Source organism: Salvelinus namaycush, chromosome 10 (genome assembly GCF_016432855.1).
Source record: "Salvelinus namaycush isolate Seneca chromosome 10, SaNama_1.0, whole genome shotgun sequence".
Taxonomy (NCBI): Eukaryota; Metazoa; Chordata; class Actinopteri; order Salmoniformes; family Salmonidae; genus Salvelinus; species Salvelinus namaycush.
The window spans coordinates 44,392,378-44,463,955 of record NC_052316.1 but is presented as its reverse complement, the minus strand read 5'-3'; the positions used below and the strand labels follow the sequence as shown (position 1 = coordinate 44,463,955).

Here is a 71,578-nt window from a genome sequence, read left to right as displayed (position 1 = left end):
TCATGCGGGGGGGGTCTCTACTGGTCATGCGGGGGGGGGTCTCTACTGGTCATGCGGGGGGGGTCTCTACTGGTCATGCGGGGGGGGTCTCTACTGGTCATGCGGGGGGGGTCTCTACTGGTCATGCGGGGGGGGTCTCTACTGGTCATGCGGGGGGGGTCTCTACTGGTCATGCGGGGGGGGTCTCTACTGGTCATGCGGGGGGGTCTCTACTGGTCATGCGGGGGGGTCTCTACTGGTCATGCGGGGGGGTCTCTACTGGTCATGCGGGGGGGGTCTCTACTGGTCATGCGGGGGGGGTCTCTACTGGTCATGCGGGGGGGGTCTCTACTGGTCATGCGGGGGGGTCTCTACTGGTCATGCGGGGGGGTCTCTACTGGTCATGCGGGGGGGGTCTCTACTGGTCATGCGGGGGGGGTCTCTACTGGTCATGCGGGGGGGGTCTCTACTGGTCATGCGGGGGGGGTCTCTACTGGTCATGCGGGGGGGTCTCTACTGGTCATGCGGGGGGGGTCTCTACTGGTCATGCGGGGGGGTCTCTACTGGTCATGCGGGGGGGGTCTCTACTGGTCATGCGGGGGGGGTCTCTACTGGTCATGCGGGGGGGTCTCTACTGGTCATGCGGGGGGGTCTCTACTGGTCATGCGGGGGGGTCTCTACTGGTCATGCGGGGGGGTCTCTACTGGTCATGCGGGGGGGTCTCTACTGGTCATGCGGGGGGTCTCTACTGGTCATGCGGGGGGTCTCTACTGGTCATGCGGGGGCGTCTCTACTGGTCATGCGGGGGCGTCTCTACTGGTCATGCGGGGGCGTCTCTACTGGTCATGCGGGGGCGTCTCTACTGGTCATGCGGGGGCGTCTCTACTGGTCATGCGGGGGGGTCTCTACTGGTCATGCGGGGGGGTCTCTACTGGTCATGCGGGGGGGTCTCTACTGGTCATGCGGGGGGGTCTCTACTGGTCATGCGGGGGGGTCTCTACTGGTCATGCGGGGGGGTCTCTACTGGTCATGCGGGGGGGTCTCTACTGGTCATGCGGGGGGGTCTCTACTGGTCATGCGGGGGGGTCTCTACTGGTCATGCGGGGGGGTCTCTACTGGTCATGCGGGGGGGTCTCTACTGGTCATGCGGGGGGGTCTCTACTGGTCATGCGGGGGGGTCTCTACTGGTCATGCGGGGGGGTCTCTACTGGTCATGCGGGGGGGTCTCTACTGGTCATGCGGGGGGGTCTCTACTGGTCATGCTGGGGGGTCTCTACTGGTCATGTAGTCTTCCAATCTCTGGATCCATTATGCTTTAGTCTAACCAGGCGTACTGGGTTTTCAGACGTTAATGCTCACAGTACATAATATATCCCAACACTTTTATCCAAACACGTCTGCGAGTCATCCTTGCATACATTTTACATACTGGTGGTCCCGGGAATCGAACCGCCACGCTCTAACAACTGAGCTACATAGGACCACTACATGAATGACATGATATTATGTCCAGTAGGTGATATCATCACACTGATACGAGGTCCTGTTTAGTCCATCAGTTAGTGACGAGACACACAGGGTGTTGTTTTAGTAGGGTTGGGGGTTTATTCCAGGTGGACTACAGAGGGACACACCAACACGGGGCCAGGAGACTTACAGGAAGGAGTGAGCCAGAAAACGCTCCAGAGCCGGCGTGGTGGAAGGCTCTATACCTACTGCTAGGAAAATCCCCCTAAGGGTTGTGTGATCTTTGTATTCTCTACAATAAGAGTTACAGGTACAATTGAAGGACAAAGAAGAGGGAAGATTCAGATATTTAAAATCCTATAAATTAACAATGACATCTTTAACACAAATGTGAAGAAATAAAGTGTACTTCCAGTGCTTAATAAAGTGTACTTCCAGTGCTTAATAAAGTGTACTTCCAGTGTTTAATAAAGTGTACTTCCAGTGCTTAATAAAGTGTACTTCCAGTGCTTAATAAAGTGTACTTCCAGTGCTTAATAAAGTGTACTTCCAGTGCTTAATAAAGTGTACTTCCAGTGCTTACAGGTACAGGTACAATTGAAGGACAAAGAGAGGGAAGATTCAGATATTTAAAATCCTATAAATTAACAATGACATCTTTTTAACACAAATGTGAAGAAATAAAGTGTACTTCCAGTGCTTAATAAAGTGTACTTCCAGTGCTTAATAAAGTGTACTTCCAGTGCTTAATAAAGTGTACTTCCAGTGCTTAATAAAGTGTACTTCCAGTGCTTAATAAAGTGTATTTCCAGTGCTTAATAAAGTGTACTTCCAGTGCTTAATAAAGTGTACTTCCAGTGCTTAATAAAGTGTACTTCCAGTGCTTAATAAAGTGTATTTCCAGTGCTTAATAAAGTGTATTTCCAGTGCTTAATAAAGTGTACTTCCAGTGCTTAATAAATGATGGGTGTGTGTATTGTCTGAATGCTGCTTTACTTGTGATACACAGAACATGTTCTGTCTATGGGTATAGGATTAGATAAGGGCTGGGTGATATGGGCAAAATATAATTTCACTTTTAATATAATATAAATATAATATAATATAATTTCAATTTTTCTAGCTATGACTACAGTGACTAAGTGTGTGCGTGTGACCTACATGACTCTGCGCGCGGTCCTCTCTGTGTCCTCTCTGGTCTCCACATCTGCAGTGGTCAGCAGGACGATGTGGTGTCGGTAGTGACACAGAGCCTTCAGACCAATGAACAGCTGAATACGCAGAGCACACAACTCCATGGTGATGGGAGGACAGGCCTGCGCGCGCACACACACACACACACACACACACACACACACACACACCATTTTTATTACCTGGTGGATGTTAAGTTGGTGAAATTGTAATTACATTGTTATTACCTCACAATTACACTTTTGTATGTTTGGGATGTATTACAATAATCATATTGCTGCTACATGTCAAGTGGATATCCATTGAGAACTGTTTCTTGCAGATATTATGGTCTTACTCTGGGAAACTGACGGGTGGAAGAGGGGCGGTAAGTAGCCACTCACAATGAAGGTTCCACTTTAAATCAAAATTGGGCCTCCCAGCATGTGCAGACCAATCACATTTAGGCTCTCAATTACCATTCCAGAGAGACACTGCTGCCCTGCCTTACAAGGTGCTAGTCAGATTCCACTGTGTCACTGTTGGACACGCACGCATGCAGACACACACTGCACAAAACAACGACACTCTTATCACCAGATGCAACTGTGTAAGTGGCGGTTGCCATTTTGAGCCCTTTCCAGCTCCACCATCTTTGTGAATGTAACGCAGTGATCTGAGCCAAGCAGACAGTTAGTTACCTGTATTTCTGGAGAAGCTCTGATCCACTCTAATGACATCCTGTCTTATTGTGTAGCAGGGCCAATCAGAGCGCAAACAACCGAGGCACAACCAATCACACACGACGGGAAGCCTCAGTCAAAGCATCCTTAAGACCAATAATGAAGATGTCCAAGGCATAGGGGGTAGATATGGTGAAAAGTCCACCAAGCCTGACATAACTAAAAGCTTTCCCGGTAACTCAGATCTATAAAGAGTTCCCTAGGGATCCGGCCGTGGGTCGATCCGTCTTCCATTAGCTAAGGGAAATGTGGTGATCCTCACCTTCATGGTGGTATCGATGTAAGGGTCCTCAGCTCTGGCTGCCACTGCTGCACACCTCACTGAGAAGCACTGGAGAGCATTCCTGAGAAACACAGGTATAAATTAGGGCCCCCTGGGTTTTGTGAGATCATGTGACATGCCTAGATTTGAACCTTTATTTAAAACTTTTTCATCAAACTGTCCACTTTTCTTTTTATGTCACATGGTCCAGCAACCATCCCACAGACAATTGCTTTCATTTTTTGGTGGAATTCTCATTTCTGGACAAAGTTTCAAATAAAGGATAAAATCTTGCTATGTCACATGATTGTGCAAACACTGTAGGGTCGTGTGGTATCCAGATGTTCCTGTACCATACCAGGGTATACAGTATTACCAACCCCCAAAAAGCATATATTAATTACTATATTGAAAATCCCACCGTCAGTATTTAGAAAAATACGGTTTATACCGTATAACGGGGTATCACCGAAGTCAGAGACTAGTCTCATGGACTTCCTTTACCGTCTCGAGAGGCCCAGCCCAGTCCTGTACTTACTTTGTGATGATGTGGAGGAAGAGGTCAGTGAGGACGGCCTGCTGGGCCTTCTCTGGATACTGATAGGCTGAGACCATCTGAACCCCGCCCCTCACGCTGTACAAATAGCCCGTCTTGGGCAGCGAGAAGAAACAGAACAAACACGTCGGCTCCACCCCTCTGCCCCCCTCCACACATACTTCCTGGTTACCTGGTTGTCAGGGAGAGGAGACCAATGGAAGAGAGTGGGATGAGATGTGAAGCAGATGGGAATGTAGAAAATATAGATGCCCCATGTAGTGTATGAGGGACACTTAAAGTTTTAAGTGTCCCTCATACATATGTATTTACACTACATGTTAGTTCCATAGGTAGGGAAAGAGCCATGTATTTAGAGAGTTAGGACATTGAGGTTTCTACATTATGATGCATTTAACATGACACTACACCATTCTATGGCAGCCATGTTAGCTCCATTGTCTCACGTCAGATGGCGTCACTCCTCTGCGACACTCATCCCTCAACCGATCGTTCTCGTAGGACGTGAAACTTCAAATTTGAATAATGAGCATCCGCCATTCAAAAAATGTAAACATAGTCCCTAATTTTGTATATCACTGTGCTCTCATATGACTCTATGAAATAGGCAGAATAACTAGCTAGCTAAATTACTACACACATTGTGACAGTGATTTAATAGTTTGCCATTGTGAAAAAAACGTTTAAAAAAAACAGTGGTTTGTACATCTCCTGTACAAATTGCGTGCCAGGATGTTGGTCGCCAGTGTAGTGACTTGATCAGCTGTGTAGCTAACTGTTGTAGCTAGTTTACTGACACAGTTAGCTAGCTCTTTCTTCACTAACTAACATAAAAAGCTTGCTTAGCCTGTTTAAATTACCCTGAAGTTGTAGACACGCAGCCCCACAATTAAGAAGAAGTGACTTAACAGAAAATCGGTCCATAGATCAGCATGTTTCTCCGCAATTGTATCGTTGAGGTCAGCTGAGCACAGCAGCTAACTCAGGAGGCCGGTGGAATGACTCGAAAAACTGCTTCACGAAAACTCATAACAATGTGAGCATAATTAGCACTACTAGCTAACTACAGTAGCTTGCTAGCCAGCTTTTATTGGAAGTTTTAACATTGTGTGTGCAGCACTAGGTAGGTAGATGATTTCAGCTAACGTTAGCGACCTAATGTTAATGTCGGACAAATTTATGCTAGCTTTCGTGCCCATTGTCAAACTTTAGAAATACTGTTCATTGAAGCAACATAATCCTCACCAACATAACATTATTGACATACAGTGCATTCGGAAAGTATTCAGTACCCTTGACTTTTTCCACTTTGTTACGTTAGAACCTTATTCTAAAATGTATTAAATCATTCGTATTCCTCAATCTAAGCACAGTATCCCATAATGGCAAAGCGAAAACAGGTTTTTAGAAATTTTAGCAAATGTATTAAAAATAAAAAAACAGAAATACCTTATTTACATAAGTATTCAGACCCTTTGCTATGAGACTCGAAATTGAGATCAGGTGCATCCTGTTTCCATTGATCATCCTTGAGTTGTTTTTACAACTTGATTGGAGTCCACCTGTGGTAAATTCAATTGATTGGGCATGATTTGGAAAGGCACACACCTGTCTATATAAGGTCCCACAGTTGACAGTGCATGTCTGAGCAAAAACCAAGCCACGAGGTCGAAGGAATTGTCAATAGAGCTCCGAGACAGGATTGTGTCGAGGCACAGATCTGAGGAAAGGTACCAAAAGATGTCTGCAGCATTGAAGGTCCCCAAGAACACAGTGGCTTCCATCATTCTTAAATGGAAGAAGTTTGGAACCACCAAGACTCTTCCTAGAGCTGGCCACCCGGCTAAACTGAGCAATCGGGGGAGAGAGCCTTGGTCAGGGAGGTGACCAAGAACCCAATGGTCACTGACAGAATTCCAGAGTTCCTCTGTGGAGATGGTTGTCCTTCTGGAAGATTCTCCCATCTCTGCAACACTCCACCAAATCAGGCCTTTATGGTAGAGTGGCCAGACAGAAGCCACTACTCAGTAAAACGCACAACAGCCTGCTTGGAGTTTGCCAAAAGGCACCTAAAGGACTCACAGACCATGAGAAACAAGATTCTCTGGTCTGATGAAACCCAGATGGAACTCTTTGGCCTGAATGCCAACCGTCAAGTCTGGAGGAAACCTTGCACCATTCCTACGGTGAAGCATGGTGGTGGCAGCATCATGCTGTGGGGATGTTTTCAGTGGCAGTGACTGGGACGCTAGTCAGGATCGAGGGAAAGATGAAAGGAGCAAAGTACAGAGAGATCCTTGATGAAAACCTGCCCCAGAGCGCTCAGGACCTCAGACTGGACAATGACCCTAAGCAAACAGCCAAGACAACACAAGAGTGGCTTCGGGACAAGTCTCTGAATGTCAGAGTGGCCCAGCCAGAGCCCGGGCTTGAAACCGATCAAACATCTCTGGAGAGACCTGAAAACACCTGTGTAGCGACGCTCCCCATCCAACCTGACAGAGCTTGAGAGGATCTGCAGAGAAGAATGGGGAGAAACTCCCCAAATACAGGTGTACCAAGCTTGTAGCCTCATATCCAAGAAGACTCGAGGCTGTAATCGCTGCCAAAGGTGCTTCAACAAAGTACTGAGTAAAGGGTCTGAACACTTATGTAAATGTGATTTTAATTTTATACATTTGCAAACATTTCTAAAATCATGTATTTGCTTTGTCATTATTGTTTGTAGATTGAAGAACAAAATAAAAAATTATTTTAGAATAAGGCTATAACGTAACAAAAATGTGGGAAAAGTATGAATACTTTCCAAATGCACTATATTTGTTTTAGATTAATTCAGACAGTTTGAGGCAAAACTGGGATTCAGCAATGTCAATATCACCTAGGTAATACTGTTGAAATGTTAGACAGCACAAAGTACTTTGGAGCTATCCCATTACGCGATAGGAGACCGATCTGTGCAGGTGGAAACGGTGTGCTATCTGAAGACAATGTGTTAGCTCCCCATTAACATTACATGGGGAATATTTAAACAACGCTATTTATAAACAGCATGTCTAGAATGAGAACCATTCAATTCTAAAAGTTGGCCCAACTCTATACGGTTCTGGGCAGGGACAGTGTAATGAGGTTCTGACTCACTGGTGAACACAGGGTGAAACTGCAGGGAGTGCAGGCGGGTCTCCTCAACACTGCAGTCCTGGAAGAAGTCTGGAGCAAAACGCCTGGACAGGGGAGACTCAATATGATGAGGCCACACAAACACACACACACACACACACACACACACACACACACACACACACACACACACACACACACACACACACACACACACACACACACACACACACACACACACACACACACACACACACACACACACACACACACACACACACACACACACACACACACAGAAAGACAGACCTGTATAAGATATAGGTGATGATGAGGTTGCCCCTGGCCTCACTCTCCATGCCTGTCCACTCCAGAGAGACCTTGACCCCACAGTCCTTAGCCCTGTCCCCCAGGAGCTCTTGGTGCTTGGGGAAAATGAAGAAGTCATCCTGGTCACGGTGACCAGCCAGACCCTCTCTCCTCACCTCTGGCGAATATAACACAGTGTAAACACAACCTAGTCAGACAGAATATGCAAATCACACCATGATCTGTGAAGTACAGCATGTAGTATCTGAAGCATCTGTTTTCATGTGTAGAGTGTTACCCGTCTCGTTGTCGTGTTCTGCTCCAGTGATCATATCTTGGGGGACCAGACTGTGGTCCTGGGGCTTCTTGTCAGCTGACTTCTGGGTAAAAGCAGCACCAGGAAGTCTCTCCAGTTTGACCACCAGCACCTCCAGCTCTGTCTGCAGGGCAATGTACCCTGCACAGATCGCCACCTGCAGGCAGGCAGGGAGGGCATACATTTTCTATGAAAAGTTTACATGACAGAATAACCTTCTCTAACTTAGGAGCGGCAGGTAGCCTAGCGGTTAGAGAGGCGAGCCAGCAACCGGAGGGCTGCAAGTTTGAATCCCAGGTCCGACAGGAAAAAACTGGTGGGAGGTGAGCTGGCAACAGGAGGGTATCAAATCCTAGATGCCATTGCCTGACTTTGTGCACGAACCCCCCACACCTCTCTAAAACCTGTATTTGGTACTTGGTATTTTATTAGGATCCCCATTAGCGATTGTGAAAACCATAGCTACTCTTCCTGGGGTCCACACAGAACATGAAATAATACAGAACACGAATCAATAAGAACTACATACATTTAAAGAGGGCACACATAGCCTACATACACAAACTATCTAGGCTCTATATAATACTTTACGCTTTCTTGAATTTGTATCTGGATTTTGGGACTGTGAAAAGACCCCTGGTGGCATGTCTGGTGGGGTAAGTGTGTGTGTGTGTCAGAGTAAGTTGACTATGCAAACAATTTGGAATTTAACACAATGTTTATTATAAAAAGAAGAAGTGATGCAGTCAGTCTCTCCTCATCTATTAGCCAAGAGAGACTGGCACGCATAGTATTTATATCAGCCCTCTGATTACAATTAAGAACAAGACGTGCCGCTCTGTTCTGGACCAGCTGCAGCTTAACTAGGTCTTTCTTTGCAGCACTTGATTATTGTCCAGCCATGTGGTCAACATAAGATCAAATTAGAGACTGCAGGACTTCCTTTGTGGAGTGTGGTGTCAAAAAAGAAGATCATCTATTACAGACAGAGCTCTCCCCATCTTTACAACCATTGAATCTAAACTCAGCAAAAAAATAAACGTCCCTTTTTCAGGACCCTGTCTTTCAAAGATAATACATAAAAATACAAATAACTTCACAGATCTTCATTGTAAAGGGTTTAAACACTGTTTCCCATGCTTGTTCAATGAACCATAAACAATGAATGAACATGCACTTGTGGAACGGTCATAAAGACACTAACAGCTTACAGACGGTAGGCAATTAAGGTCACAGTTATGAAAACTTAGGACACTAAAGAGGCCTTTCTACTGACTCTGAAAAACACCAAAAGAAAGATGCCCAGGGTCCCTGCTCATCTGCGTGAACGTGCCTTAGGCATGCTGCAAGGAGGCATGAGGACTGCAGATGTGGCCAGGGCAATAAATTGCAATGTCCGTACTGTGAGACGCCTAAGACAGCGCTACAGGGAGACAGGACGGACAGCTGATCATACTCGCAGTGGCAGACTATGTGTAACAACACCTGCACAGGATCGGTACATTCCAACATCACACCTGCTGGACAGGTACATGATGGCAACAACTGCCTGTCTGATCGCTGGATCAGACTGGACTGGCAAAAAGTGCTCTTCACTGACGAATCGCTGTTTTGTCTCACCAGGGGCGATGGTCGGATCCGTGTTTATCGTTGAATGGAATGAGCGTTACACCGAGGCCTGTACTCTGGAGCGGGATCGATTTGGAGGTGGAGGGTCCGTCATGGTCTGGGGCAGTGTGTCAGCATCATCGGACTGAGCTTGTTGTCATTGCAGGCAATCTCAACGCTGTGCGTTACAGGGAAGACATCCTCCTCCCTCATGTGGTACTCTTCCTGCAGGCTCATCCTGACATGACCCTCCAGCATGACAATGCCACCAGCCCTACTGCTCATTCTGTGCGGGATTTCCTGCAAGACAGGAATGTCAGTGTTCTGCCATGTCCAGCAAAGAGCCCGGATCACAATCCCATTGAGCGCGTCTGGGACCTGTTGGATTGGAGGGTGAGGGCTAGCCCCCAGAAATGTCCAGGAACTTGCAGGTGCCTTGGTGGAAGAGTGGGGTAACATCTCACAGCAAGAACTGGCAAATTTGGTGCAGTCCATGAGGAGGAGATGCACTGCAGTACTTAATGCAGCTGGTGGCCACACCAGATACTGACTGTTACTTTTGATTTTGACCCCCCCCCCCTTTGTTCAGGGACACATTATTCAATTTCTGTTAGTCACATGTCTGTGGAACTTGTTCAGTTTATGTCTCAGTTGTTGAATCTTGTGTTCATACAAATATTTACACATGTTAAGTTTGCTGAAAATAAACGCAGTTGACAGTGAGAGGACGTTTCTTTTTTTGCTGAGTTTATATGTTTTGACTATGACAGTAAGACAATCTAAGGTAACACTAAGTAATTTAGTCTCCTCCACTTGTTCAACAGCCACACCATTCAGTACCAGATTCAGCTAGAACTTAGGGAATGATTTGTACCAAATACAAAGCTCTTAGTTTTAGAGATGTTCAGGACCAGTTTATTACTGGCCACCCATTCCAAAACGGACTGCAACTCCTTGTTAACGGTTTCAGTGACTTCATTAGCCTCGGTTGCTGACAAGTACGGTGCACTCGTAAAGTATTCAGAGCCCTTGACTTTCCACATTTGTTACGTTACAGCCTTTTTCTAAAATGGATTAAATAGTTTTTCCCCCCCTCATCAATCTACACACCCCATAATGACAAAGCAACAGCCGTTTAGAACTTTTTGCAAATGTATTAAAAATAAAAAACTGAAATATCACATAAGTATTCAGACCCTTTACTCAGTACTTAGTTGAAGTACTTAGTAATTTGTTGGCAGCGATTACAGCCTTGAGTCTTCTTGGGTATGACGATACAAGCTTGGCACACCTGTATTTGGGGAGTTTCTCCCACTCTTCTCTGCAGATCCTCTCAAGCTCTGTCAGGTTGGATGGGGAGCGTCGCTGCACAGCTATTTTCAGGTCTCTCCAGAGTCGTTCGATCGGGTTCTAGTCCGGGCTCTGGCTGGGCCCCTCAAGGACATTCAGAGACTTGTCCCGAAGCCACTCCTGCGTTGTCTTGGCTGTGTGCTAAGGGTCATTGTCCTTTTGGAAGGTGAACCATCGCCCCAGTCTGAGGTCCTGAGTGCTCTGGAGCAGGTTTTCATCAAGGATCTCTCTGTGCTTTGCACCTTTCATCTTACCCTCGATCCTGACTAGTATCCCAGTCCCTGCCGCAGAAAAACATCCCCACAGCATGATGCTGCCACCACCACGCTTCACAGTAGTGATGGTGCCAGGTTTCCTCCAGATGTGACGGTTGGCAGTCAAGCCAAAGAGTTTATGATTGAATCTTGTTTCTTATGGTCAGAGTTTTTTGGCAAACTCCAAGCGGGCTGTCATGTGCCTTTTACTGAGAAGTGGCTTCCGTCTGACCACACTACCATAAAGGCTTGATTGGTGTAGTGCTGCAGAGATGGTTGTCCTTCTGGAAGATTCTCCCATCTCCACAGAGGAACTCTGGAGCTCTAACAGAGTGACAATCGGGTTCTTGGTCACCTCCCAAGGCCATTATCCCCTGATTGCTCAGTTTGGCCAGCTCTAGGAAGAGTCTTGGTGGTTCCAAACTTCTTCCATTTAAGAATGATGGAGGCCACTGTGTTCTTGGGGCCCTTCAATGCTGCAGACATTTTTTGGTACCCTTCCCCAGATCTGTGCCTCGACAATCCTGTCTCAGAGCTCTACGGACAATTCCTTTGACCTCATGGTTTGGTTTCTGCTCTGACATGCACTGTCAACTGTGGGACCTTATATAGACAGGTTTGAGCCTTTCCAAATCATGTCCAATCAATTGAATTGACCACAGGTGGACCCCAATCAATATGTCAAGGACGATCAACGGAAACAGGATGCACCTGAGCTCAATTTCAAGTCTCATCGCAAAGGGTCTGAATACCTATGTAAATAAGGTACCCGTTTTTTGAATATATATATATATTTTTTAAGTTCTCGCTTTGTTATTATCAGGTATTGTGTGTATATTGATGAGGCAAAAAATGTATTTAATCCATTTCAGAATATGGCTGTAATGTAACAAAATGTGGAAAAAGTCAAGGGGTCTGAATACTTTCTGAATGCACTGTATGTATTTCAGTGTCTACGCAGGGAATATTTTTTATTTTATTTTTTACTTTCAATAACTGGGTGGTAAAAGAGACTACGGAAATCCCAACCCCTAACCTACATCAATCCATCCTATCCCATCCCTACCTGTTGGGGAGACAGTCCCGGGAGGTGGATGATCAGACAGCGCTCAAAGTCTAGGATGGAGAGCTTGTCGTTGAGGGCCTGTCTCTTTAGACTGAACAGCACCAGGCTCTTAGGACACCCCACCAGCAGGTCTCCAGTCACCCCACAGCACGCCACACACAGCGGACGCTCAAACAGTGGAATCTCAATGATCTCCATCTGCTCCTTGGGAGCCCCGCGCATGGACGAGCCGCGCAGGAAATGACCGAGCAGACGCACGCCAACGCGTGTCTTCTCAGCCGCCTGGTAGCGCCAGTTGGTGTAGGCGCGGAGGTAGGGGGCGTTGTTCTTCTCCTCGATGGTCACCAGGTAGTCCCCTGTGGAGGGAGGGGCGGACAAGGGATGGGAGGGAAGTCGGGGGGGGGGGGGGGGGGGGGGGATTAGGTAGAAAGGGTCAAAAACTATTTTATTGGTCACATGCTTCCTAAACAAACAACAGGTGTAGACTAACAGTGAGATGCTTACTTATGAGGAGAATGTCATGAGTTAGAGGTAGTTTTCCAAGCCAATACTAACTTCCTTCATACTGAACACAAAGACATAAAAATGGTATCCACTAGATCATCTGACTCTTGGGGATGTAGACAAAGAGCCTCGTTGTTCATTTGACTCTTGGGGATGTAGACAAAGAGCCTCGTTGTTCATTTGACTCTTGGGGATGTAGACAAAGAGCCTCATTGTTCATTTGACTCTGGGGGATGTAGACAAAGAGCCTCGTTGTTCATTTGACTCTTGGGGATGTAGACAAAGAGCCTCGTTGTTCATTTGACTCTTGGGGATGTAGACAAAGAGCCTCGTTGTTCATTTGACTCTTGGGGATGTAGACAAAGAGCCTCGTTGTTCATTTGACTCTTGGGGATGTAGACAAAGAGCCTCGTTGTTCATTTGACTCTTGGGGATGTAGACAAAGAGCCTCGTTATTCATTTGACTCTTGGGGATGTAGACAAAGAGCCTCGTTGTTCATTTGACTCTTGGGGATGTAGACAAAGAGCCTCGTTGTTCATCTGACTCTGGGGGACGTAGACAAAGAGCCTCGTTGTTCATCTGACTCTGGGGGATGTAGACAAAGAGCCTCGTTGTTCATTTGACTCTTGGGGATGTAGACAAAGAGCCTCGTTGTTCATTTGACTCTTGGGGATGTAGACAAAGAGCCTCGTTGTTCATCTGACTCTGGGGGACGTAGATAAAGAGCCTCGTTGCTAAAATCACGACATATCCCTTTAACACTAGAGATCCAAATTATCCTTGTTTTGTTGATTGCATTTCAACTAACTTCATTAGCTACAGTTGAAGTAGGAAGTTTACATACACCTTAGCCAAATACATTTAAACACAGTTTTTCACAATTCCTGACATTTAATCCAAGTAGAAATTCCCTGTCTTAGGTCAGTTAGGATCACCACTTTATTTGAAGAATGTGAAATGTCAGAATAATAGTAGAGATAATTATTTATTTCAGCTTTGATTTCTTTCATCACATTCCCAGTGGGTCAGAAGTTTACATACACTCAATTTGTATTTGGTAGCACTGCCTTTAAATTGTTTAACTTGGGTCAAACGTTTCAGGTAGCCTTCCACAAGCTTCCCACAATAAGTTGGGTGAATTTTGGCCCATTCCTCCTGACAGAGCTGGTGTAACTGAGTCAGGTTTGTAGGAATCCTTGCTCGCACACACTTTTTCAGTTCTGCCCACAAATTTTCTATAGGATTGAGGTCAGGGCTTTATGATGGCCACTCCAATACCTTGACTTTGTTGTCCTTAAGCCCTTTTGCCACAACTTTGGAAGTATGCTTGGGGTCATTGTCCATTTGGAAGACCCATTTGCGACCAAGCTTTAACTTCCTGAGTGATGTCTTGAGATGTTGCTTCAATATATCCACATAATTTTCCATCCTCGTGATGCCATCTATTTTGTGAAGTGCACCAGTCCCTCCTGCAGCAAAGCACCCCCACAACATGATGCTGCCACCCCCGTGCTTCATGGTTGGGATGGTGTTCTTCGGCTTGCAAGTCTCCCCCATTTTCCTCCAAACATAACAATGCTCATTATGGCCAAACAGTTCTATTTTTGTTTCATCAGACCAGAGGACATTTCTCCAAAAAGCACGATCTTTGTCCCCATGTGTAGTTGCAAACCGTAGTCTGGCTTTTTTATGGCGGTTTTGGAGTAGTGGCTTCTTCCTTGCTGAGCGGCCTTTCAGGTTATGTCGATATAGGTCTCGTTTTACTGTGGATATAGATACTTTTGTACCTGTTTCCTCCAGCATCTTCACAAGGACCTTTGCTGTTGTTCTGGAATAGATTTCCACTTTTCGCACCAAAGTACATTCATCTCTAGGACAGAACGCGTCTCCTTCCTGAGCGGTATAGTCCCATGGTGTTTATACTTGCGTACCATTGTTTGTATAGATGAACGTGGTACCTTCAGGTGTTTGGAAATTGCTCCCAAGGATGAACCAGACTTGTGGAGGTCTACCATTTTTTTCTGAGGTCTTAGCTGATTTCTTTTGATTTTCCCATGATGTCAAGCAAAGAGGCACTGAGTTTGAAGGTAGGCCTTGAAATACATCCACAGGTACAGCTCCAATAGACTCAAATTATGTCAATTAGCCTAGCAGAAGCTTCTGAAGCCATCACATAATTTTCTGGAATTTTCCAAGCTGTTTAAAGGCAGTCAACTTAGTGTATGTAAACTTCTGACTCACTGGAATTGTGATAGACAGATTATTTCACTTATAATTCACTCTAAACAATTGTTGGAAAAATGACTTGTGTCATGCACAAAGTAGATGTCCTAACCGACTTGCCAAAACTATAGTTTGTTAACAAGACATTTCTGGAGTGGTTAAAAAACTAGTTTTAATGACCCCAACCTAAGTGTATGTAAACTTCCGACTTCAACTGTAGCTATGTAGACCAAATCAAAATGTTTCTAGGTGTTTCCAATCCCCCCCCCAATTTCTATTTTCACGGTATTGAAAATCATACCGTCTGTAATTCAAAAACCCCGGTATACGGTATATTGCCCAAGCCTAGTAGCTAGATCGCTAAGATTGCGTTGTTCATGTAGGAAATGCTAGCTAGCTACAAAGCTACATTGTATTGGTTGCAGCAGACCTGTATGCTAGCCAGCCAGTCTGCTAACTAATTGCAATGTTGGATAGATAGCTAACGTAAACTCACCCCATTCCATACAAATGTGCGTAACCGCGACATTCAAACGAGGCTACAAAGAAAACTAATGGGACTGTAGCGACTGTGTTGACTTCAAAATCGGGGGTGTGAACTAGGTTTCTATTCAAGCGTTGATTGACATGGTAATGGCTCTATAATATTGGAGAACAGTTGAAAAAACTGACCCTCCGTTACATCTTGACATGTCATGTCGTAACGTACAGCACGCATAAAGCAACTATTTCTGTCTTACAATCTCTCTCCACCAGGTGTAGCACTTCTCTCATCGTTTAAAAACAAGAAATGGACAGTGACGGGGGTAAGGGGGGATACCTAGTCCTTTTTTTTGTCATCATTGCATGCGATCATCATTCTCAAAGCCGCTGTTTACTTCTAAGATCACTTTAGCACCGCCCTAAAAACCCGATTCAAATTCGACACAAACCTTCAAATAGGTATGTAATGACACATTATATAAACTCTTTATAGTGTTTTATTTACATTTTAGAGGCGATAAGGTGATAAGTTGGACAGATCGAGTGAAATAAAGCAATTTTCCCACACAACATCTGTCCTTCTCACTATCACGCATTAGTTTCGCTTCCCCACCCGCCATTTTTAAAAAGACCCGACGGGGCTCATTGCCTGCTTGAATTATGCAGAAACGGGAATCGTTTAGGTCATGTAATTGATTTTGTTGGAAAGGGGAGAAATTGTGCTTTACAATGGTATTGGCATTACAGTTGATCTGGAAGTATTACGTTTTTGGGGTGCTAAAATAAGGGCAATTGTATGGACCAAGGCGATGTACGAGTTTACGTTAATCTGTTCCATTTACGGAAAGTATTTCAATTTATCCAATCTTCACATACCGGCACTGTGCAGCATGCAAAAACATTAGTTAGCTAGCTAATGTTAGCTCATCTGTAGCCCCCAACTACCTATATACGCCGTAGCCACTCAAAATAGTCCGAATTAATCTAACTGAAATCTGTCACTCATTTTAAAAATGTGCGTGAAAACTATTCGTCTCGCGTTGAATGACAAAGACTTTATTCAAGAATCCTTACTGTTGATCAATTACCGACGAAGAGACAAAGACCTCGGCGCCGAACTTGTGTGCCCGAACAGCCCCCCCCCAAAAAATCTACTCCAAAACGTCAGAAAATATGCAAACTTCTGAATTGTTTAGGCTGGGAAGCATGCGGAGGCCTTAACGCTTTGGTTAGCTAACCCAGTAAATATGTTTGTTTGGTTACCAATGCAACTACTGTAGCTATCTAATAAACTTGCTAGCTACACTACATGACCAAAAGTATGTGGATATGTAACGGATGTGAAATGGCACGTACTAAAGTTATACTGTTACAGATACATGCTTGTCGAACATCTCATTCCAAAATCATGGGCATTAATATGGAGTTGGTCCCCCCCTATGCTGCTGTAACAGCCTCCACTCTTCTGGGAAGGCTTTCCACTAGATGCTGGAGCATTGCTGCGGGGACTTGCTTCCATTCAGCCACAAGCATTACGGAGGTCGGGCACTGATGTTGGGCTACTAGGCCTGGCTCACAGTTGGCGTTCCAATTCATCCCAAAGGTGTTCGATGGGGTTGAGGTCAGGGCTCCGAGCAGGCCAGTGAAGTTCTTCCACACCGATCTCGACAAATCATTTCTTTATGGACGTCGCTTTGTGCATGGGGTCATGCTGACGTTGCTTCCATAGGCATTGGAAGTCAGTAGTGAGTGTCGCAACCAAGGATAGACGATTTTTACGTGCTACATGGCTCAGCACTCGGCGGTCCCATTCTGTGAGGTTGTATGGCCTACCACTGCGGCTGAACCGTTGTTGCTCATAGACATTTCCACTTCACAATAACAGCACACACAGTTGACCAGGCAGCTTAAGCAGGGCAGAATTTCTTGTTGGAAAGGTGGCGTCCTATGACTGTGCCACGTTGAAAGTCACTAAGCTCTTCAGTAAGGCCATTCCACTGACAATGTTTGTCTATAGAGATTGCTTGATTTTATACACCCGTTGGTGTGGCTGAAATAGCAGAATCCACTCATTTGAAGGGCTGTCCACCTACTTTTGGCCATGTAGTGTACTTCAGTGGATGTTGAAAACATTTTTAGCCGTGGTATAAATGGGATAATCAACTCCTGGCTCTATGTGTTCTCTGGAAAACAATGCAACTCAGAGGAAGGTTAGGATTATGCCTCTACTGCCATTCATTTATATTCGCCTGGCTTGGATTTCTCCCTGACCAATATGGTTGCCATTTTCACACCATTCTGGAACTTTGAGGGTTCATGACAAATCCACCTCTAGTAATTAGATGCACCTCAGTCACTCAGCAGTAAACAAGTGAGCAAATAGGGAAAGAAGAAGTGAGAGAAAGAAAGTGACACACCTATCTCACTGTGTAGGATGCTCTGCACAGTCCCCATAGTGGCGAAGCGACAGATGAGAGGACACCCATCTTCACCCAGTTGAAAAGCCTCGATCTTGCATCCTCCAGCGGACACCACGAATAGGGCACCCCCGCCGCAGCACACCAACCCCGGTTCCTGCTCGGTTGGCACGATTTGCTGGGACGCGAAAGGGTGGCAGTTGTATACGTGAACCATCTTTGCTTGTTTTCGTAAATTACGTCGAGAAAAACGATGTATACACCAAGCTAACTACATTGTCCCTGTGCGGGGCTTGTTACCAAATATGTGGTATTACTGTCTCTATCGCGGCTAGTGAACTAAAGTACAGCCCGAGGCTAGCTAACGTTAGCTAGATTACTTAATCAAAATCACATGCCCCGCCGTCTTGTGATGAGCAGGCAGAATCCGTTGAAGTCGAAAAGTATGTTTTTCTACCCAGTCTATGGTAAGTTTACTCCACTTCCTCTGCAATTCGAAGTCCCCCTTCTACACAGAAATCATAAAGTAATGTGAAACAGAAATGTGAAACAGAAAGTCATGCTGTGAAAGTGACAACTAGAAATAACAACCCCACCTCCAGCGTTGATTGGTTGAGTTCCCTGTCAGTAAGTCGCCGCGTCTTTCGATACGGTTTGAAAGTCCCGCCTGCCTTCTTCTTCTTCTTCATCATCTTCTTCTTATTATTCTTTGGTGAGGTTTAACTGCGGTTTTTATCCAATTTATGTTGGATACTGAGGTTTCTATGACTACTACCGACTAAACTGTGATATAAATACATTATACTTTGAACCACAAAATTGAGATAAAAAAAAGAATCAATACAAATAAAACCCTACACTCATTCATCCTTAAGAGTCTATGAGTGCGTCAATCAAAGTAACATAATAAAAAAAATCCCCATCAAAATTTGTCAGTTTAAGATTTTCTGGGGCATTGGCTGCGTCTCAATCATAAACATGTCGGCCTTACGTATCTGTGGTGGAGTGTGGCTAAACTACAGTGGTGTTTGTCAGACCATGAGACGTCCCGGAAATCGGTCTTCTCGCAAAAAACATCTGTAGCGTCCGAACGGTTTGGCTTTCAAATTAATGTGACCACTCTAGAAAAGAGGAGACTGCCACAAGTGTCACGGGACTTGTCTGAAAGTAACCCATTACAAATGAATGCAACTATGGAGGTTGTTTTGTGCCCAAAAAATACAACGGGTTAAATCCTGAGCTTTCTTATATCTCCTAGATATAGGACAAACTCTTCAAAACCTTATTCCTTATGATTTATTTTTTGACTGTCTTTTTTTGCCATTTATGAATGTGTCATTCAATGTGTTTCTATGGGCTATAGTAGTAAAGACCAAATTCAATATTTTATCAAATAATTTTGTAATACTTTTTTAATATATACCTAAATGTCAAATTAAATAGCTAAATGATCTCAGGCCAACGGCGGACAGGACACCACCACTCAACACGACCTGTAACTCTTCTAAAGTCAAATCTCGTACCCCCAAATACTTCTCTTTTTCTGTGACTTACGTTCCATCTCTGCTGTACAGTAGATAACCCTAGCTATGAACGCTAAGAATTCAACCTTACTAAAGCCTATATCACTCACTGACCTAACCCTCTGTGCTGGCACAGATCTACTACTCACGAGTGAATTTATTTACCAAATGCCGGTTTTCAATTTATTTGACGGGCCAAGAAGAGGCACGAAGCCCGAAAAAGTTATAACCGTTTCATTAGAACGACAAACACGAACTACAACTCCAACCGGCTGTATATGTCGTACATTCGACAGCTTGGCGGTCTGCAAAGTACTGTCTGGCAACGTTGAGTAAAAAAGCCCCACCGTAATCTAATATAAAACGCATCAAGCCATCAGACTGCTGAACACTTGAACTGGACCGAACACCTGCTCTTATTCTCCACACCTTAGCACACGTCACAACTGCTACTACCAGATTCTTATTATACGGCTCAATTTATACACTTGCCCCCCATCCCCCTCTTCCCCATTACACGTGTAAATATTGTACTATAAATTGTGCCTTCCTGTATTATACTGAAGCTAAAATATTAATTATATTCTACTGCCATTTACTTTAAGTTTGTATTCTTATTTTGTATTATTTCTTATTGTTGTTTCATTGTCGAGAAGGAACCTGCAAGTAAGCATTTCTTTCGATGGTGAATACAATGTGTATCCCTTACATACGACTAATAAAACTTTAAACATCAAACGAACTGTAACTAACAGGTTTTTACCATCCTGTGAGTCCTCAACTCGAGCGGGCATGCTACCCGCGTGCTGACAAGGCTCCAGGAGTTGTAGTTCATATGCGACTTTTGTAACTTTCGCCGATGTGTTTTGCTTCTTGAGCGTCAATTATTTTGAGAATTGGCATCGGGTATGAACAAATCGATACACAAATATAATAGTATATACACTGCTCAAAAAAATAAAGGGAACACTTAAACAACACAATGTAACTCCAAGTCAATCACACTTCTGTGAAATGCTCTGTTTCTGACCGTTTGAGCAGACACATGCACATTTGTGGCCTGCTGGAGGTCATTTTGCAGGGCTCTGGCAGTGCTCCTCCTTGCACAAAGGCGGAGGTAGCGGTCCTGCTGCTGGGTTGTTGCCCTCCTACGGCCTCCTCCACGTCTCCTGATGTACTGGCCTGTCTCCTGGTAGCGCCTCCATGCTCTGGACACTACGCTGACAGACACAGCAAACCTTCTTGCCACAGCTCGCATTGGTGTGCCATCCTGGATGAGCTGCACTACCTGAGCCACTTGTGTGGGTTGTAGACTCCGTCTCATGCTACCACTAGAGTGAGAGCACCGCCAGCATTCAAAAGTGACCAAAACATCAGCCAGGAAGCATAGGAACTGAGAAGTGGTCTGTGGTCACCACCTGCAGAATCACTCCTTTATTGGGGGTGTCTTGCTAATTGCCTATAATTTCCACCTTTTGTCTATTCCATTTGCACAACAGCATGTGAAATGTATTGTCAATCAGTGTTGCTTCCTAAGTGGACAGTTTGATTTCACAGAAGTGTGATTGACTTGGAGTTACATTGTGTTGTTTAAGTGTTCCCTTTATTTTTTTGAGCAGTGTATATATACTAATATACAGTTGATGTCGGAAGTTTACATACACTTAAGTTGGAGTCATTAAAACTAGTTTTTCAACCACTCCACACATTTCTTGTTAACAAACTATAGTTTTGGCAAGTCGGTTAGGACATCTACTTTGTGCATGACACAAGTAATTTTTCCAACAATTGTTTACAGACAGATTATTTCACTTATAATTCACTGTATCACAATTCCAGTGGGTCAGAAGTTTACATACACTAAGTTGACTGTGCCTTTAAACAGCTCGGAAAATTCCAGAAAATTGTGTGATGGCTTCAGAAGCTTCTGTTAGGCTAATTGACATAATTTGAGTCAATTGGAGCTGTACCTGTGGATGTATTTCAAGGCCAACCTTCAAACTCAGTGCCTCTTTGCTTGACATCATGGGAAAATCAAAAGAAATCAGCCAAGACCTCAGAAAAAAATGGTAGACCTCCACAAATCTGGTTCATCCTTGGAAGCAATTTTCTAAACGCCTGAAGGTACCACGTTCATCTGTACAAACAATAGTACGCAAGTATAAACACCATGAGACCACGCAGCCATCATACCGCTCAGGAAGGAGAAGCGTTCTGCCTCCTAGAGATTAACGTACTTTGTGGCGAAAAGTGGAAATCAATCCCAGAACAACAGCAAAGGACCTTGTGAAGATGCTGGAGGAAACAGGTACAAAAGTATCTATATCCACAGTAAAACGAGTTCTATATCGACATAACCTGAAAGGCCGCTCAGCAAGGAAGAAGCCACCGCTCCAAAACCGCCATAGACAAGCCAGACTACGGTTTGCAACTGCACATGGTGACAAAGATCGTACTTTTTCAAAGATCGTACTCATGCCATAATGAGCATCGTTATGTTTGGAGGAAAAAGGGGGATGCTTGAAAGCCGAAGAACACCATCCCAACTGTGGAGCACGGGGGTGCCAGCATCATGTTGTGGGGGTGCTTTGCTGCAGGAGGGACTGGTGCACTTTACAAAATAGATGACATCATGAGGATGGAAAATTATGTGAATATATTGAAGCAACATCTCAAGACATCAGTCAGGAAGTTAAAGCTTGGTCGCAAATGGGTCTTCCAAATGGACAATGACCCCAAGCATACTTCCAAAGTTGTGGCAAAAGGGCTTAAGGACAACAAAGTCAAGGTATTGGAGTGGCCATCACAAATCCCTGACCTCAAGCCTATAGAAAATATGTGGGCAGAACTGAAAAAGCGTGTGGAAAAATGGGCCAAAATTCACCCAACTTATTGTGGGAAGGTTGTTGAAGGCTACGCAAAACGATTGACCCAAGTTAAACAATTTAAAGGAAATGCTACCAAATACTAATTGAGTGTATGTAAACTTCTGACCCACTGGGAATGAGATGAAAGAAATAAAAGCTAAAATAAATCATTCTCTCTACCATTATTCTGACATTTCACATTCTTAAAATAAAGTGGTGATCCTAACTGACCTAAAACAGGGAATTTTTACTAGGATTAAATGTCAGGAATTGTGAAAAACTGAGTTTAAATGTATTTGGCTAAGGTGTATGTACACTTCCGACTTCAACTGTATATCTTATATGACCTAATTTTCATGAATTTGATGATATAAGCTTGAAGCCCATTCAAAAACCTTACGGTACAGGAACCAGGAACTTGGAAGGACTTTCATAGGACTTTCATAGGGTATTACGAGTTGGAGAGGCGTTCAAGTGAATTTTTACCAGTCGTTTGTGGTAAATACCACCTTCCCACTTGGTTATGAAGTCCCATACAGATTTTAATGGGCTTCAAGCTTATATCGTCAAATTCCTGAAAACGTGGCAATTTAAGAAATATGTCTAATTGTATTTGCAGATGAATTTACCTTTACCCAAATGGCCTTTAATTAAGGTTTTTGATTACAAAAAAATGCAATTGAAAATATTAATGAAAGGCATCAGGTAGAAGTACATGAATCCAAAAATATGAATATAAATTTACATATATCTTAAATGACCACGTTTTCAGGAATTTGATGATATAAGCTTGAAGCCCATTAAAAACCGTATGGGACTTCTTAACCAAGTGGGAAGGTGCTATTTACCACAAATTACTGCGCCACAACATTCCATCTGCTGTACTACACTGGCAAATTATGAAATATTTTTAAGAGTCATTTGTTTGACATTATGCTTTTGAAACACACACAGTTGCTCTTCTCATCAGATGAAAACATTTTTTAATGGTATATTGAATTGCCTACAATCACACAATAACCACTGAAGATATACTGTATCCATTGTAGATTAAACTATACATTTATTGCTCTGATAAATTTACTAGCTATCATCGTTATTATCATACAGTACAATGTTGTGGAATTCTTTAAATATGTGATCTGAGATAGCAACAACAACAAGAAGAAAGTGAACATTGTCCAGCCAGGGCAAAATAGGGGAAGTGTTTTGAGTCATAGTTCTTTCAGTTTTCCTTTGTTACCAAAGTAGCTTTGTATCTCAGGAAAGTGTTAATAAGCTGTTATTGAAGTAACGGAAGATGTTTATCAATCAAATTGGAAACCTATCCAGTCCCAGGTTAGTTTTCCTCTTGGCTGGACAGTTGCTTGCTGTTGGTGAGGCTCGTGGAGGTGGTGGAACATGAGGGGGAGGTAGAACCACCACTATACCCAACGAGCGCATCAGTCTGGGGGAAGCCTGATTGGAGTTGGGGGGGTGGTGGTGGTGTTCATAGGGGTGCAGGTGTGTGTACGTGTGTTTATGGTCCTCATCTTCACTCTGATGCCCACTGTCTCCTCTGACATGGGCCTCTGCCTTGGCAGCCTGAGAGATGAACATAATAATGATAACTTTATTTGTAAAATGCTTTTGAAATGGTATGCCCACTCCCAGATCAACCCCTTTCCCTCAGACCTAGACATAGTCTTGGGTCTGAATTTAGACCACAATTTAGTCCGATCTGGATGGAACAAAAGCCTGCATTGCAGAGATCTCCTCTGCTCAGTTACTGAGGTTTCTATGACTACTATGCTGGTCTCTCAGTTACTGAGGTTTCTATGACTACTATGCTGGTCTCTCAGTTACTGAGGTTTCTATGACTACTATGCTGGTCTCTCAGTTACTGAGGTTTCTATGACTACTATGCTGGTCTCTCAGTTACTGAGGTTTCTATGACTACTATGCTGGTCTCTCAGTTACTGAGGTTTCTATGACTACTATGCTGGTCTCTCAGTTACTGAGGTTTCTATGACTACTATGCTGGTCTCTCAGTTACTGAGGTTTCATTGTGGCATGGCAGTGATGGCACTGTTGTGGAAGATTCCTACCTCTGGTTCAAAGATTTCACACTTCACCTCAATGGGACGTTTGGTCTGAAACGTGCCATCATCCAGAGTGGTGTGAGAGCCTGTGCAAAAGGCCTTGTGCTAGGCGACAGAAAACGGAATAGGATTGCTCAAATAGAGGAACACGATATGATGCTAGTGATCTCACTGAGACTGATGTGGTTCTACAGTAGTCTGCTTTCCTCCGCTGAATAGCTGTCAGCTTGCCACATACAAATCATGATTTTTTCCCCTTTTTCCCTATTTCAAAACATGTGATAGACAGTGTGTAGATGTAGTGTGGTACTGTACTCCCTGCAAATTCACAGTCCATCATTTTACACTGGGTCAGATCAACGTCAGGAGTGTCCTTAGCACAGACCGTCTCTCTGATGGTGAACTCTACAAAGTAGGCCGGACCCATTACCCACTGTGAAGATGAAGCAGTATACTTTGAACTTGAAATATACTGAAGAAAAATATAAACGCAACAGATAAAGTGTTGGTCCCATATTTCATGAACTGAAATAAAACATCCCAGAAATATTCCATACGCACAAAAACCTTATTTAGCTCAAATTTTGTGAAAAAATTTGTTTACATCCTTGTAAGGGAACATTTCTCCTTTGCCAAGATAATCCATCTACCTGACAGGTGTGGCATATCAAGAAGCTGATTAAGCTGCATGGTCATTACACAGGTGCACCTTGTGCTGGGGACAATAAAACGCCACTCTATACTGTGCAGTTTTGTCACACAACACAATGCCACAGATGTCTCAAATTGGCATACTGGCTGCAGGAATGTCCACCAGGGCTGTTGCCAGAGAATGTAATGCTCATTTATTTACCATAAGCCGCCTCCAATGTCGTTTTAGAGAATTTGTCAGTACGTTCAACCGGCCTCACAACCGCAGACCACGTGTAACCATGCCAGCCCAGGACCTCCACATCCGGCTTCTTCACCTGTAGGATCGTCTGAGACCAGACAGCTGACTGAACTGTTGGTTTGCACAACCAAATAATTTTTGCACAAACTGTCAGAAACCGTCTCAGGGAAGCTCATCTGCGTGCTCATCGTCCTCACTAGGGTCTTGACCTGACTGCAGTTTGGCGTTGTAACCGACTTCAGTGGCCACTGGCACGCTGGAGAAGTGTGCTCTTCATGGATGAATCCCGGTTTCAACTGTACCGGGCAGATGGCAGACAGCGTGTATGGAGTCATGTGGGCGAGCGGTTTACTAATGTCAACATTGTGAAAAGAGTGCCCTATGGTGGTGGTGGGGTTATGGTATGGGCAGGCATAAGCTATGGACAACGAACGTAATTGCATTTTATCGATGGCAGTTTGATTGCCATCGAGGTCCATTGTCGTGCCATTCATCCGTCACCATCACCTCATGTTACAGCATGATAATGCACGGCCCCATGTCGCAAGGATCTGTACACAATTCCTGGAAGTTAAATGTCCCAGTTCTTCCATGGCCTGCAAAGTCACCAGACATGTCACCCATTGAGCATGTTTGGGATGCTCTGGATCGACGTGTACGACAGTGTGTTCCAGTTCCCGCCAATATCCAGCAACTTCGCACTGCCATTGAAAGAGGAGTGGAACAACATTCCACAGGCCACAATCAACAGCCTGATCAACTCTATGTGAAGGAGATGTGTCGCGCTGCATGAGGCAAATGGTGGTCACACCAGATACTGACTGGTTCTGATCCACGCCCCTACCTTTTTTTAAAGGTTTCTGTGACCATCAGATTCACATCTGTATTCCCAGTCATGTGAAATCCATAAATTAGGGCCTAATTTATTTATCCTTATAAATCCTTATATGAACTGTAACTCAGTAAAATCGTAGAAATTGTTGCATGTTGCATTTATATTTTTTGTTCAGTGTAGTTTTATACAACATCAAGTTTTTAATTGTGAACGAAACATCTATTCCCTTCAAATTACTCTTCTGATTTTTGTTTCACCGTCTCATGATGGTGGATTACCTTCTACTCCTCTCCAATAGCAAAACATTTCATATCTGACATACAGTTGAAGTCGGAAGTTTACATACATTTAAGTTGGAGTCATTAAAACTCGTTTTTCAACCACTCCACAAATGTCTTGTTAACAAACTATAGTTTTGGCAAGTAGGTTAGGACATCTACTTTGTGCATGACACAAGTAATTTTCCCAACAATGTTTACAGACAGATTATTTCACTTACAACTCACTGTATCACAATTCCAGTGAGTCAGAAGTTTACATACACTAAGTTGACTGTGCTTTTAAACAGCTTGGAAAATTCCAGAAAATTATGTCATGGCTTTAGAAGCTTCTGATAGGCTAATTGACATCAATCATTTGAGTCAATTGGAGGTGTACCTGTGGATGTATTTCAAGGCCTATCTTCAAACTCAGTGCCTCTTTGCTTGATATCATGGGGAAATCAAAAGAAATCAGCCAAGACCTTTTGTAGACCTCCACAAGTCTGGTTCATCCTTGGGAGCAATTTCCAAATGCCTGAAGGTACCACATTCATCTGTACAAACAATGGTACGCAAGTATAAGCACCATAGGACCACGCAGCCATCATACTGCTCAGGAAGGAGACGTGTTCTGTCTCCTAGAGATGAACGTACTTTGGTGCGAAAAGTGCAAATAAATCCCAGAACAACAGCAAAGGACCTTGTGAAGATGCTGGAGAAAACCGGTACAAAAGTATCTATATCCACAGTAAAACGAGTCCTATATCGACATAACCTGAAAGGCCGCTCAGCAAGGAGAAACCACTGCTCCAAACCACCATAAAAAAACCAGACTACGGTTTGCAACTGCACATGGGGACAAAGATCGTACTTTTTGGAGAAATTTCCATAATGACCATCGTTATGTTTGGAGGAAAAAGGGGGACGCTTGCAAGCTGAAGAACACCATCCCAACCGTGAAGCACGGGGGTGGCAGCATCATGTTGTTGCGGTACTTTGATGCAGGAGGGACTTCACAAAATAGATGGCATCATGAGGACGGAAAATCATGTGGATGTATTGAAGCAACGTCTGAAGACATCAGTCAGGAAGTTAAAGCTTGGTCGCAAATGGGTCTTCCAAATGGACAATGACCCCAAGCATACTTCCAAAGTTGTGGCAAAATGGCTTAAGGACAACAAAGTCAAGGTATTGGAGTGGCCATCACAAAGCCCTGACCTCAATCCTATAGAAAATATGTGGGCAGAACTGAAAAAGCATGTGCGAGCAAGGAGGTCTACAAACCTGACTCAGTTACACCAGCTCTGTCAGGAGGAATGGGCCAAAATTCACCCAACTTATTGTGGGAAGCTTGTGGAAGGCTACCTGAAATGTTTGACCCAACTTAAACAATTTAAAGGCAATGTTACCAAATACTAATTGAGTGTATGTAAACTTCTGACCCACTGGGAATGTGATGAAAGAAATAAAAGCTGAAATAAATCATTTTCTCTACTATTATTCTGACATTTCACATTCTTCAAAATATAGTGGTGTTCCTAACTGACCTAAGACAGGGAATTTCTACTTGGATTAAATGTCAGGAATTGTGAAAAACTGAGTTTAATATGAGGATAGAGGGCGCTATTTACACTTTGGGGGAAAAACGTGCCCAATTTAAACGGCCTCGTACTCTATTCTTGCTCGTACAATATGCATATTATTATTACTATTGGATAGAAAACACTCTCTAGTTTCTAAAACCGTTTGAATTTTGTTTGTGAGTAAAACAGAACTCATTTGGCAGCACACTTTCTGACCAGGAAGTGGAAAGTCTGAAAATTATGCTCTGTTCAAGGGCCTGCCTATAAATGGGCATGACACGTATGAGTATACATGCACGTCATACACCTTCCCCAGGATGTCAAGATGCAGTGAGAGAAGAAATGGAGTGATTATCTTGGTCTGAGATGGAATACGTCCTCTTGGAATGACGTGTCACCCATTTTATGTTTTCAGGAAGGCGCGAAGTTGGTCCTGGATTTGCCATCTGAATAGCTGTCGTTATAGGCGATTACTATCTCCGGCTTTGATTTTATTTGATACATGTGACCATATCATCGTAAAGTATGTTTTTTCAATATAGTTTTATTAGATCTTTGAAATTTATTCGGGACGTTAGGCGTGTTGCGTTGTGTGCCTTTGTTCAGAAAGGAGAGCTTCGAGCCACTTGGCCAGTGTGCTTGCTAAATCAGGAGGGAAAAACGATGTTCTAAATCCAAACAACGACTGTTCTGGACAAAGGACCCCTTGTCCAACATTCTGATGGAAGATCACCAAAAGTAGGACCCATTTTGTGATGCTATTTCATATATCTGTCGAACTGTATACTAGTAGTTTTGCGCCCAGATTTTGGGCACTCTCTCGCTATAACGTAAGGTGGATGTCGTAATGAAGATATTTTTAGAATTCTAACACTGCGATTGCATTAAGAACTAGTGTTACTATCATTTCCTATACAACATGTATTTTTTTGTAATGTTTATGAATAGCTATTTGGTCAGAATAGGTGAGAGTCTAATAGAAATATCCGCACATTCTGGGAAAAATAAGCTACATTAGCATAATGGATAACCACTGATTTCAGCTCTAAATATGCACATTTTCGAACAAAACATAAGTGTATGTATAACCTGATGTTATAGGACTGTCATCTGAGGAAGGTTTATGAAGGTTAGTGAAAATTGATATCTTTTGCTGGTTTATTCGCTAACGCTAACGTGCCTATTGCTATCGCTAACGTGCCTTGATGAATGAATGCGGTTGTGTGTAGGCTATTGTAGTAAGCTAATATAATGCTATATTGTGTTTTCGCTGTAAAACACTTAAAAAATCTGAAATATTGGCTGGATTCACAAGATGCTTGTCTTTCATTTGCTGTACACGATGCATTTTTCAGAAATGTTTTATGATGAGTATTTAGGTATTCCACGTTGGTCTCTATAATTACTCTGGCTGCTTCGGTGCTATTTTTGACGGTAGCTGTGATGGTAGCTGCAATGTACAACTGATTTATACCTCAAATATGCACATTTTTCGAACAAAACATAGATTTATTGTGTAACATGTTATAAGACTGTCATCTGATGAAGTTGTTTCTTGGTTAGTTTGGTTGGTTCTTGGTTAGTTAGGTTGGCTTTGTGCATGCTACCTGTGCTGTGAAAAATGTCTGTCCTTCTTTGTATTTGGTGGTGAGCTAACATAAATATACGTGCTGTTTTCGCTGTAAAACATTTAAAAAATCGGACATGTTGACTGGATTCACAAGATGTGTATCTTTCATTTGCTGTATTGGACTTGTTAATGTGTGAAAGTTAAATATTTCTAAAAAATATTTTTTGAATTTCGCGCTCTGCCTTTTCAGTGGAATGTGGGAGGAGTTCCGCTAGCGGAACGCCTGGGCGAGACAGGTTAAATGTATTTGGCTAAGGTGTATGTACACTTCCGACTTCAGCTGTAGGTCTACAACATAGAACGGTCTCACAGACCTGCATGTTAGCTCCTGTTACGTTGAGGAGGGTGAAGTAGTTTGGCAGGCGATTCATTCTGTTGTATTTCATGGAGGATCAGATTGGCCGTCTCCGCTATGATGGGGTCATCCAGCTACATTACTGTTGGACAGTCTGGACACGTGTCGACGATGACCGTGGCAGGCACTGAACACAAGGTCAAAGGTTAGGGGTTACAGTTCACAATAGGTCATCGCTACACGTTGGTCAAACCAAAGGTTCAATGCACCAGTAAGTCATTGAACTGGATACAGTAGCTACTGTATATTGTTCCTGACCTCATGACCTGACCAGGAAAAAGTTAGCCCTACTGAGTCTATATAAACAGACTCTACCTTGTTGGATGGCACATTTATAGCTGCGCAGTTCCACACTCTTTAGACGCCATACAATGCCCATACACCTGTGGAGTGGTAAGAGTTGTTTAATTCACAGATCCCACTCTCCACTAGGCTGGTGCCTGATCTGTTTATGCTTTTGCCTACTCTGTTGTCAAGTTTGGCATGACAACTCCATGACTGGCATTCAGTCTAACTCCCCACTCCCTATAAGTCTGACTCCCCGGTCCCTATAAGCCTAACTCCCCACTCCCTATAAGTCTGACTCCCCACTCCCTATAAGCCTAACTCCCCACTCCCTATAAGCCTAACTCCCCACTCTCTATAAGTCTAACTCCCCACTCCCTATAAGTCTAACTCCCCACTCCCTATAAGTCTAACTCCCCACTCCCTATAAGTCTAACTCCCCACTCCCTATAAGTCTAACTCCACACTCCCTATAAGTCTAACTCCCCACTCCCTATAAGCCTAACTCCCCACTCCATATAAGTCTGACTCCCCACTCCCTATAAGTCTAACTCCCCACTCTCTATAAACCCATACATCCCTATATGGTAGACTGCTTACTGGTACGTTAGCTACATCCTTTACTTCACATTTCTTCCACGGCTTCCTGCTGATCACATGACACTTTGTCTCCAGCACGTCTATGGTCAGGTTGAACAGCTGCTCCTTCCTGGGGAGAGAGGTGGAGGTAGGGAGGCAGATACTCCAGTAAAGGAGTGGAAAGCCCAAAAATGCGTGCAATAGCAATTTAACAGCTCAAATATTCTAATGTGTCAAATATTCTCATAACTGACCAATTTACATGTATTTACTTTAGGGGGTAGTAGAGGATTTCGCGGGTTTGAAACACTTTAGAACTTACCTCTCTTGGACACTAGAGGGCAGTATCAATTACTAATAGAGAACCATACACGCTGTTGTGCTTTGAAAAAACAGGAATTATACAACTATACACAGCACCTTTACTCACCTCTATCTTTTCTGTCAAATTTGTGCTCAAAAGACAGGAAAATAAAAAACTATTGCATTGTTCCATTAACTAGGAAACACTTTTACTAAACAGGAAGAGTAGTACAGTTCAATACAGGAGCTAGTTGACTAGCCTCACCCCTGTCTGCTGGCTGACATCATAGACTCTGTTGAGGCTGAGGATGAATCCTTCGGTGAGGTCAGAATTGATCTGGTCCAGGCCTTCCTCTGCCGCCCTCAGGACCTCCGGGCCCTGGCACCCCACCGCAGGGGTCACCGGGGAGGGGCTACCCCCATGCCAACACAAACACAGGGCCACCAGCCACACACAGACCCCACATCCTTACTGTACACAGCACCTCGTGTTAGCCTGGTCGCTAATGCTAATGAGGAAACGAGGCTAAAGAAGCCTGGGTTGCGTCCCGGGGGCGTACTATATGCAGACTGAGAGGGGTAGGAGGAGAGGTAGGCCAAGGCCCCTACTGGGACTCAGCTAGTCAACTTTGCCCTCTTCCCCAGAGGACATGCAAATACAGCTTTATCTGCAGTTGACCAATTACTTTTTGTACAATAAAAACATTGAGTGAGGGGTGGGCTCGGTGTGGAAATAGACAAATATTTGCCCTCACTCAATGGGGGCGGCGGTAGCCTCGAGCTGCCTGTTGGGAAATCTGCAGGAATACTACCTACCACCATTGTGACCTTAAGCAAAGAAACCAAAGTACTCCACAGCCCCTGCTCTGCCACAGCCCCTGCTCTGCCACAGCCCCTGCTCTGCCACAGCCCCTGCTCTGCCACAGCCCCATGCTCTGCCACAGCCACATGCTCTGCCACAGCCCCATGCTCTGCCACAGCTCCTGCTCTGCCACAGCCCCATGCTCTGCCACAGCCCCCTGCTCTGCCACAGCCCCTGCTCTGCCACAGCCCCATGCTCTGCCACAGCCCCATGCTCTGCCACAGCCCCATGCTCTGCCACAGCCCCTGCTCTGCCACAAACCCATGCTCTGCCACAGCCCCATGCTCTGCCACAGCCCCATGCTCTGCCACAGCCCCATGCTCTGCCACAGCTCCTGCTCTGCTACAGCCCCATGCTCTGCCACAGCCCCATGCTCTGCCACAGCCACATGCTCTGCCACAGCCCCATGCTCTGCCACAGCCCCTGCTCTGCCACAGCCCCATGCTCTGCCACAGCCCCATGCTCTGCCACAGCCCCATGCTCTGCCACAACCCCATGCTCTGCCACAGCCCCTGCTCTGCCACAGCCCCTGCTCTGCCACAGCCCCATGCTCTGCCACAGCCACATGCTCTGCCACAGCCCCTGTTCTGCCACAGCCCCATGCTCTGCCACAGCCACATGCTCTGCCACAGCCCCTGCTCTGCCACAGCCCCTGCTCTGCCACAACCCCTGCTCTGCCACAGCCCCATGCTCTGCCACAGCCCCATGCTCTGCCACAGCCCCATGCTCTGCCACAGCCACATGCTCTGCCACAGCCCCTGCTCTGCCACAGCCCCATGCTCTGCCACAGCCACATGCTCTGCCACATGCTCTGCCACAGCCCCTGCTCTGCCACAGCCCCTGCTCTGCCACAACCCCTGCTCTGCCACAGCCCCATGCTCTGCCACAACCCCATTCTCTGCCACAGCCCCATGCTATGCCACAACCCCATGCTCTGCCACAGCCCCATGCTCTGCCACAGCCCCATGCTCTGCCACAGCCCCATGCTCTGCCACAGCCCCATGCTCTGCCACAGCCCCTGCTCTGCCACAACCCCATGCTCTGCCACAACCCCATGCTCTGCCACAGCCCCATGCTCTGCCACAGTCTCATGCTCTGCCACAGCCTATTATGTGGCAGGTTGGGTACTATAACATTTTTAAAAAGAAGTATTTCCATGCAAATGGACCAATAAATGTTGTATACAAGTGTTGTATTGTGCTGTGTCTTTAGGGATCAGGAACTCTGGGTGTAACTGTTTCTGTACAGTGCATCTCAGTTAACGTGTTTGTTTTCCGGCATGGAATGTTAAACGGGTTTGTAAATAATGAAACATGTAGCCTGGGTTCCAGTCTTTTTCTGTTTAAATAGTGAACTTGTCATTCTATTGACAAACAATGCCATGCAGTGATTTATCTTTTGTATACTGGTAGTTAAATGCAGAAAAGCTTAATGGCAGAGGAAGCCCATTAGGGATGTTCCCTGAACAGCACAGTGTAATTGCTCGGCTCTGTGCAGTTCCAGCAAGGCTGTTTGAATAACAAAGTTGCATCCCTGTCCATATCAAAGGTTTATGAGGTGGATTAGGCACATCCATCACATGTACTATCTTCATCACTCCTATGCTCATCTTCATACAAAACCACTCAAACCCACCTCAACATCACTGTCTCAAACCCACCTCAACAACACTGTCTCAAACCCACCTCAACATCACTGTCTCAAACCCACCTCAACATCACTGTCTCAAACCCACCTCAACATCACTGTCTCAAACCCACCTCAACAACACTGTCTCAAACCCACCTCAACAACACTGTCTCAAACCCACCTCAACAACACTGTCTCAAACCCACCTCAACAACACTGTCTCAAACCCACCTCAACAACACTGTCTCAAACCCACCTCAACATCACTGTCTCAAACCCACCTCAACATCACTGTCTCTAACCCTGAGTGGGCCTTTATACCTCCACCATCGTCGGCTGTCACACACAGACATATCTCCCCTTTTGGGTGTATTGATACAGCTGTGATGTAATCAGGGTGGTTGTTATGGTGACGGCTCTAGATTTGTCTCCAATCGTCCTGTTGCTATCCTCTGAGGTGCCATGGTGAAGATAACAGGGCTTATCTATACAAATACACATGCAGTAGCTTGGACCAGATACTGTTTTATTTTCACAGTCACATCTGACGCAACGTTTTCCTGGCATTGTGAGAACAGTAATGTGTATCTTCAGGTCAGAGTTTAACAACCTTTAAAAAAAGAAATCTTTACCTGCACCCGCTTATACCACCCCAACCCACTTCTAGGTACTTTAGCCAGGGCTATGTGTTTTGCCTTATTCTAGGCAATAAAAGCATTACTATCCTTATATAGGTATTGTATAGTACAAATGTAGTGTTATTAACAACAAAAATTAACTTGCATTTCTTTAGTGGTCTGACTTATACTTTCTTTCTCAAGAAAAGCAAAATGTTTCTTTTTTTGTTTTCTATTTTTTAACATTCTCTCTCTCTCGCATTTCACATCTTGTTGAATGAGATAGGCGATGCTCTGCTGCCAACATAGTCAGAACTATTTACGTACTTAGGCTCTGATTACTGTAGCACCATTATAGGTTACTTCAGTATACTTTTCCCCCCGGCATTGTCACTATGTTTTTATGAGTGCGGGGTTTCATATAGAGGTCAGGTTTATAGAAACATTTATCCTCAATACTGTTGCGTCTGGATGTGGATTTGTATTGTTAGGTATAAAGCTTGTTTTCTTTTAATCTTGTGTACTTGTAGAAAAATAGGAGTCAGTTGATGCATTAGTGATGTTTATTTTATTTTGTTGAGGCTAAGAACAACACCCACCTCAACAACTATCTTCCGTCATGGCATAGACAGACAATGCTGTCAATCCCTTTCTTTCTGAGGAACACACAGTCAGGTCTCAAACATAATGCTTACAGACAGACAGAGAGAGAGAGAGAGAGGCAGACAGACAGAGAAAGAGAGAGAGGCAGACAGACGGAGAAAGAGAGAGAGGCAGACAGGTGAATGTGAAAACGGTTTAGAGGTAGCTAAATATCTGACATGCAGAAACCTGTGAATTCCAAAGAACAACATAACTAGCTTTGTATTCTTGTTTGTTGTTCTTGCCAGTGTCAGTGGGTCATTAGTAGGTATTAAGAATAATCAGTTCTGTGTTTCAGTTCCATGGAGACAAGGGACTGGTTACGCAGCTGCTTTGAAGAGGGGGTCCTCAGCAAAGAGCTCCTTCACGAAGTTGTCCTCATCCTTGACCTCAGCAGGGCACTGAGCAGACACAGTGGTGGGGAAGGGCAGGATGGTGGGCTGGCTCATCCCAGGGATCTTTGGGTCTTGGACCATGGGCAGAGTGGCGCCCTTCTCACCCACAGGCTGTTCGGGGAAGGAGGGCAGGGTCATGGGCAGGCCCAGGGCGGGGAGGACGGTCACGGTTCCTTGGGGAGGGTGACGGGACTCGGTCCCGTGTGGGTGCTCGTGGTGATGGTGGTGGTGCTCGTGCTCGTGCAGGTGAACGTGCTTGTGGTCGTGATCCAAGGCTAGCTCATGGTCATGCTCGTGAGTGTGGCCCTCGCCATCGTGCTTGTAGTTGTGATGCTGGTGCGGTCCGGTGTCAGTGCTGTGGTTATGGGCCTTGGCGTGGTGGGTGTGACCGTGGTCGTGACCGCCAGCAGCTCTATCGCCATGAGAGTGACCATGGGCACCATCTTTATGATCATGGGCGTGGGCGCCGTCGTGTTTGTGGTCTTTGGTGTGGTTGTGAGCGTGGTCGTGAGCATGGTCGTGAGCGCCGGAGGCATCATGGGTGTGGTCTTTGCCGTGTTTTCCAGACTGAAGGGTGTGGCTGTGGTCGGTCTCTCCTCCCAACAGGTGAGCTGCCTTCTCCTTCTTTGAGTTCTGCAGGACAACAAACAACCACAATCACAGCATCATCAATCAATCAATCAATCAATACACATGATCAGTAACCTCATTAGTCATTTAACACCAAAAGATATAAACCCAGATGAAGACCTAATAACTGAAATGGTGCTTTGAACCATTAAACACACTGTGGAGCATACAAGAACACTGTGGAGCCTACAAGAACACTGTGGAGCATACAAGAACACTGTGGAGCATACAAGAACACTGTGGAGCATACAAGAACACTGTGGAGCATACAAGAACACTGTGGAGCCTACAAGAACACTGTGGAGCCTACAAGAACACTGTGGAGCATACAAGAACACTGTGGAGCATACAAGAACACTGTGGAGCATACAAGAACACTGTGGAGCATACAAGAACACTGTGGAGCATACAAGAACACTGTGGAGCATACAAGAACACTGTGGAGCCTAAAAGAACACTGTGGAGCATACAAGAACACTGTGGAGCATACAAGAACACTGTGGAGCCTACAAGAACACTGTGGAGCCTACAAGAACACTGTGGAGCCTACAAAAACACTGTGGAGCCTACAAGAACACTGTGGAGCATACAAGAACACTGTGGAGCATACCTCATTCTCAAAGACCTCACAGTTGACCGAGACAATATCCTGGCCTTTCATGTCGTGAGAGTGGGAGCCCTTGCAGTGTCCTTTGTGCTGTGGAGAAGAGACAGGCAGACATTAAAATGCTGGTTCTTACATAGTTCTTACATAGTTGTTACATTGTTATTACAGGTTTTTACACTGTTAAACACTATGTAGACTATAATTCAGGTGTAATAATGCTGCTACTACATGGTTTATGCTGTTTGACAAAAACATCAACGGTACTGTCATTCACTTACTGCAAACTCGCAGTCCATCAGAGGACACTTGGAGGCTGCGGAAAGGTCGGTGGTGTTGGCACAGGTAGTCTCCTGGATGGTGAACTCTGCAAAGTAGAAGGTTGCCATGCCCATCTGGAATACCAAGCAACAGAGGTCAGTGAGTAATGACAACAAGGTCATTACACCACAATATGAAACCAGTTCATTTGCTGCTATAAAAGGGGATTCATTGTTTTGTTGAATTGTTATGTTGTGTTGTGGTGTTGGTTTTATATTATGCTATATTGGGATGTGTTGTGTAGTGTTGTGTAGTGTTGTGTTCCTCATTGGGGTGTGTTGTGTAGTGTTGTGTAGTGTTGTGTTCCTCATTGGGGTGTGTTGTGTAGTGTTGTGTAGTGTTGTGTAGTGTTGTGTTCCTCATTGGGGTGTGTAGTGTTGTGTAGTGTTGTGTTCCTCATTGGGGTGTGTTGTGTAGTGTTGTGTTCCTCATTGGGGTGTGTAGTGTTGTGTAGTGTTGTGTAGTGTTGTGTTCCTCATTGGGGTGTGTAGTGTTGTGTAGTGTTGTGTTCCTCATTGGGGTGTGTAGTGTTGTGTAGTGTTGTGTTCCTCATTGGGGTGTGTAGTGTTGTGTAGTGTTGTGTTCCTCATTGGGGTGTGTAGTGTTGTGTAGTGTTGTGTAGTGTTGTGTTCCTCATTGGGGTGTGTAGTGTTGTGTAGTGTTGTGTTCCTCATTGGGGTGTGTAGTGTTGTGTAGTGTTGTGTTCCTCATTGGGGTGTGTAGTGTTGTGTAGTGTTGTGTTCCTCATTGGGGTGTGTAGTGTTGTGTAGTGTTGTGTAGTGTTGTGTTCCTCATTGGGGTGTGTTGTGTAGTGTAGTATTCTGACCGATGCCCGTGCACGGGTGATGTTGAGGATGGCGAAGTGATTGGCCAAGCCGCTGTCCTTGTTGAACTTCTCCATGGACAGGGTGGCCGTCTTCAGGATCTCCTGGTGGTCCTTGGGCATGGCAGAGGGACAGTCTGGGCACTGCTTAGCCACTTTCGCCGCAGCCGCTGGGAACGGACATACACATAGGTACACTGTTTAGAAAGGGTCTTTCATTGGTCAAACATGAAGCGTGTTATATGGTTATTAGCAGACGCTTTAATACGCAGTCATTTATATTTAACATATATTCAGTATATGTGGTACATATATGGGAATCAAAACTCCGATGTATCGAACACCGTGCTCCCACAGAGTCATCAGAACCACATGACAAACAACATCACCCAACTACTACACGGTGGATGGATGCAATGTGCTGTTGTTTAGTGGGAAGCACTGTAATGAGTGTTTTGGAGAGGACCAAGCCGTGGACTTTACCTGGTCTGACCACACAGTTGTACTTGTACAGACGAACCACTCTATGGACTCTGTTCATGTAGATAACAGCCTTGCATTGACCGTAGACCTGTGAGTAAATACATACAAGACAAAAAAACAGATTAAACACGGGACGATTTTGATCCAAGGCCCTGGGTAAAGTCAATATTCAGACATACAGTAATCCTCCAGGCATCGTGTGTGTGTGTGTGTGTGTGTGTGTGTGTGTGTGTGTGTGTGTGTGCGTGTGTGTGTTTGGTGTGTGTGTGTGTGTGTGTGTGTGTGTGTGTGTGTGTGTGTGTGTGTGTGTGTGTGTGTGTGTGCGTGTGTGTGTGTGTTTGGTGTGTGTGTGTGTGTGTGTGTGTGTGTGTGTGTGTGTGTGCGTGTGTGTGTTTGGTGCGTGTGTTTGGTGCGTGTGTTTGGTGTGTGTGTGTGTGTGTGTGTGTGTGTGTGTGTGTGTGTTTGGTGCGTGTGTTTGGTGCGTGTGTTTGGTGTGTGTGTGTGTGTGTGTGTGTGTGTGTGTGTGTGTGTGTGTGTGTGTGTGTGTGTGCGTGTGTGTGTGTTTGGTGTGTGTGTGTGTGTGTGTGTGTGTGTGCGTGTGTGTGTTTGGTGTGTGTGTGTGTGTGTGTGTGTGTGTGTGTGTGTGTGTGTGTGTGTGTGTGTGTGCGTGTGTGTGTGTGTTTGGTGTGTGTGTGTGTGTGTGTGTGTGTGTGTGTGTGTGTGCGTGTGTGTGTTTGGTGCGTGTGTTTGGTGCGTGTGTGTGTGTGTGTGTGTGTGTGTGTGTGTGTGTGTGTGTGTGTGTGTGTGTGTTTGGTGCGTGTGTTTGGTGCGTGTGTTTGGTGTGTGTGTGTGTGTGTGTGTGTGTTTGGTGCGTGTGTTTGGTGTGTGTGTGTGTGTGTGTGTGTGTGTGTGTGTTTGGTGCGTGTGTTTGGTGTGTGTGTGTGTGTGTGTGTGTGTGTGTGTGTGTGTGTGTGTGTGTGTGTGTGTGTGTGTGTGTGTGTGTGTGTGTGTGTGTGTGTGTGTGTTGGGTTCTTACCGGTGTGTTCTCAGCCTTGGGGACCTCACAGTCCTTTGCGTTTTTCTTGCTGACCACGTGACAGTCGGTCTCCAGCACATCCATGGTCAGGTAGAATACAACCCCTGTTTCCCCCTGAAACAGAGATAGAAATACAGACCAATCAGCACAGAGGAGTCAACATTCATTCCCCTGTGGCTGGTACTGAAAAACAAAGACAAGGGGATTGAAAGAATACTTCTTAAAAAAAAATATATATACAATCGTCTTTGAAGTCACCATCTATAACTTCACATTCTAGTCAAATCCCCCTGCCCCTGCTCTTAGAAAAGGCCTTGCTGACAGTGTATGAATCTGTCTCATCTGTCTTACTACCTATAAAACAGAGAATATCTCAGACGACATTGTATTGTATGATACTTTTTAGATCCCAATTTCTGTTATCTCCATTTAAACACTGCGTGAAAATCTGAAAACTGACAACCTATTGAAGCACATTGCATTTAAAAACAGAGTATGTTACGGGGCTTTCTTCTTTAGGACAGTAGCTAAATCATGTCCCCTTTTTAACTTAGTGTAGTACCACGCATGTAGAGTTACAGTGAAAAAATATAGAAGCAACAGAACTCACATGCTCCATCTGGTTGACGTTGCTGAGGCGGTGGAGACCGAACACGTAGCCCTCTGTGCGGTCCTTGTTGATCTTGTCTAGGGCCTGTCCTGCTGCTCCCAGGGCCACGGCGTCCTGGCACGACCCGGGCTTCATGCCGGCTTCCAGGGGGGCGGCGTGAGCATACACACACGCCAGCAACAACAAGGCACACTGCTTCATCATGATGGAGGTCCGAGGGGCCGCTGGCTGTCTCACACACGCTGAACGGGCTGGTGAGGTGAGGAGAGGTGTGGAGAGATGGTTCAGTAGGGCTGATATATATACAGCTCCATGTACCCCCTCCAACCCCACACACTCTTCACAACACTGTTCTGGGTCCCACCCCCCAACACCAGGTAAACATGACCCCTAACCTCCCCACGATGCCCCTCTGTGATCCTATCAAGGAATGTGGTCCCTATCAGTCCCATAGGGCCCCTATCAGTCCCATTGTAATCTACCCAGAAACTCGGAGCCCTGTCAGAAGCTATAGGTAACAGTGACCAGGAATGTCTTATCGTGCTCTTTTAAGTGTTAAGTATCAAAAACCGTGAACAGATTTTTGGTTTCACCAGTAGGAATGTCCTTGGAATTGTCCCTTTTCAGGGTGTTACTCAGTTTTGGGGAAGCTACTCTGAAAATAAAGTTGACCATGCTACCAATTACAGTACTTCATACTTGGAAGAAGATAAGCTACACTATAGCTACCCTTAACAAAAAATATTATTAATTTAACTAAAGTTACTTTGAAAAAGTAGTTCACTTACATCCTTTCCCAAACTACTTAGTGAAACATGATCCCCATGGAAATCTTGTCATGATGTGTGTTTTGTCCTATATTTTTATTTTATTTAAACATTTTAATCCCAGCCCCCGTCCCCGCAGGAGGCCTTTTGGTAGGTCGCCATTGTAAATAAGAATGTGTTCTTAACTGACTTGCCTAGTTAAATAAAGGTTCAATAAAGGTTAAATTAATAAATAGATTTTTTTTTAAAGCTACGACCTTTGTCTTTCACTTGGAATAGTTTATTTATGTCTGAGTAAAAAACACTTTCCAACCCATACGATCTATTACATAATATAGTATAATAAACAATATACAAATATGACGTTGTCATAGTGAATTCATGACATGTGAATGAATAAGCCTGTCCATACTTTATAACATGTCTATATATAGTTACAATCAGCTTTAGGAGCATCTTCCCACACGGACCTTATGTGGGGGCTACATTAAACCAGCTAAACCAGCTTTAAACCAGCTGTAGCCCCCAAATTACATTCAGATACTCTACTATTAAAGGCTGTACTTAAACATAAGAGAAGATAAACTAAAGAGTCTGTGTTGTGGTCCTCCCATTTCACTTTCACTGTTGGGCCACATACCCAATGCCATACTCAATGCAGGGATATGAACACAACTCTAACCCTGTGCGGATTTCATGTGGCTGGCAAAATTCTGGCGCATATTCACCCCAAAAAATTGACCGGATCACTTTTGTCAAGAAGTTGATCAACGTTGGTCACCGCCTTTCAAAGTGTGTTGCATTATGGGTATAAAAATGGTCCGATTTGCAACGACTACATGTTGACTGCATGACCTTTACAAAAATCACGTGATTAATGGTCATGAAATTTCGACTGCAGTCGACTGGAAATTTCTCCTGTTGCTCCTCACCAACTGAAAAGTCGGAACCAAAGCATTGTGGGAGACAACCTTTTCTGGGGTTTTTTGGAAGCAAAAGGCACCACATGCTCATAAATGGTTGATGTCACCACCTATAATTGGTTATTAACTTATTAACAATGCATGTTTACTGTTTTGGGTGGATGAGTATTCAGAGCTTAAAATACATCTGTATCCTTACAATCTAATTACATAACCCTACATGTGATCCAGCTTTCTAACATAAATAAATAAAATATCCTACTTGCGACAATATAGCTAATGTATTTATCTAGATGTTACTGTTATAGCCTGTAATGTATCTTGTCTGTAATATTGTTGTCACCAAACACATTCTAATGTGTCGATCTGTTTATTAAGTGTGAATCAAATGTAACATATTGTACGCTAGTTACTGTAGGGATTTATACACTGGCAATTTTAGAGGCTTTATCTGTGTCTGGGAAACCGGCCCTTAATGAGCAAGTACCCCAGACAGTGGGGCTGCAGGTAGCCTAATGGTTAGAGCGTTGGGCCAGTAACCGTAAGGTTGCTGGATCAAACTCCTGAGCTGACAAGGTAAATATCTGTCGCTCTGCCCCTGAACAAGGCAGTTAACCCTCTGTTACCCGGTAGGCTGTCATTGTAAATAAGAATTTGTAACTAGGCAAGTCAGTTAACTTGCCTAGTTAAATATAAAAATAAAAGACACGAGTTGTGGGGTCAATAGCAAGTGCATATTACTGCTTGGCATATTGGTTACCCAGTACGGGAACTGATGTAGTTTAATCCTGTTCATATTGTTTACCCAGGACGTGATGTAGTCTAATCCTGTTCATATTGTTTACCCAGTAACTGATGTAGTCTAATCCTGTTCATATTGTTTACCCAGTACGTGATGTAGTCTAATCCTGTTCATATTGTTTACCCAGGACGTGATGTAGTCTAATCCTGTTCATATTGTTTACCCAGGACGTGATGTAGTCTAATCCTGATCATATTGTTTACCCAGTAACTGATGTAGTCTAATCCTGTTCATATTGTTTACCCAGGACGTGATGTAGTCTAATCCTGTTCCTATTGTTTACCCAGTAACTGATGTAGTCTAATCCTGTTCATATTGTTTACCCAGGACGTGATGTAGTCTAATCCTGTTCATATTGTTTACCCAGCAACTGATGTAGTCTAATCCTGTTCATATTGTTTACCCAGTAACTGATGTAGTCTAATCCTGTTCATATTGTTTACCCAGGACGTGATGTAGTCTAATCCTGTTCCTATTGTTTACCCAGTAACTGATGTAGTCTAATCCTGTTCATATTGTTTACCCAGGACGTGATGTAGTCTAATCCTGTTCATATTGTTTACCCAGTAACTGATGTAGTCTAATCCTGTTCATATTGTTTACCCAGTAACTGATGTAGTCTAATCCTGTTCATATTGTTTACCCAGTAACTGATGTAGTCTAATCCTGTTCATATTGTTTACCCAGTAATTGATGTAGTCTAATCCTGTTCATATTGTTTACCCAGGACGTGATGTAGTCTAATCCTGTTCATATTGTTTACCCAGTAATTGATGTAGTCTAATCCTGTTCATATTGTTACCCAGTAACTGGTGTAGTCTAATCCTGTTCATATTGTTTACCCAGTAATTGATGTAGTCTAATCCTGTTCATATTGTTTACCCAGGACGTGATGTAGTCTAATCCTGTTCATATTGTTTACCCAGTAACTGATGTAGTCTAATCCTGTTCATATTGTTCCCCAGGACGTGATGTAGTCTAATCCTGTTCATATTGTTTACCCAGTAATTGATGTAGTCTAATCCTGTTCATATTGTTTACCCAGTAATTGATGTAGTCTAATCCTATTCATATTGTTTACCCAGTAACTGATGTAGTCTAATCCTGTTCATATTGTTTACCCAGTAATTGATGTAGTCTAATCCTGTTCATATTGTTTACCCAGGACGTGATGTAGTCTAATCCTGTTCATATTGTTTACCCAGGACGTGATGTAGTCTAATCCTGTTCATATTGTTTACCCAGTACGTGATGTAGTCTAATCCTGTTCATATTGTTTACCCAGGACGTGATGTAGTCCTAATCCTGTTCATATTGTTACCCAGTAATTGATGTAGTCTAATCCTGTTCATATTGTTTACCCAGTAACTGATGTAGTCTAATCCTGTTCATATTGTTTACCAAGTACGGGAACTGATGTAGTCTAATCCTGTTCATATTGTTACCCAGTAACTGATGTAGTCTAATCCTGTTCATATTGTTACCCAGGACGTGATGTAGTCTAATCCTGTTCATATTGTTTACCCAGTAACTGATGTAGTCTAATCCTGTTCATATTGTTTACCCAGTAATTGATGTAGTCTAATCCTGTTCATATTGTTTACCCAGTACGTGATGTAGTCTAATCCTGTTCATATTGTTTACCCAGTAATTGATGTAGTCTAATCCTGTTCATATTGTTTACCCAGGACGTGATGTAGTCTAATCCTGTTCATATTGTTTACCCAGGACGTGATGTAGTCTAATCCTGTTCATATTGTTTACCCAGTAACTGATGTAGTCTCATCCTGTTCATATTGTTTACCCAGTAATTGATGTAGTCTAATCCTGTTCATATTGTTTACCCAGGACGTGATGTAGTCTAATCCTGTTCATATTGTTTACCCAGGACGTGATGTAGTCTAATCCTGTTCATATTGTTTACCCAGTACGTGATGTAGTCTAATCCTGTTCATATTGTTTACCCAGTAACTGATGTAGTCTAATCCTGTTCATATTGTTTACCCAGGACGTGATGTAGTCTAATCCTGATCATATTGTTTACCCAGGACGTGATGTAGTCTAATCCTGATCATATTGTTTACCCAGGACGTGATGTAGTCTAATCCTGTTCATATTGTTTACCCAGTAACTGATGTAGTCTAATCCTGTTCATATTGTTTACCCAGTACGTGAACTGATGTAGTCTAATCCTGTTCATATTGTTTACCCAGGACGTGATGTAGTTTAATCCTGTTCATATTGTTTACCCAGGACGTGATGTAGTCTAATCCTGTTCATATTGTTTACCCAGTAACTGATGTAGTCTAATCCTGTTCATATTGTTTACCCAGTAACTGATGTAGTCTAATCCTGTTCATATTGTTTACCCAGTAACTGATGTAGTCTAATCCTGTTCATATTGTTTACCCAGTAACTGATGTAGTCTAATCCTGTTCATATTGTTTACCCAGGACGTGATGTAGTCTAATCCTGTTCATATTGTTTACCCAGGACGTGAACTGATGTAGTCTAATCCTGTTCATATTGTTTACCCAGTACGTGATGTAGTCTAATCCTGTTCATATTGTTTACCCAGGACGTGATGTAGTCTAATCCTGTTCATATTGTTTACCCAGTAACTGATGTAGTCTAATCCTGTTCATATTGTTTACCCAGTAATTGATGTAGACTAATCCTGTTCATATTGTTTACCCAGTAATTGATGTAGTCTAATCCTGTTCATATTGTTTACCCAGTAATTGATGTAGTCTAATCCTGTTCATATTGTTTACCCAGTAATTGATGTAGTCTAATCCTGTTCATATTGTTTACCCAGTAACTGATGTAGTCTAATCCTGTTCATATTGTTTACCCAGTACGTGATGTAGTCTAATCCTGTTCATATTGTTTACCCAGTAACTGATGTAGTCTAATCCTGTTCATATTGTTTACCCAGTAACTGATGTAGTCTAATCCTGTTCATATTGTTTACCCAGTAATTGATGTAGTCTAATCCTGTTCATATTGTTTACCCAGGACGTGATGTAGTCTAATCCTGTTCATATTGTTTACCCAGTAATTGATGTAGTCTAATCCTGTTCATATTGTTACCCAGTAACTGGTGTAGTCTAATCCTGTTCATATTGTTTACCCAGTAATTGATGTAGTCTAATCCTGTTCATATTGTTTACCCAGGACGTGATGTAGTCTAATCCTGTTCATATTGTTTACCCAGTAACTGATGTAGTCTAATCCTGTTCATATTGTTCCCCAGGACGTGATGTAGTCTAATCCTGTTCATATTGTTTACCCAGTAATTGATGTAGTCTAATCCTGTTCATATTGTTTACCCAGTAATTGATGTAGTCTAATCCTGTTCATATTGTTTACCCAGGACGTGATGTAGTCTAATCCTGTTCATATTGTTTACCCAGGACGTGATGTAGTCTAATCCTGTTCATATTGTTTACCCAGTAATTGATGTAGTCTAATCCTGTTCATATTGTTACCCAGGACGTGATGTAGTCTAATCCTGTTCATATTGTTTACCCAGGACGTGATGTAGTCTAATCCTGTTCATATTGTTTACCCAGTACGGGAACTGATGTAGTCTAATCCTGTTCATATTGTTTACCCAGTAATTGATGTAGTCTAATCCTGTTCATATTGTTTACCCAGGACGTGATGTAGTCTAATCCTGTTCATATTGTTTACCCAGTAACTGATGTAGTCTAATCCTGTTCATATTGTTCCCCAGGACGTGATGTAGTCTAATCCTGTTCATATTGTTTACCCAGTAATTGATGTAGTCTAATCCTGTTCATATTGTTTACCCAGTAATTGATGTAGTCTAATCCTATTCATATTGTTTACCCAGTAACTGATGTAGTCTAATCCTGTTCATATTGTTTACCCAGTAATTGATGTAGTCTAATCCTGTTCATATTGTTTACCCAGGACGTGATGTAGTCTAATCCTGTTCATATTGTTTACCCAGGACGTGATGTAGTCTAATCCTGTTCATACTGTTTACCCAGTACGTGATGTAGTCTAATCCTGTTCATATTGTTTACCCAGGACGTGATGTAGTCCTAATCCTGTTCATATTGTTACCCAGTAATTGATGTAGTCTAATCCTGTTCATATTGTTTACCCAGTAACTGATGTAGTCTAATCCTGTTCATATTGTTTACCCAGTACGGGAACTGATGTAGTCTAATCCTGTTCATATTGTTACCCAGTAACTGATGTAGTCTAATCCTGTTCATATTGTTACCCATGACGTGATGTAGTCTAATCCTGTTCATATTGTTTACCCAGTAACTGATGTAGTCTAATCCTGTTCATATTGTTTACCCAGTAATTGATGTAGTCTAATCCTGTTCATATTGTTTACCCAGTACGTGATGTAGTCTAATCCTGTTCATATTGTTTACCCAGTAATTGATGTAGTCTAATCCTGTTCATATTGTTTACCCAGGACGTGATGTAGTCTAATCCTGTTCATATTGTTTACCCAGGACGTGATGTAGTCTAATCCTGTTCATATTGTTTACCCAGTAACTGATGTAGTCTAATCCTGTTCATATTGTTTACCCAGTAATTGATGTAGTCTAATCCTGTTCATATTGTTTACCCAGGACGTGATGTAGTCTAATCCTGTTCATATTGTTTACCCAGGACGTGATGTAGTCTAATCCTGTTCATATTGTTTACCCAGTACGTGATGTAGTCTAATCCTGTTCATATTGTTTACCCAGTAACTGATGTAGTCTAATCCTGTTCATATTGTTTACCCAGGACGTGATGTAGTCTAATCCTGATCATATTGTTTACCCAGGATGTGATGTAGTCTAATCCTGATCATATTGTTTACCCAGGACGTGATGTAGTCTAATCCTGTTCATATTGTTTACCCAGTAACTGATGTAGTCTAATCCTGTTCATATTGTTTACCCAGTACGTGAACTGATGTAGTCTAATCCTGTTCATATTGTTTACCCAGGGCGTGATGTAGTCTAATCCTGTTCATATTGTTTACCCAGGACGTGATGTAGTCTAATCCTGTTCATATTGTTTACCCAGTAACTGATGTAGTCTAATCCTGTTCATATTGTTTACCCAGTAACTGATGTAGTCTAATCCTGTTCATATTGTTTACCCAGTAACTGATGTAGTCTAATCCTGTTCATATTGTTTACCCGGGACGTGATGTAGTCTAATCCTGTTCATATTGTTTACCCAGGACGTGAACTGATGTAGTCTAATCCTGTTCATATTGTTTACCCAGTACGTGATGTAGTCTAATCCTGTTCATATTGTTTACCCAGGACGTGATGTAGTCTAATCCTGTTCATATTGTTTACCCAGTAACTGATGTAGTCTAATCATGTTCATATTGTTTACCCAGTAATTGATGTAGACTAATCCTGTTCATATTGTTTACCCAGTAATTGATGTAGTCTAATCCTGTTCATATTGTTTACCCAGTAATTGATGTAGTCTAATCCTGTTCATATTGTTTACCCAGTAATTGATGTAGTCTAATCCTGTTCATATTGTTTACCCAGTAACTGATGTAGTCTAATCCTGTTCATATTGTTACCCAGTACGTGATGTAGTCTAAACCTGTTCATATTGTTACCCAGTAACTGGTGTAGTCTAATCCTGTTCATATTGTTTACCCAGTAATTGATGTAGTCTAATCCTGTTCATATTGTTTACCCAGGACGTGATGTAGTCTAATCCTGTTCATATTGTTTACCCAGTACGGGAACTGATGTAGTCTAATCCTGTTCATATTGTTTACCCAGTAATTGATGTAGTCTAATCCTGTTCATATTGTTTACCCAGTAATTGATGTAGTCTAATCCTGTTCATATTGTTTACCCAGTAACTGATGTAGTCTAATCCTGTTCATATTGTTACCCAGTACGTGATGTAGTCTAATCCTGTTCATATTGTTTACCCAGGACGTGATGTAGTCTAATCCTGTTCATATTGTTTACCCAGTAATTGATGTAGTCTAATCCTGTTCATATTGTTACCCAGGACGTGATGTAGTCTAATCCTGTTCATATTGTTTACCCAGGACGTGATGTAGTCTAATCCTGTTCATATTGTTTACCCAGTACGGGAACTGATGTAGTCTAATCCTGTTCATATTGTTTACCCAGTAATTGATGTAGTCTAATCCTGTTCATATTGTTTACCCAGTAACTGATGTAGTCTAATCCTGTTCATATTGTTTACCCAGTAACTGATGTAGTCTAATCCTGTTCATATTGTTTACCCAGTAACTGATGTAGTCTAATCCTGTTCATATTGTTTACCCAGTAACTGATGTAGTCTAATCCTGTTCATATTGTTTACCCAGGACGTGATGTAGTCTAATCCTGTTCATATTTTTTACCCAGTAACTGATGTAGTCTAATCCTGTTCATATTGTTTACCCAGTACGTGATGTAGTCTAATCCTGTTCATATTGTTTACCCAGTAACTGATGTAGTCTAATCCTGTTCATATTGTTTACCCAGTAACTGATGTAGTCTAATCCTGTTCATATTGTTCACCCAGTAACTGATGTAGTCTAATCCTGTTCATATTGTTTACCCAGTACGGGAACTGATGTAGTCTAATCATTTTCTGTACATTGAACGTTGTGTCCTTCATGCGATTGATTCATATTCTGTTTCTTTATATGCTTAATGACAAAAGCAACATAAAGGTTGAGAATTTAAGCAATATACTGCAGACTCTAGTGATGTTGACATGCGATCAATGACCATACAGTAAGAATCTTTGTGGACTCCATTTAATCACATCTGGTACAATTATATGTTACACAATCACAAATAATAAAGAGTAAGGTACAAGGGCATGAAGTAATGACACACAACAGAGCATATCCTATATGCTGCAAAAAACACCGTATTCTCATTCGAGTAGCCTATGCACTCACTACCTGGTTATATTTTGAGAAAATACCATAGAAGTCTTGTGAATGTTAGAAAGAGCTTGGGCTGGTATCAAATTTCGTCGGACCATGTTCAGCTTCGTGTTGGAGAAGTGGCATTTTGATAGCATTAATTTCATCGGCAAAAACAAAGGTGAATGACATGTCTGCCATTGTCGTGTTTCCTAGAAACAGCAGAAGTTGCCCGACTTTCGCCGCAGCACATGTACCTTCCTCAACTTTACTCATCGACTTCTGCCTACAGTCGGCTACTTTCGGCTTAGCACTCAAACGGGCCCATAGTCATTTCTGTGTCAAGAGAAAGTCTACCAGCAGGGGACACTCTTCGCTGGGCTGTGTTAAACGTCACCTGGGTTGTGGGTTTCAAAGTGCAAGGACTGTCTGATGCCTATCCACTTTTATCTGATAACTCTCTGCCCGGGACCTCATTCATATCTCTTTAACCGATATCACTATGATGGGTTTATACTTTAATATTAGTACATCATTTTGCTTTATTTTTTAACGATAGCTGGCTATCAAGTGGCTGGACCAGTTTTTCAAAAAATCAACGATGTGTAACGTTAAGATGTGCTTGCTAGCCAACCAACAACGAATGACGCTATCGAGCCAATCTACTACATTTAGGCTACTGAATGAAGTATATTAAACTGATCGTGACTAGATTTAATCTCATTTCACTGAGATTGGTTTAGTCTACATGCAACAATAGCTGTATACTGTCAATCACTGAAATCTATTATTTGCTTTTAGATTAACAAAATCAGATTATTGAGCCTTTCCTCCCCTTTTCAGTGACTGTGATCATGTGAACTGCTGATTGTATTGTAAATGTTTCACAGTTAGCTAGGATATTTCATTTTACTGGTGTTCTAAGCAATCTAAAAATTGATGAAACGCTTCGAGAACATTTATTTGGTATCAGGGTTGCTGGCTTCATAAAAAAAAACTGTTAATCTGGTGGATTTTGGAGGTCCTTGGTCTTATTTATTTGTTCGAGGGCCTATTCATGAGGCCAACTTTACCATATTATCCTGGAGGTCCATTTACACACACAGTCTCATTGTACAGTCCCTTACTTTGCGGAATGATATCTCTCAACTCAACCTGGTCTCAGAGCATTTTGTATTCGAGGGTCGAGGGTTGTATTGTGTTCGAGGGTCGACTGTATCAAATAAAATAAAATTGTATTAGTCACATGCGCGAATACAACAGTGAAATGCTTACTTACAAGCTCAGAACCAACAATGCAGTTTTAAGAAAATACAACAAAAAAGTTTTAGCAATACTGTTAGTGTAGGCAAACGATGAAGGTGGAAACTAGATTCTGCACAATTGTAGTATAGAGCAGCAGAAGCTGCTATACGTTAGTACTATACGTTAGTACGTTTAATAACACATATTGATCCGTACGTTATTTTAATCTGAAACATTCTGATTTCTATGTTAGGGGACCGGTAGTTTTTTTTTCATAGGGCCCCAAAATTCTGCCGACGCCCCTTCCAGGCAGTGATGCAACCCGTCAGGATGCTCTCGAGGGTGCAGCTGTAAAAACTTTTGAGGATCTGAGAACCCATGCAAAATCTTTTCAGTCTCCTGAGGGGGAATAGAATAGAATTGTCGTGTCCTCTTCACAACTGTCTTGGTGTGCTTGGACCATTTTAGTTTGTTATTGATGTGGACACCAAGGAACTTGAAGCTCTCAACCTGCTCCACTACAGCCCCGTCAATGAGAATTTGGGGCGTGCTCGGTCCTCCTTTTTCTGTAGTCCACAATCATCTCCTTAGTCTTGATCACGTTGAGGGAGAGGTTGTTGCCCTTGCACCACACTGTGAGGTCTCTGACCTCTTCCCTATAGGCTGTCTCATCGTTGTCGGTGATCAGGCCTACCACTGTTGTGTCATCAGCGAACTTAATGATGATTTTGGAGTTGTGCCTGGCCGTGCAGTCATGAGGGCCCTGTACAGGGCCTTTTGGGGGGCCCTAAACAAGATTTGGTTGGGTGCTCCCCCCCACCTCACGGGGAAAACATTTTAGTGGCCCCCCCTCATGACAACGGAGAGAAACATTTACAATTTAGTGAATTTCCTGCAATTCCACACATTTTGCCATGGGGCGGAGAGACATTTTATTTTATTTTATGAAAAATGTCATGCAATTTTCAGTTTTAAAGCTAATTTCCTACAATTCAACACATTTTGCCATGACTTATGCCATGTTAATGATATCTGAGTGAGAGTGTGTATTCTACTATTCTAACTCTCAACAGGTTATTGACCCCGACTGAGCAAGGCTCAGATCAACATGGCAGTGTCAACATAGCTGCTATTGTTTCTAAACATTTTTCTGTATAAGGGGCTACATAAACTTTTCTATACTCCCATATCACACACTCACAAACTGAAAACATAACGTGTGTACAATTCATTGGTTAGAGAGAGGTCTCAAATATCACTTTCATTTGGAAAAACTTGTCAATAATCAACTGACTGGCTTTCTTGACGTCTATAGTATTCTCTCTGGTATGCAATCTGGGTTCCGCTCAGGTTATGGATGTGTCACTGCAACCTTAAAGGTCCTCAATGATGTCACCATTACCCTTGACTCTAAGCAATGTTGTGCTGCTATTTTTATTGACTTGGCCAAAGCTTTTGATACGGTAGACCATTTCATTCTTGTGGGCCGGCTAAGGAGTATTGGTGTCTCTGAGGGGTCTTTGGCCTGGTTTGCTAACTACCTCTTTCAAAGAGTGCAGTGTATAAAGTCAGAAAATCTGCTGTCTCAGCCACTTCCTATCACCAAGGGAGTACCCAAAGGCTCAATCCTAGGCCCCAACCTTATCTCAATTTACATCAACAACACAGCTCAGGCAGTAGGAAGCTCTCTTATCCATTTATATGTAGATGATTCAGTCGTATACTCAGCTGGCCCCTCCCCGTATTTTGTGTTAAATGCTCTACAACAAAGCTTTCTTAGTGTACAACAAGCTTTCTCTACCCTTAACCTTCTTCTGAACACATCCAAAACAAAGGTCATGTGGTTTGGTAAGAAGAATGCCCCTCTTCCCACAGGTGTTATTACTACCTCTGAGGGTTTAGAGCTTGAGGTAATCACCCCATACAAGTACTTGGGAGTATGGATAAACAGTACACTGTCCTTCTCTCAGCACATATCAAAGCTGCAGGCAAAAGTTAAATCTAGACTTGGTTTCCTCTATCGTAATCGCTCCTCTTTCACCCCAGCTGCCAAACTAACCCTGATTAAGATGACCATCCAACCCATGCTAGATTACAGAGACATCATTCATAGATCGTCAGGTAAGGGTGCTCTCGAGCGGCTAGATGTTCTTTACCATTTGGCCATCAGATTTGCCACCAATGCTCCTTATAGGACACATCACTGCACTCTATACTCCTCTGTAAACTGGTCATCTCTGTATACCCGTCGCAAGACCCACTGGTTGATGCTTATTTATAAAACCCTCTAAGGCCTCCCTCCCCCTATCTGAGATATCTACTGCAGCCCTCATCCTCCACATACAACACCCGTTCTGCCAGTCACATTCTGTTAAAAGTCCTCAAAGCACACACAGTCTTTTCAGTTCACTGCAGCTAGCGACTGGAACGAGCTGCAACAAACACTCAACTGGACAGTTTTATCTCAATCTCTTCATTCAAATACTCAATCATGGACACTCTTACTGACAGTTGTGGCTGCTTTGTGTGATGTATTGTTGTCTCTACCTTCTTGCCCTTTGTGCTGTTGTCTGTACCCAATAATGTTTGTACCATGTTTTGTGCTGCTACAATGTTGTGTTGCTACCATGTTGTTGTCATGTTGTGTTCCTACCATGCTGTGTTGTCATGTGTTGCTGCCTTGCTATGTTGTTGTCTTAGGTCTCTCTTTATGTTGTGTTGTCTTATCTCTCTTGTCGTGATGTGTGTTTTGTCCTATATTTATATTGTATTTAAAACATTTTTTTTATCCCAGGCCCCTGTCCCCGCAGGTGACCTTTTGCCTTTTGGTAGGCCGTCATTGTAAATAAGAATTTGTTCTTAACTGACTTGCCTAGTTAAATAAAGGTTCAATAAAATTAACATAACATTTATGTCCCCTGTAGCTTTAGAATCACAGCAAAGTTGGTTCCTGTTTCAGTCACGTCTTTGGCCACGTTTGTGTGGTTCAAACAAAAACATCCTAATGATTGGTTGACAAATAGTCCCTCCCATAATGCAGGTGATTGCTGAATGGTGCTGTTGATGAGAAGCAACTGCAGCGATTTGAAGGTGACTTCATCAAAAACGGCATGACCTTCGATCACACGATTTGTGTTAAGTTCATGCAGTCGACATGTAGTCTCAAAGTCTGTCATTTTTTTTTTACCATAATGCAACACACTTTGAAAGGCGGTGACAATCGACAAAAGTGATCCGCTTGAACATGTCTTCCTGTCTACCAGCAGGGGACACACTGGCTGTGTTCGAGCAGTGGTGTAAGTACTTAAGTAAAAATACTTTAAAGTACTACTTGAGTAGTTTTTGGGGTATTTACTTTACTATTTATATTTTTGACAACTTTTACTCCACTACATTCCTGAAGAAAATAATATACTTTTTGCTCCATACATTTTCCCTGACACCCAAAAGTACTCGTTACATTTTGAATGCTTAGCAGGACAGGAAAATGGTCTCATTCACACACTTATCAAGAGAACATCCCTGGTTATCCCTACTGCCTCTGATCTGGTGGACTTACTAAACACACATGTTTAGTTTGTCAATTATGTCTGAGTGTTGGAGTGTGTCCATGGCTATTAGTACATTTTAAAAAAACAAGAAAATGTTGCCATCTGGTTTGCTTAATATAAGGAATTTGAAATGATTTATACTTTTACTTTTGATACTTAAGTATATTTTAGCAATTACATTTACTCTCGATACTTAAGTATATTTAAAACCAAATACTTTTAGACTTATACTCAAGTAGTATTTTACTGGGTGACTTTCACTTTTACTTGAGTCATTTTCTATTAAGGTATCTTTACTTTTACTACAGTATGACAATTGGGTACTTTTTCCACCATTGCATATACGAGAGGGTCAAAACCGCAATGTATCATGGGTAAATTGTGACTGATTGACTGATCTACAAATAATGAGTCGTTACTTATGATGCAAGGTGATTCGTAGATCAGTCAGTCGGTAGTGCAGTCGTTTCGATGCTCTCCAACATGGCCAGTCTTTTCACGGCACTTTGATACAAAGTGATTTTCGTAGCAGATTAGAAGAGCTAACCCTGACCCTTTTCCTAACCTTAACCTCAGTCCTAAACTGCTTCGTTAATTCTCCTAACATGCTAGGAAAAATTCACTTTGGTATCGAAGTGTGGTGAAGAGTGTTGCCCCTACCAGCAGGAAAATAAGTGACAAAATGGATTGTAATGACACAACTGACCACTTGATGGAGCCAGAGACACGTTTAACAGAGAAGCCTCTGTTCTAGAACTGCCTAGTTTGTTGTGGTCTGACAAAATGGTGGGAAATTAATAAAATAAGGAATGTAAACATGTTATCAGTAATATCCAGTAAATCTAGTGCCCAAAATCAGGCACTGTAAGGTTAATTGGTTTAAACACCAAAACTATGTTTCAAGTGAGAATTTGGGTAGGTCTGAAGCCAAAAATAAAATATAAGATTGCCTACTTCACCCATATTTTATTTTTGCAAAAAAAGTAGTGTGTAGTTCCAGTAGTTAGCTACACAGCTGCATGGCAACAAAAAGTAACTAACTACTGACAAAAATAACCAAGGTTTAAATGTAGTTCAACTACCACCAAGCTACTGCAAAGTCATGTAGTTCACTACTCCCCAACACTGATATGTCTTTCATTTGTTAAATAAAGAAGGGTTTTCAGAGGTTCTTTAGCTTGCTATGCTGAAAGTGGGTCCATCCATCGAAAACAAGAGGGATTAACTGATATGGAACTATCTAAATAATTGCTTTGCATGCATAAACTTGATTATAGAGATACGGGAGTGGCTTAACTTCTCCATGTCGTGTTAGCATAGTGCTAACCCCCCGAACAAGGCCATGTGCCGTGTGTCATTGTACTGAGCCGTTACATTGACCCACGGTGGTTAAACTAACTATGACCTTAAAGGACTTGGTATAACAGCTTATTAGTGTGTGTGTGTGTGTGTGTGTGTGTGTGTGTGTGTGTGTGTGTGTGTGTGTGTGTGTGTGTGTGTGTGTGTGTGTGTGTGTGTGTGTGTGTGTGTGTGTGTGTGTGTGTGTGTGTGTGTGTGTGTGTGCCTGTCCTCTAGTTAGTCATGAATATCTCAGTACATTAATATCATCAAGTACAGTACATTAGTATCATTAAGTAGTTTATTCGTAAAAAAAAACATTTTTTTATCCAAGAATGGCTCAGAATCAAGCTGATTTTAACAGAGAGAACCCGTAGATGAAATGCCATGACTGCAGTAGAAGTCAGAAAAGACAACAGATCATTTCATTTACACAGTTACTGTTCTTCTTATTGCCATTATTCCAACCATGATGGCAAAACTACTTCTGAATATGTGTACGTCAACATGACTTCAGACATCCACCATTTTGAAATGCTATCGGAATACTGAGATTATGCCTTGACATGTGGGGGAGGACCCTCGCCCAGAACGTGTGTAGGGTGGGGTGGTAGAGAGTGCCCTGGGGGTGGCCCATGGCCATGGGGGCGAGGGTGTGGGTGGGGGTGATGAGGGGGTGGGAAGGGGCAAAGAGGGTGGATAGAGGGGGGGATTTTCACAAAGCCGTGACAGTGGGGGAACGGGAACTCTCCATGGGGACCAGGGGGTGGGTTATGGGGACCAGTGGGTGGGTTATGGGGACCAGGGGGTGGGTTATGGGGACCAGTGGGTGGGCTATGGGGACCAGGGGGTGGACCTTCGTCGCCTGGAGGTGGGCCTGGTAGTGGGCCTGGTTTGCCTGGCTTGTGTACCCAGGGAGGGAGGTGATGTTTGATGCCAGGATGGGTGTGGTTTCCGGAGCGGTGTGGTGGGTGTCCACACCCCCTTCCAGGGGTACGGGGAGAACTGGCGTTCTGCCATGGAAACAACAAAAGGAACCATGTTTGAATTGACAGACTTTAGAGGAGGGCTGGCACCATATTTTGTAATTATATGTTTTCGGGATGTATTTATGTGAGTGTTAAAAGTGGCTTACAAGAGCTTCGTAGATCTCACAGGTGACATCCACCTGGCCATTCCCCAGCAGTGTGGATTTACAGAGCCCATGGCGCTAGAGAGAGAGACAGCAGACAGAGACCAAAGTCAGAGACCGAGACCCGTGACCAAAGTCAGAGACAGAGACCCGAGACCGGAGACCCGAGACCGGAGACACAGGACAGAGACCAAAGTCAGAGACAAAGACCCGAGACCGGAGACAGAGACCAAAGTCCAAGACAGAGACCCGAGACCGGAGACAGAGACCAAAGTCCGAGACCGGAGACAGAGGACAGAGACCAAAGTCAGAGACAGAGACCCGAGACCGGAGACATGAGACCAAAGTCCGAGACAGAGTCCCGAGACCGGAGACATGAGACCAGTCAGAGACAGAGACCCGAGACCGGAGACAGGAGACCAGAGTCAGAGACAGAGACCAGAGACCGGAGACAGGAGACCAGAGTAGGATGATGGTAATACGTGAGGAGTGAGAATGAGGAGGGTAGCTAGTTGCCTTACAGCTTCATCGGGGCACAGTGGCTTGCAAGCCTGTGTATCTATCCTGCTCTTGGCATTACACTCAGTCTCCACGATGGCCAACTCAGCGTTGTAGTACATTCCAGTCATCATCATGTACTAGGAAAGGGAGAGAGACATGACCTACAGATGTAGGATCTTCATTTGATCACTTTATTGCAGGAGAACTGTCCTGCAATGCAGGAAATGTAAAACGGATAGTGTATTTGAGGTTTAAAAAGGCATTTGAAGTTTGTAATTTCCACTTTGAAATTTCAGACTTAATTTTCCTACAAATATGTCCGTTCATTATAATCTACATAATAATTAAAATGTTCTGTTGCTGCAGGATTATTTTCCTGCTGTAGCAAACTGGCTCAAATTAGGATCCTACATCTGTACAGGTTTAGACAGACAGGGGAGACCTACTTAATTTACCAAACAAACACTCCAAATAGCATGTTACACTGTTGGCAGTGGTAGGATTCCTTGAACACTCTAAGCAGTGTGTTACATAATTTCAGACTTATCCCTGAAACAGTGACCGGTTTTGACTAGATAGGACCCAAACGTGTTTTGGATTGTGTACCAAGAGAAGTACAGGGAGAGAATCCTAATACATCACCATACCCCAGATATTATCCTCCCCACTTCCATCAGTTTGAAGTAGGAGGTGTAGTTGTGGTCCATGTTGAACTGCCTGAGGCCTGCCTTCACACTCTCTAGGCCCTCGGGGCTATGCAGGGGCAGCAGAATGGGGCAGTCCGGACACATTCTGATCACCTTCTCAGCAGAAACTTCATCAAATCAAATTAAACTTGATTAAAAAAATGCACACAACCATTTTTGGAGGTAGACTTACTCACTTACGTACTGCGTATAAAAAAAGGACACATGTACTGTGTTTTTTGGTGGCGTGCGCTGCAGTAGACTAGGGTAACGTTAGATACCTGGTTCAGTGTTGCAGGAGTGTTTAGAGACCTCTGCAATGCCTTCTGTGATGCTCAGAGTCACATTGCAGTGGGCATTCACTTGCTGCATGAGGGAGACACAACATACATTTCTGCTTAGTCATCCGTTTGTACAGGTGTCTCTCTCTACAGGACTGGTATGTATCACTACAGGTGTCTCTCTCTACAGGACTGGTATGTATCACTACAGGTGTCTCTCTCTACAGGACTGGTATGTATCACTACAGGTGTCTCTCTCTACAGGACTGGTATGTATCACTACAGGTGTCTCTCTCTACAGGACTGGTATGTATCACTACAGGTGTCTCTCTCTACAGGACTTGTATGTATCACTACAGGTGTCTCTCTCTACAGGACTGGTATGTATCACTACAGGTGTCTCTCTGGTTGGCCATTCTTGTGTAGTGGCTTACCGTTTCATGATGTTGACGGATGTCACACTCTTCAAAAGATTTTGGGTTGATGATGTGACAGGTTGTTTCCTTGAGGTCCAGGTCCAGGTGCAATTTACAGTCAGATTCCAGACCCTGGAATAGAGAGGAGAGGAGAGAGGAGAGAGGAGAGAGGAGAGAGGAGAGAGGAGAGAGGAGAGAGGAGAGGAGAGATGGAGAGATGGAGAGATGGAGAGAGAATAGAGGAGAGATGGAGAGATGAGGAGAGGAGAGATGGAGAGATGGAGAGAGGAGAGGAGAGATGGAGAGATGGAAGAGGAGAGGAGAGATGGAGAGAGAGTAGAGGAGAGGAGAGATGGAGAGATGGAGAGAGGAGAGGAGAGATGGAGAGAGAGGAGAGGAGAGATGGAGAGATGGAAGAGGAGAGGAGAGATGGAGAGAGAGGAGAAGAGAGATGGAGAGAGAGGAGAAGAGAGATGGAGAGAGGAGAGGAGAGATGGAAAGAGAGTAGAGGAGAGGAGAGATGGAGAGAGGAGAGAGTAGAGATGGAGAGAGGACAGGAGAGATGGAGAGAGAGTAGAGGAGAGATGGAGAGATGGAGAGAGTAGAAATGGAGAGAGGAGAGAGTAGAGATGGAGAGAGGAGAGATGGAGAGAGGAGAGGAGAAATGGAGAGAGAATAGAGGAGAGATGGAGAGAAGAGAGGAGAGATGGAGAGAGGGTAGAGGAGAGATGGATAGAGGAGAGAGAATAGAGGAGAGATGGAGAGAAGGTAGAGGAGAGATGGAGAGAGAATAGAGGAGAGATGGAGAGAAGGTAGAGGAGAGAGGGAGAGAGGGAGAGAGGAGAGATGGAGAGAGGGTAGAGGATAGATGGAGAGAGGGTAGAGGAGAGATGGAGAGAGGGTAGAGGATAGATGGAGAGATGGAGAGATGGAGAGAGGGTAGAGGAGAGATGGAGAGATGGAGAGAGGGAGAGAGGAGAGATGGAGAGAGGAGAGGAGAGATGGAGAGAGAATAGAGGAGAGATGGAGAGAAGGTAGAGGAGAGATGGATAGAGGAGAGATGGAGAGAGGGAGAGAGGAGAGATGGAGAGAGGGTAGAGGATAGATGGAGAGAGGGTAGAGGAGAGATGGAGAGAGGGTAGAGGATAGATGGAGAGATGGAGAGAGGAGAGATGGAGAGAGGGTAGAGGAGAGATGGAGAGATGGAGAGAGGCGAGATGAAGATAGGTTAGAGGAGAGATGGAGAGATGGAGAGAGGGTAGAGGAGAGATGGAGAGATGGAGAGAGGAGAGATGGAGAGAATAGAGGAGAGATGAGAGATGGGAGAGGAGAGATGGAGAGAGGGTAGAGGAGAGGTGAAGATAGGTTAGAGGAGAGATGGAGAGAGGGTAGAGGAGAGATGGAGAGACGGTAGAGGAGAGATGAAGATAGGTTAGAGGAGAGATGGAGAGACGGTAGAGGAGAGATGGAGAGAGGGTAGAGGAGAGATGGAGAGAGAATAGAGGAGAGATGGAGAGAATAGAGGAGAGATGGAGAGATGGAGAGAAGGTAGAGGAGTGATGGAGAGAGAATAGAGGAGAGATGAAGAGAGGGTAGAGGAGAGATGGAGAGAATAGAGGAGAGATGGAGAGAGGGTAGAGGAGAGATGGAGAGAATAGAGGAGAGATGGAGAGAGGGTAGAGGAGAGATGGATAGAGGAGTGAAGGTAGAGTAGAGATGAAGAGAGGGTAGAGGAGAGATGGAGAGAGCGAGTTACACAGTGAAAATACGTTGACTATACTGTTTCCTCCCTTACTCTTGTTACCATATATCCAGGAAGGAGAGAAAACACTGAATTAAGAATTACAGAAGAAAGTAGAGAGAGAGGTCTTTTCATCTTAAAACTTTTGGAACATGAAATGAGTGACAAAAAGAGCTCATTCGTCATCTCTTCACACACTTTCATCAAGATCAACAAGTTCTGAGAGAAGAGAAATAAGATAGGCCTCATACAGTAGTTCTCTATCTTTCTCTCATTCCAAAATGCCCCCATACCAATGACGGCGTCCCAGTGGTCTGAAGTGTGTCTGATACACGGTGTCTGATACACGGTGTCTGATACACAGTGTCTGATACACGGTGTCTGATACACGGTGTCTGATACACGGTGTCTGATACACAGTGTCTGAAACACAGTGTCTGATACACAGTGTCTGATACAGTGTCTGATACACAGTGTCTAAAAACACAGTGTCTGATACACAGTGTCTGAAACACAGTGTCTGATACACAGTGTCTGATACACAGTGTCTGAAACACAGTGTCTGATACACAGTGTCTGATACACAGTGTCTGAAACACATTGTCTGATACACAGTGTCTGATACACAGTGTCTGAAACACAGTGCAGAAAAAGGAATGGCAACTAATAAAGGAAATCCCCTGAGAGTACTGAGATGCAGTCCAGTCTAAAGATACCACAATCCCAACAAACACCATGTAAGCCCCCCCATCAACCCCTGACCCCTACACCCCTTTACAGACCCCCCTATCAACCCCTGACCCCTACACCCCTTTACAGACCCCCCTATCAACCCCTGACCCCTGACCCCTACACCCCTTTACAGCCCCCCCCCCCCCTATCAACCCCTGACCCCTACACCCCTTTACAGCCCCCCATCAACCCCTGGCCCCTACACCCCTTTACAGACCCCCCCATCAACCCCTGACCCCTACACCCCTTTACAGACCCCCCCATCAACCCCTGACCCCTACACCCCTTTACAGACCCCCCCATCAACCCCTGACCCCTACACCCCTTTACAGCCCCCCCCCCATCAACCCCTGACCCCTACACCCCTTTACAGCCCCCCCCCATCAACCCCTGACCCCTACACCCCTTTGCAGCCCCCCCATCAACCCCTGACCCCTACACCCCTTTACAGACCCCCCCATCAACCCCTGACCCCTACACCCCTTTACAGCCCCCCCCCCCTATCAACCCCTGACCCCTACACCCCTTTACAGACCCCCCCCCCATCAACCCCTGACCCCTACACCCCTTTACAGACCCCCCCCCCCCTTCCTCCTGCACCCACCTTCTCCACTGTGCTGGAGGTTATGTTACTGAGCTGGAACTTGTATCCATGGAAATGTTTATTGTTGATGCTGAGCATGGCCAACCTTGCCCCAGGCTCTTTCTCGTTCTCATCGCAGCTCCAGTGGCGTCCACTGGTGTCCCGCGTTGGCACAGTGGCACAGTTCAGTGCACACACTGTCAGGACGGATAGAATAACCAGTCCCCTCATAGTAGCGCACGTTGAATAAAGGGGCACGGCAGCCTGAGGCACTTATTTATACAAACTACGGTCTGTATGGTTAACCGTAGCAGGAGGGAGATAACACGAGTATAGGCTCAGACTGCTTTATGCACGCTGCCAAAGTCAATGCAAAGTAAACAGAGGACAAAAGGTTTCTGGGCAAGTTTGTGTCATTGACAGTGTTGCGAAATTGATCACTCAAAATCCTGGGAATACGTTTTGTCACATATTTAATTTAGTCAATATGTGTTACTTTTGTCATTTTTCGTCAAACTTCTAATATGTTTTTTAAGGGTTTACAGATTTTTATATATTAGAAAATTCAATGTCAACAATGTGAACTTTGTACTCTGGGCTTTTTTGGTTTGTTGTGTGAGCTTTGTAGTGACCGAATACAGGGTGAGCCATCTATCCTACGGTAAGAATGAATGCTATACAATACATACAGTATATTTGTGTCTCTGACTGATGTGATTAGCCCGAGAGAGTTCATCCAGGACACATTAATAATTAACTTGAGAGAAAGCGACATGTGGGGCGTCTGAAATCATTGGACCATTTCAACCCTCCAATCACCACAGAGATAAACTAATCTCTTCTGCTACCCGTCCAGTTTGCTGAGATGTGCTTTGATCTTTGATCTTTGAATGCTCTGTGGGACACAGAGGACTGTGTCCGGAGTGTCACTGACAGGAATCAATAAAGTACAACAGAAAATGTCAAAATGTGCCCCTCTGGTTGGGGGGGGGGGGGGGTCTGTGTGTGTGTGTGTTGGTCACATACACATATTTAGCAGATGCTATTGCGGGTGTAGTGAAATGCTTGTGTGTGTGTGTGTGTGTGTGTGTGTGTGTGTGTGTGTGTGTGTGTGTGTGTGTGTGTGTGTGTGTGTGTGTGTGTGTGTGTGTGTGTGTGTGTGTGTGTGTGTGTGTGTGTGTGTGTGTGTGTGTGTGTGTACATTTTCCTTTTGAATATCGAGACATTTTTCCTCCCACGTATAAGGTTTGTGTGGTAAGGTTCAGAGCTGCAGGACTTCAAACCTTCTTTACGCTTCTCCTGCTGGCTTTTCTTCTCCTTCTCAGAGACTAGATATCCTCATCTGATTCGCATTCTCTAGATAAGAGACAGAAGCTTTTCTGATTGTCATCTATAGGGCTCTTTGTCAAAGGTAGTGCACTCTAAAAGACAATAGGGTGCCATCTATAGGGCTCTTTCTCAAAGGTAGTGCACTCTAAAGGGAATAGGGTGCCATCTATAGGGCTCTTTCTCAAAGGTAGTGCACTCTAAAGGGAATAGGGTGCCATCTATAGGGCTCTTTGTCAAAGGTAGTGCACTCTAAAAGGGAATAGGGTGCCATCTATAGGGCTCTTTCTCAAAGGTAGTGCACTCTAAAAGGGAATAGGGTGCCATCTATAGGGCTCTTTGTCAAAGGTAGTGCACTCTAAAAGGGAATAGGGTGCCATCTATAGGGCTCTTTCTCAAAGGTAGTGCACTCTAAAGGGAATAGGGTGCCATCTATAGGGCTCTTTGTCAAAGGTAGTGCACTCTAAAAGGGAATAGGGTGCCATCTATAGGGCTCTTTGTCAAAGGTAGTGCACTCTAAAGGGAATAGGGTGCCATCTATAGGGCTCTTTCTCAAAGGTAGTGCACTCTAAAAGGGAATAGGGTGCCATCTATAGGGCTCTTTGTCAAAGGTAGTGCACTCTAAAGGGAATAGGGTGCCATCTATAGGGCTCTTTCTCAAAGGTAGTGCACTCTAAAGGGAATAGGGTGCCATCTATAGGGCTCTTTGTCAAAGGTAGTGCACTCTAAAAGGGAATAGGGTGCCATCTATAGGGCTCTTTCTCAAAGGTAGTGCACTCTAAAAGGGAATAGGGTGCCATCTATAGGGCTCTTTGTCAAAGGTAGTGCACTCTAAAAGGGAATAGGGTGCCATCTATAGGGCTCTTTCTCAAAGGTAGTGCACTCTAAAGGGAATAGGGTGCCATCTATAGGGCTCTTTCTCAAAGGTAGTGCACTCTAAAGGGAATAGGGTGCCATCTATAGGGCTCTTTGTCAAAGGTAGTGCACTCTAAGAATAGGGTGCCATCTATAGGGCTCTTTGTCAAAGGTAGTGCACTCTAAAGGGAATAGGGTGCCATCTATAGGGCTCTTTGTCAAAGGTAGTGCACTCTAAAGGGAATAGGGTGCCATCTATAGGGCTCTTTGTCAAAGGTAGTGCACTCTAAGAATAGGGTGCCATCTATAGGGCTCTTTCTCAAAGGTAGTGCACTCTAAAAGGGAATAGGGTGCCATCTATAGGGCTCTTTGTCAAAGGTAGTGCACTCTAAAAGGGAGTAGGGTGCCATTCGGGGGACACCTTATCAAAAGCGTTTGTGTGAAATTAAGCTTCTGAAACCCAGGCTTCATCTAAGCAGAGATGTTGTAAATTGTCTAAGATGTTGTAAACGGTCTGCTAATATATTTTGGATTTCTATGAGTTTCCAGCTCTCCTGTTCCTCCCGTAGATTCCCCACTGACTTCACTGAGCCTGATAGAACAGTGATTTAGCCAGCTCTGGAATATCTGAACCAGGGATTCAGACTTTTCAATGTAAAGTTTCTGGAGTCATACACCTATCAGAGTTACAAAACTGTTAGCCGTTGAGTGTAAGAAGTCAGTATGCTGAGGGAGGGGAATGGGGAATACTGAGGAATGGGGACCACTGAGGAATGGGGAACACTGAGGAATGGGGAATACTGAGGAATGGGGACCACTGAGGAATGGGGAACACTGAGGAATGGGGAATAGTGAGGAATGGGAACACTGAGGATGGGGAATACTGAGGGATGAGGAATGGGGAATACTGAGGAATGGGGAATACTGAGGGATGAGGAATGGGGAATACTGAACACTGAGGAATGGGGAATACTGAGGGATGAGGAATGGGGAATACTGAGGGATGAGGAATGGGGAATCTGAGGGAAGAGGAATGGGGAATACTGAGGAATGGGGAATACTGAGGAATGGGAAATACTGAGGAATGGGAAATACTGAGGAATGGGGAACACTGATGAATGGGGAATACTGAGGAATGGGGAATACTGAGGAATGGGGAATACTGAGGAATGGGGAACAGTGAGGAATGGGGAACACTGAGGAATGGGGAATACTGAGGAATGGGGTATACTGAGGGATGAGGAATGGGGAATACTGAGGAATGGGGAATACTGAGGGATGAGGAATGGAGAATACTGAGGGATGAGGAATGGGGAATACTGAGGGATGGGGAATACTGCGGAATGGGGAATAATGAGGAATGGGGAATACTGAGAGATGGGGAATACTGAGGGATGAGGAATGGGGAACACTGAGGAATGGCTAATATTGAGGGATGAGGAATGAGGAAAACTGAGGGATGATGAATGGGGAATCTGAGGGAAGAGGAATGGGGAATACTGAGGAATGGGGAACACTGAGGAATGGGGAATACTGAGGAATGGGGAATACTGAGGAATGGGGAATACTGAGGGATGAGAAATGGGGAATACTGAGGAATGGGGAATACTGAGGGATGAGGAATGGGGAATACTGAGGAATGGGGAATACTGAGGGATGAGGAATGGGGAATACTGAGGGAATAGGAATGGGGAATACTGAGGGAAGAGGAATGGGGAATACTGATGGATGAGGAATGGGGATTACTGAGGGATGAGTAATGTGGAATATTGAGGGATGAGGATTGTGAAATATTAAGTGATAAGGAATGGGAAATTCTGAGGAATTAGGAATATTTAGGAATGAGGAATGGGGAATATTTAGGGATGAAGAATATTGAAGGATAAAATATTGACACATGAGGAATGGGGGAATACTGAGTGATGAGGAATGGGGAATACTGAGGGCTGAGTAATGGAAATTATTGAGGGATGGGGAATACTGAGGGATAAGGAATTGGGAATACTGAGGGATGAGGAATGGGTAACATTAAGGGAAGAGGAATGGGGAATATTGAGGGATGAAGAATAGGGAATTCTCAGGGATGAGGAATGGGGAATATTTAGGGATGAGGAATGGGAAATACTGAGGGATGAGGAATGGGGAATACTGAGGGGTGAGGAGTGGGGGATACTGTCTATCTCACTCCAAGAGTGAGAAGCTTAGCATAAGTTAACAGTTATCATTAAACTATGTCGTCAACAAACACCTGTGTTGCATTCCTGCCTTTCTTTATCGCCATCAGCTCAGCCTCTTAACCCGTGTTGATAAAACCACACTTCAATCAGCCTGTGGAAACATGACATGGCAGCGGGGAACCTCCGTTACATTCTAAAGTTGAGTAATTTAGCAGACGCTCTTATCCATCGCGACTTACAGTTAGTAGTTTAAGGTAGCTTAAGGTAGCTAGGTGAGACAACCACGTATCACAGTCATAGTAAGTAAAACATTTCCTCAATAAAGCAGATATCAGCATAGTCAATGCTAGTGAGAAAAGACAAGTGTGAGTGTTAGTGCAAGAAAGCCAGACCCATATGACTGCAGGGAAGGTATGGGATCAAGCCTCAGCAGTGATAATCTTGTGAAAGTGAGATATGTTGCAGTAGACTAGAGGCTGTCTGAGGTTCTGAGACCCGTCTATTATGAAACACAAGCAACCATAACCAACTCCCTAGAATAAAATTATACACATATTTAGCTTCTATATAGCACGTGTGTATATATATATATATATATATATATATATATATGTGTGTGTATGTGTAGGCCTGTCTCCCAATTGAGTAATATTTTTGTGCCAGACTGGGTTCAAATAACTTCTGTTTCATTTTTCTGCATTTATTTATCTGTGTATGTATGTATGTCAACACAATCTTTCACTTAATTCGTGCAAATATGTACAAAAAATATTTGAGCAGATTTTGTGCGTTTTTTGGCCTTTTTGTGTGGCTAAAACACACATTTTAGTGCAACTTAATTTGTAGGAAAGACACATTTATGTGAGACTTTATTCACAGGAAAATACATTTTTTGGGGAGGCAAACTTTTGGAACAATCTTTTGAAAGTTATTGGAGTGATGCATTTTGGGCAATGGTGTTCTACACTGCCTATTTATTTATTTATATATAATTTAAAAAAACGTGTTCACAACCCAACATCGTTAATCAACCAGGTTGTCACCGAAATAATTATAATATAATCGTAGCCTAGTTGTTTTTATTATTAATACCAATGCTGTTTTCTATGCTTGTTTTTGTTTAATACTATCATGGCACTAGGCGAGACTCAGATGCAGACACAGGAGGCAGATGGTTGGAGTTTAAGATGTTTAATAAATCCTAAGGGAGTAGGCAAGATAATGGTCGTGGACAGGCAAAAGGTCAAAACCAGTTCAGAGTTCAGGAGGTACCCGAAGGGCAGGCAGAATGGTCAGGCAGACGGGCATGGAGTCCAGAAAACAAGCAAGGGTCAGAACCGGGAGGACTAGCAAAAGGCGAAAAAGGCAAAGCAGGAAAACGGGAAGAACGCTGGTAGGCTTGGACATACAAGACAAACTGGAACAGAGAGTCAGGAAACACAGGGATAAATACACTGGCCCAGAGAGACAGGAAACACAGGGATAAATACACTGGTACAGAGAGACAGGAAACACAGGGATAAATACACTGGTACAGGGAGACAGGAAACACAGGGATAAATACACTGGCCCAGAGAGACAGGAAACACAGGGATAAATACACTGGTACAGAGAGACAGGAAACACAGGGATAAATACACTGGCACAGAGAGACAGGAAACACAGGGATAAATACACTGGTACAGAGAGACAGGAAACACAGGGATAAATACACTGGCACAGAGAGACAGGAAACACAGGGATAAATACACTGGCACAGAGAGACAGGAAACACAGGGATAAATACACTGGCACAGAGAGACAGGAAACACAGGGATAAATACACTGGTACAGAGAGACAGGAAACACAGGGATAAATACACTGGCACAGAGAGACAGGAAACACAGGGATAAATACACTGGCACAGAGAGACAGGAAACACAGGGATAAATACACTGGTACAGAGAGACAGGAGACACAGGGATAAATATACTGGTACAGAGAGACAGGAAACACAGGGATAAATACACTGGTACAGAGAGACAGGAAACACAGGGATAAATACACTGGGTAAAACAAGCGACACCTGCAGGGGGTGGAGACAACAACGAGGACAGGTGAAACAGATCAGGGCGTGACAAATACTTTGGGATTATTCAGAAGAAAGTCCTCTGTGACTGTCTAATTTATATAAGTTAATTTACCAGTGTGGACCCAAAACAAACACATTGTACACATCTACCAACTTCCTGTTTCAAGTGCTATTACAACCATTGTGTTCTGTTCAAATCAAACTTTATTAGTCACATGCGCTGAATACAACAGGTGTAGACCTTACAGTGAAATGCTTACTTACAAGCCCTTAACCAACAATGCAGTTTTAAGAAAAAATACCTAAAAAAAGAACAAGAAATAAAAGTAACAAATAATTAAAGAGCAGCAGTAAAATAACAATAGCGAGACTATATACAGGGGGGTATCGGTACAGAGTCAAATGTACATGTAGGTAGAGTTATTAAAGTGACTATGCATAGATAATAAAGAGAGTAGCAGCAGCGTAAAAGAGGGGGGGGGGGCAATGTAAGTAGTCTGGGTAGCCATTTGATTAGATGTTCAGGAGTCTTATGGCTTGGGGGGTAGATGCTGTTTAGAAGCCTCTTGGACCTAGACTTGGCGCTCCGGTAACGCTTGCCGTGCGGTAGCAGAGAGAACAGTCTATGACTAGGGTGGCTGGAGTCTTTGACTATTTTTAGGGCTTTCCTTTTGTTACGGAAGCTTATACATTTAATATCCTGACAATGATCCACATCGTCTGGGTAGACAAATAATGCAGCAAAACACAACTACCCTTTTATTTAGGATGCAAACAAGTAATCTGAATCACTGTTGATCCATCCTGTTCTGATTTGATGAGATGCATGGAGGATTTCCTTCGGCCTAGAATCAAGGCCTATCCCCCAGTCATGAAGGACGAAACTAGGCCCCTCTTGGTTCTCATTGGCGAAGACTGAACTCAAGTTAGGGGTTATATGTCAGACTCTCCTATACCACTATTCCCAACATCTTATATTCCAGAGGTTGTAAATAAACCCTTTTTAAGCTGATGGAACTTATATCATTATTATAGGGCTGTGAAACTCATAGCCGAATGGCTTCAGACAGCATTTCTCCAGTGGAAATAGAGAATATGTATAAAAATGGCAAATATACCAAAAGCTAAATCAAGCAGAGATTTACGACTAGTTTAACCATGTTAGTCGTTACCGAAACATGCAAACTACGAATTAACCCGTTAAAGATAATGAATACATGACAACCAGATACAAATATTTTATTACAAATGATTCATACAAAATTCAGGAGTTGGCTAAACAGTAACGATGAGTATAAACAAATTGAGTGTGTGGGCTCCCGAGTGGCGCAGCGGTCTGAGGAACTGCATCTCAGTGCACGAGTCGTCACTACAATCCCTGGTTTGAATCCAGGCTGTAACACATCCGGCTGTGATTGGGAGTCCCATAGGACGGCGCCAGGTTTGGCCGAGGTAGGCCGTCACTGTAAATAAGAATGTGTTTTTAACTGACTTGCCTAGTTAAATATGTGTTTATATTATGGTGTGTATTATAATTTCCCATCATAAAAATGTATCCCCATTCCCCGATCAAATTCCTTAATCGATACCATAAAAAATCAGCTGTATTTTTTCTCCAATCTGGCAACCCTCGTAAAATTCGACATAGCCTTGTATAAAATGAGTTACGAAAGAAATGGTGTAATGTACACGAAAAAGTGGAGCCTTGTATTAAATGGATTATGATTAAAATTGTGTAATGCTCCACGAAATATGAAGTGTGTTATGAAGAAAACCGTGTAGACCTAAAACACGACAAAATACCCTTTCTGACTACAAGTGCACCAGTATACCAAAGTATTAAGCGAAAACAAGCATAGAAAACAGTATTGGCCTTAATAAATAAAAAATTAAAACAACGTAAGGCTACTATTTTGTTACAATTATTTCAGTGGCAACCTGGTTGATTAACAATATTGGGTTGTTAACACATTTTTTAAAAATATATAAATAAATAAATGTGGTACACAAAAAAAGACAGTGTAGAACACCAGTGCCCATCATGCATTGCTATAATAACGTTCAATAGATTGTTCCAAGTTTGCCCCCCCCCCCCCAAAAAAAATATGTCATACGAGTTAAGTCATAATATTTTGTGTTTTTTTCCACATGAATTAAACTACGCATAAAAAAGCGTAGTTTAAAAAAATTATTCTATTTTTTTATAATTATTGTTTGGATAACCTTATTTCTTTAATGTATTTTTTATTTGTATTTTTTGTTCACTCTTCATGCGATGCGCGCTGCAGAGAACACCGGAAGAAGAATTATCACTGAATTATCCCAGTGAATTATTGAGATGTTTGTTAATGTGTCAATGAATCCCATAAGGGATGTGTTGTCAACTGGCGATTTGACAGGAAAATTAAACATGTCACCTAACAGGGAGATAAAGAGCCCTTATACAAACAGTCAACACTTTTCATCACATTGTAAGAGTTTATTTAGCTGTTTTTAAAATCAGATGAGAACGTCTGAACTGAAGTCTCAGAGAAACTTCTGAAATGTAAGCTGCAGGCTAGATAACGACTCATGTCTGAATATGTTTTCAGAGAAGAGATGTCATTAACAAAATAATATACCAAACGTATGCAGGATGAAACTCTACATTTTATACCAGTCTCCTAACTTTAACTCTACATTTTATACCAGTCTCCTAACTTTAACTCTACATTTTATACCAGTCTCCTAACTTTAACTCTACATTTTATACCAGTCTCCTAACTTTAACTCTACATTTTATACCAGTCTCCTAACTTTAACTCTACATTTTATACCAGTCTCCTAACTTTAACTCTACATTTTATACCAGTCTCCTAACTTTAACTCTACATTTTATACCAGTCTCCTAACTTTAACTCTACATTTTATACCAGTCTCCTAACTTTAACTCTACATTTTATACCAGTCTCCTAACTTTAACTCTACATTTTATACCAGTCTCCTAACTTTAACTCTACATTTTATACCAGTCTCCTAACTTTAACTCTACATTTTATACCAGTCTCCTAACTTTAACTCTACATTTTATACCAGTCTCCTAACTTTAACTCTACATTTTATACCAGTCTCCTAACTTTAACTCTACATTTTATACCAGTCTCCTAACTTTAACTCTACATTTTATACCAGTCTCCTAACTTTAACTCTACATTTTATACCAGTCTCCTAACTTTAAAGTCATGCTCGAGATACGTTCAGGAGGATACAACCTAACGAACATTGCAGATAGAAAAGTGATACATTTCTTTATGAACATTGCACAGAGTTGTGCCCTACTGAAGGAGGCTCTATCCCAGTCTGGGTCACACAGTGGTGTAGCGAGAAGGACCAGGGCAGGAGCGGAAGGGAGAGGGCGTGCTGGGGAACTCAGCCAGAAAGACAGGGGTGTGAGGGGGCTTGGCTGTCACCAGGGCCTGCCTCCGTCTGCGCAGGGGCCGGTAGCGGAAGTTGAAGGGCGGTCGAGCCACACCTAGCTCCTCGGAGGAAGAGTCTGGAACTCCTGGAGAGACTGGAGTCTCCTGAGACTCCAAAGACTCGCTGGAAGACGAAGGGTTGGGGTTTGGGATAGGGGGGTTGGGAAAGATGCATGTAGGGTCAACCAGGATACTGGGGTCAAAGGGTTGTGTTTGGGGCTCCTCCAGAAGAGGAGGGGGGGCTGTGGGGTAGGAGGGGATGATAATGGGGACATTGGGAACAAAGATGGGGACTTCAGGCATCATTGGGGGTCGAGGAGGGGTCAGGTCATGGAAAACATCAATGCCCTAGAGAAGAAGGTAAAATACAATAAAACAAAGCAACACAGTGCAATACAACAACACAATA

The 71,578-nt window shown here is 43.5% G+C and overlaps 5 protein-coding genes across 5 annotated transcripts in view; all 5 read right to left on the bottom strand.

Moving 5' to 3' along the window:
• hps3 (HPS3 biogenesis of lysosomal organelles complex 2 subunit 1) overlaps nucleotides 1-18,422 on the bottom strand; it is a 30,303-nt gene extending 11,881 nt beyond the window's left edge. The window contains exons 1-9 of the mRNA XM_039001771.1: nucleotides 17,832-18,422; nucleotides 12,204-12,559; nucleotides 7,908-8,082; nucleotides 7,610-7,787; nucleotides 7,322-7,404; nucleotides 4,163-4,352; nucleotides 3,625-3,706; nucleotides 2,608-2,762; nucleotides 1,637-1,738 (exon numbers count right to left, since the gene is read on the bottom strand). Of these exons, the coding sequence (XP_038857699.1) occupies nucleotides 1,637-1,738; nucleotides 2,608-2,762; nucleotides 3,625-3,706; nucleotides 4,163-4,352; nucleotides 7,322-7,404; nucleotides 7,610-7,787; nucleotides 7,908-8,082; nucleotides 12,204-12,559; nucleotides 17,832-18,048 (1,538 nt within the window). The 5' untranslated portion in view covers nucleotides 18,049-18,422. The remainder of the gene's footprint in view (nucleotides 1-1,636; nucleotides 1,739-2,607; nucleotides 2,763-3,624; nucleotides 3,707-4,162; nucleotides 4,353-7,321; nucleotides 7,405-7,609; nucleotides 7,788-7,907; nucleotides 8,083-12,203; nucleotides 12,560-17,831) is intronic.
• A 5,110-nt stretch (nucleotides 18,423-23,532) lies between these two features.
• On the bottom strand, nucleotides 23,533-32,169 carry si:ch211-284e20.8 (uncharacterized protein LOC563738 homolog). The gene is given in 9 exon segments (XM_039001770.1): nucleotides 23,533-23,805; nucleotides 24,270-24,407; nucleotides 24,556-24,735; nucleotides 29,817-29,885; nucleotides 29,887-29,984; nucleotides 30,173-30,240; nucleotides 30,702-30,847; nucleotides 31,290-31,492; nucleotides 32,148-32,169. Coding segments are annotated over 9 exon segments (1,197 nt in total).
• Nucleotides 32,170-34,677: 2,508 nt separating this feature from the next.
• Nucleotides 34,678-39,961, bottom strand: fetub (fetuin B). The gene is made up of 7 exons (XM_039002945.1): nucleotides 39,677-39,961; nucleotides 39,067-39,180; nucleotides 38,031-38,118; nucleotides 37,551-37,717; nucleotides 36,685-36,798; nucleotides 36,410-36,496; nucleotides 34,678-35,802 (listed from the first exon to the last, which is right to left on the bottom strand). The coding sequence occupies exons 1-7, from the start codon at nucleotides 39,878-39,880 to the stop codon at nucleotides 35,095-35,097; spliced, it is 1,482 nt and encodes a 493-aa protein (XP_038858873.1). The 5' UTR covers nucleotides 39,881-39,961; the 3' UTR covers nucleotides 34,678-35,094.
• A 15,538-nt stretch (nucleotides 39,962-55,499) lies between these two features.
• ahsg1 (alpha-2-HS-glycoprotein 1) lies at nucleotides 55,500-61,593 on the bottom strand. Its single transcript, XM_039002944.1, has 7 exons — nucleotides 61,306-61,593; nucleotides 58,247-58,360; nucleotides 57,813-57,897; nucleotides 57,493-57,659; nucleotides 56,866-56,982; nucleotides 56,348-56,422; nucleotides 55,500-56,225 (listed from the first exon to the last, which is right to left on the bottom strand). Exons 1-7 carry the CDS (start codon nucleotides 61,513-61,515, stop codon nucleotides 55,767-55,769), a joined length of 1,227 nt encoding a protein of 408 aa, XP_038858872.1. The 5' UTR covers nucleotides 61,516-61,593; the 3' UTR covers nucleotides 55,500-55,766.
• Nucleotides 61,594-70,178: 8,585 nt separating this feature from the next.
• The window catches only part of si:ch211-262h13.5 (uncharacterized protein LOC571127 homolog), a 6,022-nt gene continuing 4,622 nt past the window's right edge, over nucleotides 70,179-71,578 (bottom strand). The window contains exon 7 of the mRNA XM_039002943.1: nucleotides 70,179-71,517. Coding sequence (XP_038858871.1) covers nucleotides 71,059-71,517 — 459 coding nt within the window. The 3' untranslated portion in view covers nucleotides 70,179-71,058. The remainder of the gene's footprint in view (nucleotides 71,518-71,578) is intronic.

Coding starts and splice junctions, on each gene's coding strand:
- fetub (XM_039002945.1), bottom strand. CDS start 39,880: ATGATGAAGCAGTGTGCCTTGTTGTTGCTGGCGTGTGTGTATGCTCAC. Junction 38,119..39,066: donor CCAAGGCTGAGAACACACCG/GTAAGAACCCAA, acceptor ATTTACTCACAG/GTCTACGGTCAATGCAAGGC. Junction 37,718..38,030: donor CAACTGTGTGGTCAGACCAG/GTAAAGTCCACG, acceptor GTCCGTTCCCAG/CGGCTGCGGCGAAAGTGGCT.
- ahsg1 (XM_039002944.1), bottom strand. CDS start 61,515: ATGAGGGGACTGGTTATTCTATCCGTCCTGACAGTGTGTGCACTGAAC. Junction 57,660..57,812: donor CTCCTGCAACACTGAACCAG/GTATCTAACGTT, acceptor GATTTGATGAAG/TTTCTGCTGAGAAGGTGATC. Junction 56,983..57,492: donor TGGGGAGGATAATATCTGGG/GTATGGTGATGT, acceptor TCCCTTTCCTAG/TACATGATGATGACTGGAAT.